We start from the raw sequence: 55,428 nt of genomic DNA, 5'->3' as shown, positions 1-55,428 counted from the left end.
GGCTCAGTCTGAAGTAGGACTGGCTGCTGCTGGCTACTTTATCTTATATACATTACTAAACCTTCCAGAGCCTCCTTTTAGGGACGAGTAGTAGAGGCTGCTGTTGGCCCCCAAAATCCATTCCCCTCCTCTTTTTATTAGTCATACCCTCCCAGATTTTTAGCTGTGTACATGGCTGTTGGGTATAAAGACTATATTTCCCAGCCTCCTTTGCAGCTATTTTAGCCATGTGACTAAGTTCTAGCCAATGGCATATGAGCAGATGTACTGCATGACATCTAGGAAGCATCCTTAAAGCATGGAGCACTACCTTCTGCCCTTCTTCCTTCCTATAGCTGGAATGTGGATGTGATGACTGGAGCTCAGGCTGCCTAGTCCTAGAACCAACATTGTGGCTGTGGTGGTGGCTGCAGCTTCCTGACCCCAGGACTGCAGCTCACAACATACATTCCTGGAGCCAGGAAATACAGCCAGGGCTGCTGACGGTGACAAAGCAGGTGACTCCACAGGTGGGGAGTTCTGCACCCTTAGTTATGGAGTCATTTCTGGGTCCCAGCCTTAAAGCCTGCTCTCTAGCTGTTGTGAGTTGAATTGTGTCCCCTCAAAATTCATGTGTTGAAGTCCTAAACCCTGTACCTCAGAATGTGACTGTATTTGGAGATAGGTCTTTAAAGAGGCAATAAAGGTAAAATAAGGTTATTAAGGTGGGCCCTAATCCAACATGACGAGTGTCCTTGTAAGAATAGGATATTAGAACACAGACATGCACAGACCAAAGTACAACCAAGCAAGCACAAAAGGAGTAGACAGCCATCTACAAGCCAAGGAGAGAGGCCTCAGAAGAAACCAACCCTGTGTCACCTTGATCTTGGTCTTCTTGCTTGCAGAAGTGTGAGAGAATAAATTTCTGCCTTTTAAGCCTCCCAGCCTGTGGTACTTGTTATGGCAGCCCGAGCAAAGTAATACACTAGCCTTCAAATGGGTCTATAAACCCTCGATTCCCAGGACTAAATCCCACTCATCTTAAAGCAGCTCACAGTTTCTGTTTCCTGCAACTGAGCCCTGGCTGACACTCGACCACCCCATCCTGCCTAGTGCTGGGCTTCTTTTACAACAAGAGAGAAATAAACTCCTGTCTTGTTTAAGCCATGAATACTTGGTGAGATTTTTGTTACAGCTGAAACTAATCCTAACTAATAGAGAGATTAAACAGTAAAAAAAGTAAAAAAATGAAGAAGTTAGTAGATTCCGTTTACCCCAATTAGCCAGTACAGAACACATCTGTAAGAATGCCTAAGGTGTGTTTCCTGGGAAGCAATGGTCACTTGAGGAAAGCATTTTTGTGGGATGAGCCCTGGGTCCAGAGTCAGGAACCCCTGGGTTCAAGTTCCTGCTCTGCCCCTTGGTCTTCGGGAAACTGTTCAGCCTGCTGGGCTGTAGTTTTCTCATCTGCACAGGTATCTTAATACCCACCACGAAGGCAATTGCAATCCACATAAAGCTCCTGGCACAGTGTGATACCAATACTATTATCTAGCATACTACTGGTGCACCATTATTGTTTTATTTTAAATTATTTTATCTTCTCTGGAAGAGAAAGCTTATTATTTTCTGCCTATCTTCTTTAAGGGACAGTTAAGCAAAGAAAGGAGGAGATGTAGCCATGTTCTGCTTCATTATAATGTAAGCATTAAAAGGAGACAAGGGACGTGAATATCAAGGTTCTTTTTGTCTCCATGTATTAATTTGCTCTAGGTCTCTACCACACTGGAATAGTCACTATAAGCATGGGCTGCAGTCAAGACAGCTTATCTGTCTAATTCCACCTCTGCCACTTACCAGGTGTGACACCTGCCTACAGCACCTCTCTCAGCCTTGGCTTCCTCCTCCATAAAATAAGGCTAATGCCAAACATGTCACAGATTTGTGACTATTAAAAGAGACAGTGCAAGGAAATCAAATTGCAAAAAAAATAAGCTCAGAGATTTTTCTTGTATCTGAGCCTGGTACATGGAAGGTGACTAAGAAAGGTTAGAAAAGCAATGAGTGAACTCATGGGCATACACTTGGATAAAGCCTGGCATGCCTTTGGAACCATCACCAATGAAAGGATGCACTGTGATGGAGTGATGACAGCACAAGTCTCATTGATGGTGAGAATGAGGGAACTGATCTCCATAGCAACTTGTATCTCCTAGGTATAGACAGAGGATGACTCATTATCATTGATTTTCCAGGTCAGGGTCATGCTTGTGGCACTAATGTTAACAGCGTCAACAGCAAAAACCTGACTGGAGTCTGTGAAGACATGTGAGGTATTCATAATAACCAGAATGACCAAGCCACAGAAGGAGAGAGAGAAGCTATCATCTGGGTATGTCATAAAATCTAAGAAATACTCTTGGAAATTATCCCTTCCTATTCTACACCATTTAACCACAACCACAACAAACACAAATGTATTGGGGTCCCAGCAAAAGTCAGGCATCATCTTAGGGGAAGAAACAACCTGGACAATTACACCCACATAGCTACTCTTTGTTCTTCTTGTGAATTGACTCTTAGTGGTACAATGGACTACTCAAAGAAAACATGGACTTTTCACATGCCATGCCTTGTAATCAATTAAAAATCACAGTCTTTAGCATGAGGAAGGCCTGGGTTCCAAGGTTAGCTCTGCTTTAATAGCCAGGTGGGTCTTAGGAAAATCACCTGAGCTCAGTTCCCTCACCTATAAATTGGGATAACAATCCTAACCTCAAGAAAAAATAACACGAGTGCTAATTATTTGCCACTTGCTCACCTCACCCTCTCAATCCATCCTCTGTTCTTCTTCCCGACTGCTCTGTGCCCCAGGAGGCTGACCCCTTAATGTTGCTTCTTTGGTACAGGGTAGGACCCTGCCCGATGGTCTGGGATCAGGTATTGCCAATGTGCAATATGGGCATGTTACTGGGGGGCTGGAGCAGAAAGCAGTGAAGTCTTTCTCCCACTTCCACCTCTCTCTGGGCTGCCCCAGCCCTCACTGGGCTCCAGAAACACCACTTCCTCCCTCTTGCTCTTCAGCCTCAGAGGCAGTCTTCTACCATGACTAGTCTCAGGTGTCTCAACATCCTCTGATGGTTCCCTTAACCCCATCCCACCTAACTAGTCACTTGAAAAATGCCTGATGTGATACATGTATGTGCATGCATGTGTATGCACATGTATGTATTATGTGGGGTCTATCCCCTACACATATGCAAACCAAATAGAGAAGGTTAACACTACTGTAATTATTATTTATCAAGTACGAAGACAGTTAAACACAAACCAGTCTGTGTATGTACCCAAACGACCAAGAACCTAAGATGCAATCACTACTACTTTAATTCTGCTCAAGCTGCTTTAAAATATAGGGAACCCAAGGCCCTCACTAATCCACATGATCCATTTTAGCAAATCAGTCAAAGGGCCCTCCTCTGGAAGGACCCAGCCCAGGGGTGCATGGCTTGGTGAGGAGCCCACCGGCTAGATTTCAGGCACATTCACCCTCCTGCACAAGCATCTGTGTAGGACAGCCCCAACACTGTCAATGGCACATCTGGAGGAGCCCCTTCCTCTTCATCCTCCTCCTCACACCATACCCATATACTAGACACCAAGCTGTCCTCACCTGGGAACCTCCCACCTACCAAACTGCTGGGGAACAGGGCCCCATGAAGCCAAGTGGCCTTTCCTACAGTTGCATCCTCCCCTCCCCCACCCACACATTAACATCACCAGTGGAAGAGGAAAGAAGGAAAGAGGACACAAGTGGATCTTTCTTAAATGTGGATAACACAAAAGCAACAATTCCTTACAGACATGACTTGTCACAGGCTTCTTGTCCAAATTTTCTAGCCCCATGAAAGTAATACAGCCTGGCCAGTAATTGCTACCAAGTAGTCCCCTCCACTCTCCGAACACAAGAGAAATAACTGCTTCCTGCCTCCACTCCACCTTCTCTTTCTTTAGTCACCAATTTTATATCACCTTATCTTCATCACCATTTCTAAATTCTGTCTTCTTTTTTTCTCTTTAATTCCCTTCTATCTTCTCTGTGTCCTTTCCTTCTTTTCCTCTCTCTTTCACAATATAATACAGCAAATCTTTATTGTGTGTGTGTGTGTTTTTTCCCCTCTAAAATCGTGCTCTGAGGAGCCGGGAGGTTTTTTGAATGTACCTGTGACACTCGATCCCTGTAGCTCCTCTCTCTCCAGTTCTTTTTAATTATTGAGCTCCAGGCAAGATTTTATTTAAAGAAATAGTTTCCAGGCTAAAAGGAAATGTTGAAAACCACTGGTCTAGTGTGTTCCTGCTCCGTGTGCAGAAGGTGCTGCACTAAGTGGTCCCTTCAACCCCTGGGCTCGAAGAGGTCAGGCTTCTATGGCCTTCACCAGCCAATGAGATCACAGCTCTAGATCAAAAAACTAATAGAGGACCTCTTTTTTAAATTTTTCATTCCTCTTAGCTGAAAAAGAGCTTCTCATCTCTTTTTTTATATTTTTGGTTCTTTTCAGCTTAAAAAAAGAGGTAAATTTGCAGCTATAACAGGTGGCTCAGGGTATTGAGATCTAAGCTAAGCAAAAATTGAAATAAATCAAATGTCACTGGACTCCTATTTCATTTGAAACACACATTCCTCTACAAAGTATGACAAAATTTAATTCCTAACAGAAACTCCTGGGAACATAAACACAGCATCAGCTTCCCTGGGGAACTTAAAAGAAGCCTAGTAATTACTGACACCATTGAGACACAATCCTAATGGGGTCTCTGCTACAAAGTCTTAGCTGAAAAATAAGTATTAACCAATAATAACAAAATATTTTTAAAACTGGGCAGTTGGAAATAGGTAAAATACCTCAAAACACATAAGACCTTAATACTGAATGATCCAGCCACCTGAACTCCTGGGCTTGAAACAATACAGAATCTTTTTTCCTCTTCCACAGTTAATGAAAACCAATCTCTTTCCAATAGGCTTGAAAGGACCAGGCTCTAGGATACAGGAAAAGAAGGAATGGTTCGTGATAATTCCTAGGAGCTGGTCATTTTACCTGTTGTAACACTTACGCCTGTGTAATCTCCATACCTCTAACTGTTGGTACAGATAACACCACCTTAGTGCTGTTGACTATTCCGGAGTGATGGAGGGTGGATGTAAAGTTGCTGAACTTAAGCCTGTGTTGTTATCCTTTGTTTGATTTGCAATAAGAATTGTTTACCCATTTTCCATCTCATTCTTCACTTTATACTTGTCATTAGAAGCAGCTGAGTCATTGTTTTTCCATGTTAGCGTCACATTGGTTGGACTGATGGAAACAGCTTCAGTGTCAAACACAGAACAGGATTCTATTTCAATATTGTTTCCCCCAAAAAAGAAAGAAGATAAGAAAATATGTATTTAAAAAACAAATGTAAGGGTAAGAACTGCTCTATTTTCCAGAAGTGAAATTCGCAATTATGGGATTTCATTTCCCTCTATTTGCTCCCTGGACTTCCCTCAAAAAAAAATACATTGAGACACGTATCCACACATGTATACACATGAGTTAGTGAAACAGAGTGCTGTAAAACAGAGAAAAATGATAGAGTTTGGCCGTGTTGGCTTTGACTTGAATGTGGGTTACACCTGGATAGAAGTCAATACAAAAAGAGACCTAAGATGCAAAATGAGTCTATCTCCTGATTCTCAGAAAACACTGCCTGTGGAGAGGTGTTATATCGTGCAGAAGCATGTGATAACTTTTTCTCCAAACCTTGATAATTAGGAGGAAGCTCTCAAGATTTCTGGCATAGAGATGGCAGCATAAAGAATGTAACATCTCAAAAAGAAACGTATAAAGAGAAAATGACTTGTCTTGGAATCCAGATCTGGACATAAGGACCTACTCTTCCCCTCGCTATGTGGCCTGGAATTAGTCCCTTATAGCCTATCAGCCTCAGATTCCTCTGTTGACAGCTCTAATACACTATATTAAACACAAAGGAATATTGTTAAGGCATGATATAATAAACAAGGTCATTGGATTTGGACATTAAAAAAATCTGAGTTCAGAGCCCTGCCTGCTAGTCATCAGCCGTGTGATGTTATTCAAAATCATCTCACCTCTCTGAATCTGACTTTAATCATCCGTCAAATTGTAGATGTATGGGACCTTAAAATAATGGAAGCCATTATGGTTATTAACGGTAACTAAAACTTCAAAATGGATGCATCCTAGTTACATTCGAGACCGAAGAGTGACAACTAGCAATGAAAGAGAAACCATAGGCAATAAGGCCCTTTTTCTTCTTAAGGACCTAGGGATTGACCCCAGCAGAGTAAAGATGGTACAGGTAACACCACCTTGGCATGCACATGACCTTCAAATGACAGCATGGAGAGTGTGCCTTACCCGGCTCCTGGGAGACACAAACATTTACCCATTCAGTGGAAAAGGGTGGGAAAGGAAACAAGATAGAGGAAGAGGAAACAAGACAGAGGAAAAAGGAACGGGCGAGGAAGAATCCTGTGGCCTACAGTTCAATAAACTTCACGCCAGGAAGCCCCTCCAGTCTTGAGCTTCCTTTTCATAAAGTGCCAATTTCACAGGGTCAAGTAACATTTTTGGCAGATTATTATGGTACCACTTACAATCAATGCTGATGATGGTGAGAGGATATTAATAAATCAATAACCACAGTTGCAGGGTGGTGGCAGCAAGAAGAGCAGCAGCCCTATTTTGGGGGCTGATCATGTCTCAAACATGGTACTGGGTGCTTATTTATGCTTCACAACAACTTCATGAGGAAAGATATGACACTATTTTAAAGAAGGAGAAATGTGTTAAGAACTAAAGCTTGTTGATTCATACAGGGATTCTGGGAAGGTTTTGGAAAAGCAAGCTGTTAAGTTTTGAAAGTTCAGAAAATAAGGCACGTTTAAAAATATGTTTTAAAATGTGTGTATCTATTTTTTTTTAATAAAGATGAAGAAACTGAGTTCAAAGAGGAGCAATGACTTGCCCACAGCCACACAGTTAAAAACTGACAGACACAGGAAGCAAACCTGGGTCTCCTATTCTGAGTCTGTGTCTTAACTGCTACACCATTGGTGTAGTGCTCAAAGAGGAAGCAGAAAGACAAGAGGTGGAGAAGCTGGCCGAGGAGCCAGGATACTCACACCAGGCTACACGGCCAAAAATGGGGAGAGAAGAGATACAAGAAGTAGTGGCTTTTTACTGCAAAGCTCGGATAATGTGATCTCAAATACATTGCAGACGTGAACACATTTATGTTCTCTAAACCCTAAAATCCATCCAAAAGAAAAGTCTCACTCACTTGTTTGCACTTGTTGGCAGCAGGTACTAGAGCCATTTGAAAAGCTGATAAAATAGCTGGTCCCAGGAGCCAGCCCCTCAAATAAAGTCCTCCTGTCACTGTCTCCTCAAGCACTCCACTGAATCTGGCCACTCAGACTGGGCATGTTTACTACTGAAAAGTTTCCTGGGGCTTCACTGATATTGATCTTGGTGGCTGTAGATGTGAATGGAACCAGAGCACAGTTAGAGTCTAGAACCTAGGAAAGAAAAACATGCAAACTAATAATGTGGCACTTCTCACCACATACTGGCTATTCAACAAGTTTTTTATTATAATCTTAAAAACGTATCATAGTTCCTTCATCTGTCCTTCTCTTCCTTTAAAATACCACCTGTATGCATAGGTGTTTTCTTTTTTTGTTGAAGATTGGCACCTGAGCTAACATCTGTTGCCAATCTTTTCTTCCCCTCCCCCTCCCCCACCCCTTCCTCCTCCTCCTCCTTTTTCCCCAAAGCTCCCCAGTACATAGTTCTATATTCTAGTTGTAGGTCCCTCTGGTTGTGCTATGTGAGACGCCACCTCAGCATGGCTTGAGGAGCAGTGCTTGGTCTGTGCCCAGGATCCGAAACAGTGAAACCCTGGGCCCCTGAAGTGGAGCACATGAACTTAACCACTGGGCCACGGGGCTGGCCCCAGGAGTTTTCCTCCCTTGCACAAGTAATTCAAGCCTTCACAAGGTACCTACCAGCTTGTTTACCAAAATGATTAACAAGAAAGAAAAATCAACCACAGAATTCTCCCATTGTTTACACAGGCTTGCATAATTACTGTTGTTAATTGAAATTTGCCTTATTAAAGGTTTCAGGGGGTCAGCCCGGTGGAACAGTGGTTAAGTTCACATGCTCTGCTTTGGCGGCCTGGGGTTCGCTGGTTCTGGTCCCAGGTGCAGACCTATGCACTGTTTGTCAAGCCATGCTGTGGCAGGAATCCCACTTATAAAGTGGTGGAAGATGGGCATGGATGTTAGCTCAGGGCCAAACTTCCTGAAAAAAAAAGGAAAGATTTCAGTAAGATCTGCCTTCTTTATGTGGCCTGGGAGAACATTCTAATTATTTGATCTCTATGGTTTATAGACTTTGGATTTTACCAATCAGAAAGAAAAAGTCCCCAAATTTTGAGGACAGACAAAAACTACCAATATTTTATTTTTTCCAAAAAGTACATTAAAAATTACCAAAGGGGCCGGCTCCGTGGCCGAGTGGTTAAGTTCGTGCAGTCTGCTGCAGCGGCCCAGCGTTCTGATACTGGGTGCAGACATGGCACTGCTCGTCATGCCACATTGAGGCAGCGTCCCACATCCCACAACTAGAAGGACCTGCAACTAAGATATACAACTGTGTACGGGGCGGGGTGGGGGTTGGGGAGATAAAGCAGGAAAAAAAAAAAAGATTGGCAACAGTTGTTATCCCAGGTGCCAATCTTTAAAAAAATAAAAAAATAAATAAAAGGAAGATTGGCAACATTTGTCAGCCCAGGTGCCAATCTTTAAAAGAAATAAAATAAAAAAATTAAAAATTACCAAATGTTATTAATTTTATTTCTTATAGGAATGAATTATGACCAAAAAAATTAGTAAGAACTTTATACCAGAATAAATGGCACTTTTAACTGAATATATTTAGCCTAATTAAAAACTTATAATCAGGGTCTTGATTGATGGTGCAGCAGTTAAGTTCACACATTCTGCTTTGGCACCTGGGGTTTGCTGGTTCGGATCCTGGATGTGGACCTACACACTGCTGTTGGGCCATGCTGTGGCAGTCGTCCTGTATATAAAGTAGAGGAAGATGGGCATGGATGTTAGCTCATGGCCAGTTTTCCTCAGCAAGAAAAAGGAGGATTGGTGGCAGACATTAGCTCAGGGCTAATCTTCCACAAAAGAAAGAAAAAAAATCTTACAATCACACCCTTACTGTTTTAAACATCTGTATTTTATAGACGTTCTATGACAATTACATTGCATATATTTGCTAAAGTCTCAGCATACTATCATAATATAACTGAATAATTTCCTAGAGATATTTGTTTCAAGGGTGGTCACCTCCTCCTGTCTAAGACAATTAGAGTCCCTTTCGGTCTCTCAGCATGGCCTGAAGAGTGGTGCTAGGCCTATGCCCGGGATCCGTACCTGCTAACCCCAGGCTGGTGAAACAGAGCAAGTGAACTAAATCACTACACCACCAGACTGGCCTCCATCTTTTTGTCTCTTGATGGGCCATTGAAATATTTCCATTTTGTACTATTATGAATAAAGCTACCCATGTTTTAACGTTCATAAACAAGTAGGTGTATTTAAAAGAGCTTTAATGACTTGCCTAAGTTCACTCAGTTTGTTAGTAGGGGAACAAGACTCCAGAATGATGGCTCTTTGTTTTGTCATTTCGAGGGGCCCTGTTTCCCACTACAGACTCATCTGCAAATCTCCAGCTGGCTCAATACACTCTAGCCATGTTGGCATTCTAGCACTTTTTAAAACGTGGCAAACATTTTCTAGTCTCAAGGTTTATGCATATATCTGAAGTCCTTTCATTACTTGCGATGCACTAATTTCTTTCTATTCTGTGTTCTACACTGCTCTATTCTCTGCTACTTCCTCAATGGAATCCTGGTCAAGACTCACCAAATTTGGAATATCCTAATTGTGCATGAGTACATTCTCAGAAACCCCTTTCTAGACTTCTCCTCATAAACACAAACATAAAAACCCTTCCTGTAACCATCTCATAGCAACTTCTCCCATCCTCCAAGACATTTCCTTCACAGATTTTCTTACATAAATTATAGTAATCTCCATACTCTTAGGACCTGTCTGAAATCTTTTTACTCTATATTAAGTGAAAACATGAAATTCTCTTTATCCCCCTTTTCCTTACAACAGATAGATTGATAAGAAAATTTGTTATAAATTTGTTAAATTCATTTATATCCAAAAGGAACATACCTGTTGGGTAAATCTACCCAAGTTATTAAATAAACTTCCAACTATCATAACACTGGGTTTCTATATAATGAGGAAAGAGACAGAATATTACATTTCCTTTATATGATGCAGTCATTAAAATTTTCACTGAAGCATACAATGTATCATATACTTAAAAATAACAGCCTGATAATATTCTATGAGTTATGATCAGGATGCGATTTTTATAGGCAGAAATTATGTGTTTGAGATCCTAAATACTTATTCTATGTATGGACAATGCCTGTGTTTCTTTCATTAATTAAATTTAAAAACAAATCTACCACAATTGGTCAAATGTCACATCTCTCCCTGTGTCTTGTTGTAAAATGCTATGAGTTATGGTCTGATATTAGATGGTGAATGAATAACTATGGTGCTTAACATGGGAGCATGGTTAGTGTTCCTAGATAAGGCCGTTCACTCTCTATAATTAAGAGATATATTTTTTCAAGAAATTAAAGTTGATTTTCTAATAAATTTGGCCTAAAATAAAACATCAATGTAAATAGTTACATAAAACATGACAAACACAGGACATTGTATAGAGAGTCAGGGAAAACTAATATCACAGTTTTTTATAAAGGAGTTCAGACACTTAACACAGTGAATCAATCATAAATTTCACCTGACATATTTCATTAATATTAAGTTCATAGGCTAATTTAGAATTGTAACAACCAGTGTAAGTGCCCACATGCAACTCATAGCTTAGGTCACAATGCTACACTGATTTCCTCCCTGTTACAAAAACTATTAATCGTACGTAGTGTCATGAATAAACAGAAGGCCTCCCAGGAGGTATTTAAGGAAATAACACATTTCTTATCATTTCTGCTGAGTACCATTGGAGCATTGCCGTTTATCTTAAAATCCCTACTGGGTTATCACGTTGAATTAATTTGTGAGAAGCAAATAACTACATTACAGTATTTAGAGATTGTTTCATATTTAAGGACCGATTATGACATCAATAGAAAAATGAAATTCTTGGAATCCCAAATCTGTGAATGAAATTGACTTTGGTAATATATATGAAATCCAAATTTAGATCAGAAACATGTAATTTTCAGAATTCAATTTTCCAATAGAACTGTTAATAAAGATAAATCTTGAAATTTCAGAAAGAACAATTGGTTCTCCAAGAAATATAAACAATCAGATTTAAAATTTTCTCTGCAGTCAGGATTCTCTTTATCATTTTAGGATTTTTTAATGCCTGGTAGAGTTTTTAGCAGTAATAGTATTCTGTGGGAGTGACTCAAGGAGCGTTGCAAAGTGAGGTGAGAGAAGGATGTCAGGAAAAACGTGTAAGATAATCAATTCAGCAAATCTTTGTGTCGGCCACCTCAATTAACCAGAGAAGTATGTTGATTAGTGTTATCTTTTTAGGATTAATTTGAAACAAAAGAGTTCTGTGAAAAATCGATAAATAATAAACCATATTTCTAGCACAATATCATAGTTATACCCATGAGGAAATGCAAGCCTAGAGAGAAAAAATAAATTTCCAGTATGTCACTCAGCACATGGTGTTTCTTTCAGGAGTCCAGTCCCTGCTTCCTGATGGCCCAATCTGTTCATCTGTCTCTCTTCTCCCGGAATAAAAAGGACCCAGGTGTCCACAGTAAACAAAATTCTAGAATTGGCTATGTGTATTGGTGCATTCTTCAGATTTTTATGTTTGAAATAAAACTCGATTTACTGATAGGAAGAGAAGCTGAGGATGCCACAATAAGACTCGGCCACCTGAAAGATTTGAGAAATGTCACATATTTTGTTGTTGTTGTTGTTGTAAATAAATTAAAGTGTATCCTTTTTTCAGACTTTCTTAGATTTTCTCCAATGAGCTTTTTCTAATTCAGGATCACATCCAGGATAAAACATGACATTTGGTCCTTATGTTTCCTTAGTGATCTCTTGGCTGTCACAGTTTCTCAGCTTTTTCTTGTTTTTTAAGACCTTGATGTTTTTGAGGAGTAATAATCAAGTGTTTTCTGAAATGTCCCTCAGTTGGGCTTTTTCTGATGTTTTTCTCGTGATTAGACTTGGCTAACAAGTTTTGGGGAGGAAAACCTGTGAGTGAATTGATGTTCTCATCACATCATAAGAAGAGTACATACTAGCAACATGAATTATCAGTGCTGATGGTAACCTTGATCACCTGGCTGAGGGAATGTTTGTCAGGTTTCTCCACCATAAAATTACCCCCTTTCCTTTCTATATTATACTTTTTGGAAAGAAGTCACTATATGCAATTCACACACAACGAATGGAGTGTCATGATCCACCTGCTTGAGGGCAGACAATCTGCATAAATTATTTGGAATTTTCTGCCTGTGACATTTCACTGTTTTCTCTGTTCATAATTTATTCAATCATTTATTTGTATCAGTATGTTATCATGGAAACACTTCATATTGGGATAATAATTCAACTCTAAAATTCTACTTTATTTTGTTGCTCAAATTATTCTGGCTTTGGCCATTGTAAACACTTTCAGTTGGCTTCTGTGTTATTTTGACATACCCCATCATTGCTTTTCTTTCTTTCTTTTTCTGTCTCTTTCTTTCTTTTCTTTCTTTCTCTCTTTCTTTCTGTTCTTTCTTCCTTCTTCCCTTCCTCCCTACCTACCTTCCTTTCTTCTTTCCTTCTTTTCTTCTTTGCTTCATCTCTTTTTTTCTTATGATTTCCTTACTTGCAGACACAATAATATGCTCATTCTGTAAATCTCCAGCCTAGTCCTAGAATCAGTCAAACTCAAAAAAGTCCCAGTTCCTTACATTCAAAAATATTATTAGAATTTAATATCTTAGCAGCAGATGACTTTGTTGCTAGTGAGATATCCCCAAGCTTCTAGACCTTATTAGTTAGCAGAGTAAGGGAATATATATTTGTATATTAACTCATGTGTATATATTTATCTATAACTATTTCTGTTTAAAACCCTCAGTATCTACATAATGCTGAACAAGAGTTCATGCTGATGTCTCTGACACTGATCCATTATCACAGGGATCATTCTGGCTTCATCACTTTGCTTTGCTTTAACTTCCTACACAGTTAGAAACCTGGTCCCACCATCTACCACCTATTTACTCAGTTTTTTAATTCCAGTATATGTGTGTAGTCATTCCAGAATTCTTAAACCACATCCCTATGAGAAAAAGATTTATAACTGAAATACAGTGCGACATACCATCATTTTTGCCTTTAGTCCTACATATTCCACTATTTCCAATGTTACTTAGGTCAGCACCTTTCACCCCACCCATCCAAAGAAATTGTTTCATACATTTTATTACACTAGATTGTTTTAGCACTTTCTGCATTCCATTCTGGCTTGTCCTACCTCTTAAATGATTTATTTCAACATTTGCATTCATTAAGATTTATACTTCATCCCATAAATCTCTATGGGTATTTAAAAAATATATAGTGTCATGTATCCATCATTACCTTACCATACACAACAGCTTCACTACAGGAAAATAAATCCCTTGTGCTTCACCTATTTAACCCTTCATTTCACCACTGAGCCCTTGGCAACCACTGATCTGTTTACCATCTCTATAATTTTGCATTTTATATAATGTTGCATAAATAGAATATTGTAGTCTTTTCCTACTAGTTTCTTTCACTTAGCAACATGCATTGAAGATTCATCAGTGTCTTTCTATGGCTTAATAGCTCACTGCCTTTTATTGCTGAATTGTATTCCATTGTACAGATGTATCACAATTTGTTTATCTATTCACCTTTGGAAAGATATTTCATTGCTTTCAGTGTTTTCCATTATGAACATAACTACAATTAAACATAATTTTATATTGAGTAAATCAAATCAGTTATGTAAATATCTAGAATATGGTTGTGGGGCAGACATCAGGATCTATAGCTTTGCTGCTAGAAATGGGCTGGTTTGATCTGGAGTGGAGCTTGAAAAAACCTATGCCCATGGGTGTTTTCAAAACAATTGTGATGTCAGTGGATTTCTCAGCAAGGTGAAGTTATAGATAGTGTGAGGCCACGATACTGGTTTGTATAACCAACAGTGTAGCAAACCAGCCATAGATTTAATAGAGTGATCATGCTCTGTATCATCAGCTATTAAAGAAATGAAAACTAAAACCATAGTATGGTGCCACTACATACCTACTAGAGTGGCTAATCAAAATGACTGATGTTGCCCGGCCCGGTGGCTCAGCAGTTAAGTTCGCACGTTCTGCTTTGGTGGCCTGGGGTTCGCTGGTTTGGATCCCGGGTATGTTCATGGCACTGCTTGGCAAGCCATGCTGTGGTAGGCATCCCACATATAAAGTAGAGGAAGATGGGCACGGATGTTAGCTCAGGGCCAGTCTTCCTCAGCAAAAGGAGGAGGATTGGCAGCAGATGTTAGCTCAGGGTTAATCTTCCTCCAAAAAAAGAATGACTGATTATATTTATACTAAGTGTTATACCCAGTGGGGATGTGAAGAAACTGGAACATTTATACTGAGTGTCTTACCATTCTGGTTCCACTTGACGTCCCAAATGAAATAGAGTATATTTTTTAGGATATTCTTTATGTACCAGGAAGATGGCTAATCTAGGGTTTTAAACATTTTTAGTAAATTAATTTCAAAGCAGGATTATTGTTCTGCTTTGGAAATGCCCAAGATGGTTACATGCACTATATAAACAGTACTCCATTAATTTAATATTACATTGGTTAACTCAGTTCTCATTTGATACATCTGAGATATAATATGGTCAACTCTATATATTCAAAGATGTATAGTAGATTTTGGTGCACACTCACTGATCAAAATTCTATCAGAAAACAGAAAAAAATTATAAATCAATTAAAGCATTCTTCCAATAATGTAAAGAAATTTCACAAACATGGCCCATTGAACGTCTAATAGTATACCATTCAGTACACTTATTATACACACTAAAGAAGACTGATACTTAGAATAATGAGAAAGAAAAACTTTTACAGAATCCACGAAGGTTTTCAACGAAATAATACCCAGTAGGAGAGCCTATTCAATAATCACACTCTGTATATTTCATAAAAATGTTGTATAAATTATATCAATTGAAATAAAAATATGTTCAATTATATTTTGGTTAACATTCAGAATATAAGTTCATTGGTAATGTATTTTTGTAATTCAAATGATATTAAGAAAGTGTTAGGGAGTTTCGTTTTAAATATAGCTGTCAATTTAATTTTGCTAACTTAGCTTTAGTAAGTTTTTGGTCAACTGCAACTACAGTTTTTCAAGGTTCATTGACGAAACACATCCAGGAACCGAAAAGGAAGCCAAATAGGAGAAATGGACTTACTTTTCTGACCCATATGTTGTTGGTCTGTTTTAACTTATTTAATTTTTTAACTTATATCTTTCCTGAGTCTTGGAGATATTTATTTCAATCAAGCTACCTGCAAACTCCTTGGCAAAGTTAGTAAATAATGCTTTGCTTCTGTATTAACTTGGTAACTTCTAGAGTTTCCATTTGTTTTTTAATTCGCTGGTTCCTGATCCTAGCCCCTTTTAATTCACAGGATTAAGTACTTGTAAAGAAGGTAGGTCAGGCACCTACTCTTTTGCTTTCTCTGCTGTAATGACAGCCTATCTTGATCTTGTCTTCATTTAACTGTAGAGATCTAAATTCACACTAATTTAAAAGAACAGCATGAGTTTGTCAGAAATCTCCAAAGGGCAGCCTTCACATCCTTATTCCGCAGGCTGTAGATCATGGGATTCAGCATTGGAATCACCACTGTGTAAAACACGGAAGCCATTTTATCAGTATCCATTGCATGCTTAGTTGGAGGCTGCACGTACATGAAGAGCATTGTTCCATAGAAAACCGTTACCGCCATCATATGTGAAGCACATGTGGAAAAGGCTTTTTTCCTTCCTTCTGATGAGTGTATCCTTAGAATGGACAAAACAATGTTGAAATAAGACACAAGAACTATAATCATGGAAAAAACCAAATCTGTAGCTGCAGATATAAAAACTACTGTTTCTGGAAAGTAAGTATCAGAGCAGGACAATGCTAACAGAGGGACAATATCACAGAAAAAATGATTGATGACATTGGGAGAGCAATAAGCCACAGAGAATATAGAAGATGAAGCCAGAAGAGCTATGAAAAAGCTATAGAGGTAAGTGAGGGATACCAGCAGAAGGCAGACCTGCCGAGATACCACCACCATGTAGAGCAGGGGATTGCAGATGGCCACATAGCGGTCATAGGCCATCACAGCTAACATGAAGACCTCAGCTACAATGAAAACCAAGAAGACTCCCAGTTGGATGGCACATTCATAGTAGAAGATGGTTTTCTTCTTTACCAAAAAATTGATCAGCATTTTTGGGGCTATGACAGTAGAATTGCCAAGATTGATGATAGCCAAATGTCGGAGGAAAAAATACATGGGGGTCTGAAGTCGAGAGTCAACACTGGTGAGAGTGATGATGCTCAGATTTCCTGCCACAGTCAGTCCATAGATGACCAGGAAAACAAAGAAGAGTGGAATCTGGAGTTCTGGACGGTCTGAGACACCTGTGAGAATAAACTCAGTGACCCGGGTGAAATTTCCAGGAGCCATGTAAGAGTTTGGAAATTCACCTATTTGGAGAAAGAAAGGAGAAGTGGTTACAAACGTTAAGGGACTCTTTTCTAGGACTGCCATTTGATGGCAAGGGCAATTCCTTGGGTGAGAATTCCTGCCATCCTTTATTAACCTAAGCCATTTATTAAATTCAAGGTTCTAGGTTTTATAAATACAGCTTGCTATCATTTGGGAGATAGAAAAAACAAACATGGTCAATTAAATGGATGGTTCACCGTTATGCATATTTTGAGAATTTACCTCCTCACAATTTTATTAATTAATATTAATCCTCGCTCCGGGCCCATTCGAGCGTGGGGGTTTCTACAGTGAAACTATACCTGGCATCTGGTTCTTTCTTCAGGGCCATCTCACCCAACCTCGCCCATTATTAATTAATTTATTAAATTATGTATATCTTATTACCTTGCAAACAATAGAAGCCATGATTCATTTCTTATGTCTTTTGCATTGAGTGGGAGAAAGGCTTGAGGAATTGCATGTGCCATATAATTCAATGTTGCTTTGTGATTTCTTATTCTGAGATTTCTTGCTTTTTCTCAAGAATAGATAATCTAGCCACAATCCTGCTCCATTTTCTTTCTTCAATCTTTCTATAACTTCTAATCAATGTGCATTCAACTTGCACATACTACCATCCATATATGTTAACTGTTTTTCCCATTTTACACTTTATTAGCACAGACAAAAATATATGAATACATGTCTTCAGCTGTATTTTTCTGTTAACTGATTCTCTTTTCAACTTCTAAAAAATGATATATGTGAAAATGTTATCATTTTTTGCATCTCCATCACACGCTATGCTCTACTGGATTCAACTTACTTTTGCTTCCATCTCATAACTCTTTTTTTTCCTGCCCCACAAGTTGATGAAATTCATCATATTCTTTCCAATATGTATTTATTTTTACCTAGTATTTTTATTTATATAATTTTATAACATTATTTAAAAAAATTTATAAAACATATCTGGCCTTAAGTTTTAGTTGGCCTTTTCTTGAATTTTTCACATTTTGATATTTTTCATTATTGCCAAAATGTTAAATATCCTTATTTTATAGTTTCTATGATAATTCCCTTGCATATATTTGTCAGATAATCAGCATGCTATTATAATCTGATTGAATATTTTTCTAGAGGTGTTTGTTAGAAGGGTGGTCACCTGCTTCTAGCTAAACCAATTAGAGTCCCTTTCCAATCCCAACTGATGCTTCCCATGGTGGGGCACCTTGTCCAAAAAGTCCTGTCATTGTCTCTTATCTGAAGATTTGGAGTTCACAGCCAGAGAGTCAAGACCCTATCAGCATTTAACATAAGATCTACCTTTTAACAAAAATTTAAGCATACATGCACACAAAATAATACTAATACTACTACTACTAATAATAATAAACAAAGAGGCAAAAGGAAACTTTTGAAGATGAAGGATATGTTTATGGCATAAACTGTGGTGATGATTTTAAGGATGTAGGCTTACCTCCAAACTCATCAAATTTTATACATCCAACTTGTACAGCTTTTTGTTTGTCAATCTTAACTCAATAAAGTGATTTTTTTAATGATTATGTATCACTGATGCCTGACTTGTAAAAGCCCAGAGTTACTGACATTGTCTCTCCTAAAAAAGGCTATAAAAGAAAGAAAAATAGAAAACTCTGCTACAGTGAGAAAAAAGAATGAAGCAACAATGCAAAAAGAATTGGAGAAATAAGACCAAAATAACTTCTAACATTGTTGAGTATGTGATATCAGTTTGTTTCTGACACCAAACCTCATTCTTTCTGTTTCTTTGAATCATCCTCTTATTTACTTATTTACCAAGTATTTGTTGATTTCCTATTTGAGCCAGACAACGCTCAAGCTTCAGATAAGTTACTTGCTCCTCAACTCATGGGCCTTCTTGTTTGATAATAGAAGAGAAAAAAGGCTGATAACAGAACATATAGACAGAGGATTATAAATTGTAGTAAGTACAATAAGAAAATTCAACAAAAACATGCATCAGAATAAGCTGGGAGAGTTCTTACACAAATCATATCAAGGCAAGGCCTTTCTGAGAGGGTGGCATGTGAACTGAAAACTAAACAAGTGATGGAACCAGCTATTTAATCAATCACAGGAAGAACCCTCCAAGGTTCCAGGCAGAAGGGTATTTCTTGAAAATGCTGCTGTGCGGTAGAAAAGAAGTTAGTTTTTTTGTTTGTTTTTGAGAGGAAACGTAATGGAGACCAGTGTGACTGGATAATAATGAGAAAGTGGAGAATTACTAGAATTAGATAACGTAGGTCAAAATAAGTATTTGGTTTTTATTTTAAGTGAATTGTAAGGTATTGATAAGTTTTAAGGTGGGGGAACATAATCAGCTTTAAGTTATAGAAAGCTTTCTCTTGCTGTTATGAAGATGATGAATTATAGGATTTAAAGTGTAGAAGTTATGAGTGGAAATAAAAACAAATGAGTCAAACAGTTGGTTGAGGATTCCCAGTATAAGATAATGATAACTTGGGCCAAATTGGAGAAGCTGGACATACAGAGAAGGTACACTGAACAGATGGAACCAGAAACAAGATGATATCTTAAATAATTCATGTTATGAATTACGTGAGAGGGATGTGAGAGAATGACAGTTGGGGGTCGAACAAGAAAGACTTCAGTGACGTTTTTGCAGTTGGGTCAATGGCCATAACATTTTTTGCATATTAGAGGATATGATTTAAGATGGACTGATCAAAGTGAAATTTTGAACAAGTTAAATTTTCAGAGTGCTAATGGGACATTTAAGCAATCATTTAGGCAGCTAATATTTACGTCTGGAGCACATAGGTGTGGTTAGGTTTACAAAGCTAAGAAACCTCAACCTAGATGATGATACCATATTGTTTTTCATCTATTTCAAGATCTTTTAACGTTGTTAAACAAACGTTCCTAGTATACTCCTCAATCTATGTGCATTATTGTCCTCTGAGGGACAACTCTCTGTTTTGAGATTGTGGCTTTCCTTTTATCCCCAAACACTACAATGAAGGATATCATTTCTGCATCCAATCCCATGTCTCTTTCTCATCTTGTCTTCTCTTTGTTTGCAGTTTTTAATATTTTGTCTGCAGCATTTAGTCTCTCGATTGCCTCCCTTGGCAAACATTTCAACTATCAGCCAAAACAATGTTTCCAAATTATATTAGCTCCTGTATTTCTGCTGAAATTTAGAGTGTTGTTGGTTATACACTTTATTTTAAATTTGCAGTAATAAATTTTTAAAGCAACCAGTTTAAATCACAAAAATGTATCCATCCTGTAATTTTCATTCGAAGCTCCATGTATTATTATATACCAATTTCCATAATTACTTTCCTGTCCTAAGCATCCTCCTCTTCTACTTCTTCATGTCAAGCTTTCATTGACATTATTATTGACTTTTGTATCCTTCTTGGTCTCTATGTTATGATTGTCTCACATTAGCTGGCAGGCAAATGACAGTCCGTAAACTTTTTGAGCAATTATGATACGTAAACTGAAATAGATTTTAGGATAACTGAAACATGCCTTAGCCTCATTTTCAATGCATTTCACAATTAGTTCCACATCGCTTTTCTAGTCATAATACCCTACCAGGAATACATTGAATGTACGTTTTCATCTCTGACCATCCGTGTCTTAACTCATATTGACTCTTCTGAGATCACTCCACTTTTTTGTGAGAAGTGGCATATTATCTCAAAGAAGTCTATCCACCATTTGTAGCAGTGGCCCCATGTGATCAGAAACTGGAAATGAACATAGTGTCAAATGAGGCTGGAAAACTTGATTTTGGAGTATTTAAGCATGCTATTCCTGATTATTCTCTAGGCATTTACAATCTTCTTTTGAATACTAATGAGTAAAAGGAGGGTAAAGAGATAGGTGAATTGTCTATAAATTAGCACCAATGTTTTATGGCTAACGAGTAATAATAATAGCATTTAAAAATGTGTACATAGATAGCTTCTATGTACTTTTTTATTATAAAATGATAAGGCAGAATATAAAGAAAATAAATTTATTTAGGAACATCCTATTTTAGGTCAGTTGAACTAAATACAATCTAGGGAAGAAACATTTTCTTTGGGGTTTTATTTCACCCTGAAGTATGTTATAGAGATTCTGTTCTATCAAACCAGTAATCTACAGGTCTGCGTTTCTTAAAGCCTTGCTTCTGCTTATGCCGTGACTTTCCTCAAAGAGAGGTCCTTCTTTTTGAAACCTTCTCAACTAAATGTTGGTGGACTATTTTACTATAAGGTAGATGGTTTATCTCAATGTGTTTCATTATCGCATTGATTACTTCTCATGCTTCTCTACATACACTTGCATGTATGCTTTCAAAGCTAATGGAAAAATTTCCTGAGAAAATTTGTGATCTAGAGTTATATTCTCAAAAAGGAGCATCATTTGGAGTCTGGGTAGTTGTTTGTCCAGGTTTCTTTCACAGGATTTCCTATGAAACATTTTGTTTTTATTTTAGGTAATATTGTGGGAGAAAACTACGATATGAACAATCTCAGTGAGCAAAAGTCCATTATTTCAGTAGTGATATAATTTATTTAAGTACGTAAGGCACAAAGATGGCAGTTCTAATTTGGAAATATAAAATCTGGATCATAATTAACATTCTGTGTTCTCCCAAACAGTTGTAAATCTTGAAAACAAACCTTACATTAAACATTGGATTATTTGATTATATATAATATCCAGTACCTTCTAAAATAAAAGTGAAGTGGCTCATTTTAAGGTATAGTTTCAGATTTTTTAAAGGCCATTATACAAAAATAAGATAAGTGATTCCTACCCACCTATAGTGGAGAATCTGTTTCAGGTTCTTAGTGAGACTCTCCACGTTGCTGTGGCAATGGGTGTTGATGGGACTTTATAAACCTTTAAGTTCCAAACTCTGAAGCACAGGTGATTTAACCATCAACAAATTGCCTTTTACATCCTTGGGGATGATGCCACTTGGGGATGCTTCCTTAACAAGCTGTTCCTCTGGAAGTTCAACCAGACACCCTGTGAGTCTTTGTTGCATCAGCCTACATTATCGAAGTGAATTCAACTTCATTACAGCTAAGGGGCACAGTAATTAAATTGTGACTCTCAAAGTAACTCATTTGCATTCATGGATTCATTATTGCAAATTTCAATATTGAAGAGCTGGAAACCAAAGCCCTAACATTGAAACTGGAACAAACTCTATTGATAAATAGTAATTTTATCATGCCACTGTCCTTTTCTTTCACTTTTACTTCAAAGAATACAATTAGCATAGTCATTATTTCAAGGAATTTGGTAAAGTGGATATTGAAATGAGGATGGGTTCTCTGAAAAACAATCATTAGGTAAGAAAAAAATTATTTTATTCTTTTCTTTATGATTATATTTCAGGTGAAAAATGGATAATATACCTTCTAGAGAAGAACCAAACATAATATTTAAAAATGGAGACCTTATGTTATATTTGAATATGACTATAAATTCCCTGTCAAACAAGCAGATTGTTAAATGCTGAATATTATAGAAATATACATTTTATTCATGCAAAGACTAATTGAATTATACATCATTTGGATTTTAGCATATGTGTTGCTTAAACAAACCTATGACTAATAGAATTATGTAGTACTCAAATTTCCCTGGGACAATTCTCTTCCTTCAGGCTTAAGTCTTCTTATTTTTTTGTCCAAGATATTCCTCTACAGGCCTTAAATTTAGAGATGGAAGTTGACATATATGGAATAATGCCATTTATAAAAAGTATAAACACATGCACACGGAAGAGTAATCTATGTTTTATAAGAACAGAAGAAAATAAACAGATTCTCATTAAATATATTGGGATGGTTACTGGTGGTGGTAGAGGGGACTGGATAAAGAAATAAAGATGAGAGAGGTATTATTTTACTAGTGCTGCCATAATCAGATACCACAGATTATATGGCAGCAACAATTCAAATATGTTTTCTCAGTTGGAGCCTAGAAGGCCAAGATCAAGGGGTTGGCAGGTTAGGTTACTTCTGAGGCCTCTCCTTGGCTTGCAGATGGCCCCCTTCCTGCTATGTCTTCACATGGTCATTGCTGGGTCTGTGCACAAGTCTAGTGCCTCTCTTTGTGTCCTTACCCCCTCTTTGTATAAAAATATCAAGCATATTAGATTAGGGCCCACATAATGACCCCTTTTTAATTAGCTACCTTTTAAAGGCCCTATATCCTAAGGCAAGTCACATTCTGAAGTACTGCAGACTAGGGTTTCAACACATGAATTTGGTGGGTGACAATTCAGTCCATAACAAATCAGAATAAAAAATAAATTAAGATAAGATAGGGGCTTTGCCTGGCTCAATAATGATAAAGTGTCATAAACTGAGGAAAATAATTATTCTAAATCTCTTGCATTAGGTCCAAAAACAGTTGAAATGTGCATATCTTCATTGGGAAGCAAACTTGCTCCTGGAAATCTGCATAAGTAATACAAGTTATTAAAATATACAAAAATCTTCATAAGAGTATTATTAGTATGTTGAAATACTGGAAATTAAATACATAGTTTGGAAATGTAGTCAGCAAATTATAGAAGTATATATTTAGTATAATCTTATATTTCTTATAAAACTTTGTCCACATGGGTTATATAGAAATTCAAGAGCTTCTGAGAAATGAATTAAAAATAGTACTAAAAACGTCATATTGCATTGGTTTCTTTTAAAACACCAAATTATTAAAGTATCTTTTAGTTACAATAAAATGTCAAGTGTAACTGGATGGCATTTGAAAAATGATTTCACCTGTGTTACTACTGCGTCCAATGAGAGAGTATTCCCAATATGAAAAATGTTCTTCAACGTCTCGTTGTAGTAAGTTGCCTCACGATATAGCCCAGACCACAACTGCTAGGATTTCTCTTACCATAGATTTATTTTGCTTGTTTTAGAATTTCATACAAATGGAATAATGTAGCATGTTTATGTGTGGTTTCTTTTGCTCAATTTAATGTAATTGAAATTCATCCATGCTATTGTATATATGGGCAGTTCGTTCCATTTTATTGCTGAGTAATATTTCATTTTATTTATATATCACAATTTATCTTTTTATCTCTTGATGGACAGTTGAAATATTTCCATTTTGTACTATTATATATAAAACCACCAGTAACATTAATATACACATATTTTTCTGGACACGTTTCCATTCACTTTGCATTAGCATCCATGAGGGGAATTCTTGGGACATATGGTAGTAATGTGTTTAACTTTACTTAAAACTGTCAAACTTTTTTCCAAAGTGAAGTATCTTTGGGCACTCAATCAGCAACGTATGATAATTTCAGGAGCTGAACATAGTAGCTGATATGGTACTTTGTATTTGATAATCTAGTGTTTTTAATTTTACCCAAACTAGTGGCTGGGAAGTAATATCTCGTTGGTACTGTAATTTCATTTTCCTAGTGACTGAGGATGTTGGACTTTTTAAAGTGTTTATTGACCGTTCATATTTTCTTCTGTGAAATGTCTTTTCAAGTCTTTTCCCTCATTTTCATTAGGGTATTTGTCTTTTCGTTATTAATTTTTAAAGAATATTTATATATGTCTTGGATCCCTTTGAGTTACTTTGGCTTCTTATCTGATATTTTAACATACACACGTACACATGTTTTAGCGTCTTTATTCTTTTCCATTCATCTGTTTACTATTTTTATAGAATATTTCTCTGTATTGATTACTATAGGTTTACAATTAGTCTTGAAATCCGTATTATAAGTTCTCCAACTTTTTCTTTTTCTAGATGCTTTAGCCATTCTGAATCTTTTCTCTATTGTATAGAATCAGACAGAAAGCAGACATGGGGGATCTTGTTTGTGTTGGGAAGAAGAAAGTTTCCCCTTCTACCCCTCTTGAGTTCTTATGGCTGGAATAATTATAAAAGTGACACAAGTCCAGATCAACAGGAAAAAACAATTTAATATGTATGCAGGGGAGATCATAAAAAATGATGCTCAGAGAGGAAACAAAGTAGGCAGCTTATATATCTTTTTACGCAAAGTAGCAATAAATTTGTGAAGATTTGACAGGACAAAGACACTTAGGTTTGGGTGCTTTATTAGCAAGGAATTTAAGCAGAGTCTGGGTTTGGGGTAGTAAATTAGTAAACAAGTAACAATGCTTGTTTATATAGTCTTCTCTGCCCTGATCTTCCCAGTCTGGTGATAAAAATGTAGGGAAAGCACCTCTCACATGGGAGGTTTATCTCCTGCTTTCAGCGGGGAAGAGAGAGGAGGGTCAAAATGCCTTTTTAAAAAAAATTTGGTGTCAACTGCTTTTCAAGTAACTTTAATTCAAAATAATCAATACGACATTGGGAATATTTTAGGGTGGCCTGGACTGGGCCCCAACAATTGTATACAAGGAACTTAAGTCTAGACCTGTTTGCTATGAGAATAGTCTCATTTGGTAGTAGTAATTAAATTATTTTAATATTGAAACTTGTTCCGTAACTCAAAATTGAGTCGTTAAAAGTTGCACCTTGGTCTCAACACTATGGTGTTAAATTGAGGGATGAATAATTTGGAACCTTGGCATAAAATATTAAAAGAGATAATTTTTTGAGCCATCTCTCTCCATCATCTTAAAGCCAGAATGGCTTCCTTTTCCATGTGTGAAATTTTGACTCTTCGAGAAAATCCCTTCAAGAAAAAGTATATCTCGCTGTCTTCATAAGGAAGTCATGGGATAGGAATAGAAGAAATCATTGCAGAGTCCATGTAAGAAATCAACTTTGAGGATTTTTAAAAATAATCAGAGCTTGAGTTTATGCAATTGAGTCATCAGAGCTTTGGAGGAATTGCCATTTGGGAATTAATACAAATATATTCCAATTTCCTAGCTAAAAGCATTTGGTATATCAAGGCATTAATTAGATATGGAGTCAAAACAAGTAACCAAAAAAACCCTAAACTTTCTAGCTCTGGGAAGATTTTGAGAGTGTACAAATATTAAAGGATTTTCATGTAGGTTGGCAGCATTATTTCTAAATTATTCATCATCATAATGATGATGAGAAAATATGCTTTGTGGCATTTAGTGTCAATGGCCCTACCCAGTAAAGTCTGGTATGCTATAAACTTTCTGTAGAAAAGAAGGTAATGTTTTAGAAACCTTCCTGTTGTATCTATGATTTCAAATATGTGATGCTACCCACTTATTACAATCATTTTGCAATTTTATCATCACACAATGAAAATATGCCAGTAAATCTTAGTATCCTTTCTTTGAAAATAAAAAAAAATACTGGATGGCAAAAAGTTACAATGCATAGTACTTTTGCTCTGTGTTTTCTTTTTTTATTTCAGACTATTATGGATATTTGTAAAACACTGATCCAAGAGCATATCAGCATGTGGAAGAAACCTTATACATCTATTTTAGAAATAAAAAGCAATAGTATATCATGTTATTAGCACAGGGCTATTTATTACAGCCCTTTTTATAGTGGTAAAAGAAATAAAAAGCTGCAAACGATCAAATATTTATCAAAGAATGTCTAAACACACAGTGATTGATCTATACTCTACTGTATATTAAAAAGGATATTCAAGCTGGTATTAAAAATAATATTTAATATGCATTGGCTGACAAAGATGTTGATGACGACTTTTCATGTAACTAAGTTACAGGGAAGTTGATGTATTATGTTTCTATAAAGCCCTTTCTATGCAGATGATATTGGAAAATGCTATCAATATTATTTAACTTTATTTTTGGTTTGTGAATAGTAATAGAAAAGATAGAATCTGGAAAAAAATATCCTGACCAAAAAGACTATGCAGTATAATATAAAATGTTACTCTATAAAATAAAATTTATTCATAACAATAAATATGATTAGGGATAGGATCCAAAGCTAATGTGATAAACAAATTGATGTGATTGGAGAATGTAATTTTGTATTTCTTTTATTGTGTTCAATTTATGTTTTATTTTATTTTTTGCTTTAAAAAATTTCCCCCAGCTTTGTGGAGGTTAGAATCAATAAATAAAAGTTGTGTATATTTAAGGTGTACAGTGCGATCTTTTTGTTTGTTTTTGTTTGGAAATTGGCCCTGAGCTAACGTCTGTGCCAATCTTCCTCAATTTTGTAGGTGGCATACCGACACAGCATTGCTTGATGAGTGGTGTATAGGTCTGTGCACAGGATCCAAAACTGCAAACCCCAGGCCACCATAGTAGAGTGCATGAACTTAAACTCTATGCCAATGGAATGGCCTTGAATGTGATGTTTTGATATATGTATATATTGTGAAATTTGATTACCAAAATCAAGCTAACTAACATATCCATCACCTCATGTAGTTATTTTTTTTTTTTGTGGTGAGAGCACTTAAGATTAACTCTCTGTCACAAAGTAAACTTCAGTGCGTTAAAAAAGGGAAAAAATAAACAAAATTCATGGGTCTGTGATAAAGAGACTCTGATTCATTCTCTGATTTAATTCCCCACAATTTTCAATAAGAAGACTAGGGTAGATGGAAACAAGCATGCTTGAGGTGGTCTATATAGTTTTAAAAATCTAAAAAACACTTATTCAAATGAGGAGAATACTAAGATGTAAGGAATCTATTCATTTGCTGGATGAGTACACAATGTGAATGAAGCATTGTGTTAGCAGAGAATCCATGCAAAATATTATCATTGTGTATAAAACTCATGAAAGATTCAAATAGACATGAAAGAAAATGCAATTCAGCCTTGAGTATATCATTTACATTTAATATTTACCACTGCTCTAGGTTATTCAAAACAGTGATGTCATTCCAGTAGATGACCAGATAACTCATTTATTTTGACTTTGCAAATTCAAAGTTAGCTTGTTTATCAAGAGGCTATCATAAACTGAAATTAGTTATAGTGTGATGATCTGTCAAAGGGGACCTAGAATTAGCCAATATTTCTTTCATGGTCCCTAATGAAAAATTATCCCAAAGGCCCACTGTATCCTTGAGATATAAAATATTAAAGCAATCCGATTTACAATCTCATTTTTGAAATGCATGCTTTATTTTCTATTTAGCCTAGATTATCAGATCAGTTTTTTCATGTCGTGTTATAATCACACATTTACTTATCTCCTATCTAGCCTACATAGTCTTCATGATTCAATCTTATTTATCTTTAATACACAGTGACTGCGATAAAATACATATTATTAATATTCTGGTTAATTTTGCTCTATTGTGAGTATTTAATTTTTATCTCAGCAAGTCTGAGTTTCACCAAAAATTTGATATGATTTTCCTTACTTCTAAATAAAATAGGTACAAATATGACCTTGAAAGCCACTTGAGACTTATATGATCTGGCTATAATGTTTATTTATTCTATTGAAGTGGAGAAGAGTACACAGAGATATAAGATGAAGTGTTTTGTCTAGAAAAAGAGGAAAAAATTTTGTAAAATAGTCTTTCTTTTTGATGCTGTAATTGCTCTGACAAAAGATTGTACAAAGATTTTTGGACCCACCTTTGCAATGGAATATTAAGATCAGATTAAATGAACATTTTACATTGATTAGTTAAAGTTCTTTTCAGAGCATCTTTTACGTCTTTGTTCCTTAAGCTATAAATCAATGGATTCAGCATAGGGATCACTAAGGTATAAAATACAGAAGCCATTTTATCAATATCAAAAATGTGGCTGGATTTGGGTTTCAGGTAAATAAATAATAATGTTCCATAGAACACAGCCACCACTGTCAGATGGGAGCTACAGGTGGAGAAGGCTTTGTACCTCCTCTCAGTTGAGTTCATTCTGAGAATGGCCACAAAAATAAACGTATAGGATAGAAGAACAATGAAGAGGGAAGAGAGCAAATTGCAGCCTGAAAAGATCAGGATGATCAATTCTAATTCATGTGTGTCAGAACACAGCATGGATATCAGAGGTAGACTGTCACAGTAAAAATAACTGATGATGTTAGAGCCACAGAAGGATGAGTTAAACAACCTAATTGTGAGAAATAGTGAAACAAATGTACTGTAGAGATAAGGAGTGACTACTAGTCCCCAACACACTTTCTCTGCCATGATGATCACATAGAGAAGAGGTTTGCAGACAGCTACATAGAGATTATAGGCCATTGCTGAAAGAATAAACAGTTCAGTGATGATGAAAATCTCAAAGAACACTAGCTGGATGGCACAGCAAGTGTAGGAAATTGTATTTTTGTGCACTGCGAAGTTTGCCATCATTTTTGGGCCAATGACAGTGGAGTAACCAAGATCAGTAATCGACAAATGTCTAAGGAAAAAGTACATGGGAGTATGTAGCTTGGAGTCTAAATGGGTTAAGATAACCATGCCCAGATTACCCATCACTGTGACCAAGTATATGATGAGGAAGACTCCAAGGAGAGGTGCCTGCAGCCCAGGGTTGTCAGTGATCCCCATGAGAATAAATTCAGTCACCTTGGTCACTGCAGTATGATTCTGGTTCTCCATATGATTCATCTTGGTAACCTGTGTAAGGTATAAAATCGATACTTATTGTATTTGAGATCCTATCTTCTAAGAGAATTTAAAACATGATTTATGAGATATAGAGACATTTTGTCTCAAATTATAAATACAGACTCCTCTTCCCATCAGGCCAGAACTACACAGACCTACACTCACATTGCAGTCTAAGTGCCTGACAATTAGCTTTTTGTATTACAGTGTAAGTGCCTGCTATTAAGCTTTTGATTGCCATGGCATCCATTTGAAAAATATTCATCTCTAATAAACATATTGTCAGCTACATAAATAGATAAAGAGGCAGGCTGATCCACCCATGAACTTCCCCTTATAAAAATCCCTGGGTGACCTAGGTAGCTGACTTCTTGAATGACCCTGTTTTTCCCTCCTTGTCCATTAATCCATGCTCTTATATTTTAAATTCACTGATAAAGAGTAAACCCAGGGCAAAACCCTAATCCCTGACTCTCAAACCCAGTAAAGGCAGAACACCAGGTCCATACTCTCTCTCTCTACCTGTGACCTCGCTGTGTGGCCCCAGTTATGCTGTGTACCCTCCATGACCTAGGTAATGAATTTTGTTTGTTCATGGTTCCCTGATTGCTGTTGCTGAGGTGTGTCTTACAATCATGATAAGAACCATGACGACCACAACATTGTCTAGCACGCAAAGTCCAGTCTCAACGCTGGCTTTGGTTGGGGGACATATCTGTGGGGGCTTGCCACAACTAGTACAGGCCAAGCTGAGTGCCCCCAGGCATTCCTAGCTGATAGTATCACCTTCCTTAGGCTGAGACTGACGCAAACCACACATTCATTGAAACTTTGGTAAAGTGCGCTTTATAAGGGGAAAAATATTTTGAAGTGGTTGTTTTGATACAGCTACAATGACCTATTTCTTTTGACCCAAAATAATTTTGTGTGACAAAAGACCTATTATATTTCAACTTTTTAAAATTTTCAAGTAATTTATAAAACAAACATCTACACCTAAACCATAAACCTTAAATAACTGGCAATCCTCAAATGTGTTTAGGGGCCAGTCCTGCGGCTGAGTGGTTAAGCTTGCACACTCCACTTTGGAAGCCCACGGCTTCTCTGATTTGGATCCTGGGCACGGACCTAGTACTGCTCCTCAAGCCATGCTGAGGTGGCATCTCACATAGCACAAAGAGAAGGACTTAAATTAGAATTTACAACTATGTACTGGGAGATTTGGGGAAGAAGAAAAAGAAGAAAAGAAGATTGGCAACACCTGTTAGTTTAGGTGTCAATCTTTAAAAACAAAATGTTTAAAAGTAGCCAGATGTATATAAAAAGACTTTCTAAACTGTTGGTGAAGTGATGAATCAGGTGGTGATTAGGAAACCTCTGATCATTAAATACATATTTCAATACTTTTCACTGTAAGTTCAGCTTGCTTACCCAATACAAAGTCTAATGCTATGTTTTTACAATTTTGCTATTAATATCTTGTCCACATTTGCCATGTCTGTCATTTTGCATATTGAATCACTTCTTCTAATGATCCTCCAATCATACATCCCTCTTCTGCATAAAAAGGACTTAGCCATTCTTATTTTTTACGACTTCTTGATGGAGATTCATGTAGAGGCCCGGTAGAAAGAACACAAATCAATATCAAGCACTGATAGAGAATCAGTTATGTACCAGGCACTTTTCTGCACTTTACAAATATTAACTCATATGATCCACACAATAACTCTAGGTAGTAGACAGTGTTACCATTTCCATTTGAGAGTTGTAAAAACTGAGGCACAGGGTGTTAAATAACTTAACTAAGGTCACTAGGATAGTAAGCAGTGGAGTCAAGATTCAAATAAAATCATTGTGTCATCAGAATATTTTCTCATAAACATAATAGAGAGGTATGCTGCCTCTCTATTAAGGTCACCCTGAGAAGAGAGGAAATGGAAAGTGGGACAGGGGCTTCACCAGGTAAATAAAGATAGACAGTGATCCTTGTTAACATAGATGACTGAAGCAGTAAATTTATTTAAAACCTAAAGTGGTCTAAATGCACACACAGAGTATCAGGGACTTTCTAACAGGTCTGTCTTACATGTTAATCCTATTGATGAAAGAAAAGCATATTGCAAAGGAAGAACCTGTTTCAGAGTTTAATGCCCTTCAAGATCTTTGGTGATGATCCAGTTTAAGCTGTATGCCCAGAGAAATTTTCAGAGACCAGTGTTTCCTACTCACTTTAATAGAGAATCTGCTTTGGTTTGCTACTGTTTTAATCCTCACCTATTGTTGCAGAATGGATTTAAGTTTTTTTCTACCCCTCTGAGACTCATTTTGTGGAAGCTTTAATCTGATTCAAGGATAAACAAATTGCACATGGTTACCTGAGGGTGAATGTTTGGTTATCTGTTAATTATTCCCAGAATGTCTCACTAGGAAAAGTCAAAAGTATTTCAAGCCTAAGTCTGAGTAAATAAATTATATAATATCATTAAACACTGGAAATCATAAATACGTCTTTGTCAGCATCTCAGTTACAAAATATCATGTACATATTAGGTATATTATACCACATATAGACACAATATGTGAGTAAATAAAAGAATGTCTTCCTAGAAAAAGATTATGTAATATCTGATAATACAACATCCATTAACCAAGGATATTTTTGCTGGATAAATAATTATAAGTTGGCCTAAGACAATGTCTTATGACTTGTATTGTTTCTGCCAATAAATCAGTGGTAAATCTTTTCTTCATCTGTTCATAAACTATTTTTTTATCTCTATTTTTAAGGATTTCTATTATTGGTTTTCAAAAACTTGGTAGTGAGGTGTGTTCTTTGGCATAATTTCATTTTCTACTTATTCTTCTTAGAATTATTTTAGGTTCTTATATCATTGGAATTTTTTTTTCTTTTTAATTAATTTGGAAAAAACTCTGGCCAACATTTCTTTCAAAGTTTATTCTGGACCATACAGTCTCTTCTTTCCACTTGAACCTATGTTTAAATGTACAGTTATGTAGGTTGTTATTGTTCTACAGACCACTGAGATTTTTTTCATGGTTTTTTTTTTTTCAGTATTTTGTTTTTTCATAGGTTTCACTTTGGGTTATCTTTACTGTGATATGTTTAAGTGTAGTTATTTCTTTTTCAGTGTATAATCCACTGTTACTCTCATTCAATAAATATTTGTTTATATCTAATATTGTATTTTAATCTCTACAGATCTCATTTGGTTATTTTTATTTTTTTTGGTGAAGAAGATTGGCCTTGAGCTAACATCTGGTGTGAATTTCCTTTTTTATTTTTCTTCTTCTCCCCAAAGTCCCCCAGTGCATAGCTTTATATTCTGTTGCCACCCTGTGACAGTTGGCAGAATTCTAGAAATCTATTAATTTTTGGTGTTGATTTAAGCAGTCTGATCCAAGAAATGGGGCTGGGGGAGGAAGGCATCACTGGAGATCAGTGAGCCACTTCTATCCCTTTTTCCCAGTTCAAGTTGTCTGATGTTGCTCCATTGAGTCCCACTCTACTTTCAGATCCTTCCCTCTTTCACAAATAAGAACTAAGAGTTGCAGAGCCTGCTATCATTCATATTCTGTAGAATGGGAGATACACTGGATTAAGCAAAGGAATTCAGAATTCTAGTACCAGTCTTATCTCCTTGAAGATTTCAACTCTTTCCTAAGAATTATTCTAGTGTTTATTGAGTTTACCTCCATTTTCAGTGTCAGTTACTACCTTCCTCTGAAGATATCTAGATTCCTTTACCCTGCCCAGTCTTCTTTTTTACCTTAATTATATTGTGATAAGAATGCTTAACATGATTTCTACCCTGTTAAAAGATTTTTAAGTGTACAATACAATATTGTTAACTATAGGCACAATGCTGTACACAACATTAAGCACAATGTTGTAGGATCTCTAGATCTTATCCATCTTGCATAACTGAAACTTTATACCCGTTAATTAGCAATTCCCCATAAGATCCAGCAAGCCCACTTCTGGGTATTTATTGAAAAGCATCGCTATCAGAATCTTAAAATGATGGTAATATCCTGCTCATTCTTTCTATTTGGAAAAATATATCTAATCAGTTTGAATATCTTGATGAATTCATTTTAAATAGTTTCATTTAGGGTAACTGTTAAAGAAGACAGGCTAGAAAAAGTATGCAGAATGGTGACTGACTTTTCAACATTTACACATGGTGGTATCGGTTAGGAATTTTTTGAGGTTCACGGCTTTCTCCATGACTCTTAAAAATAATTCTATTTATTTGAAAGTCTACTCAATCAGTCTCCAAAGCTTATTCTAAAAAAAAAAAAAAAAAGTAAACTGTGTAATAAGCAGCCCTGTAGGGAAAACAACAACTAAAAAATCCACATGTCCATGCATGGGAGTTTATCCTTATGCAAAAGCAGATATGAATCTTTATATTAAAATTATTTTCTGTTGGTAAGATATTGCATTGGTAATGCATATTTTTACATTTTTTTCAATCATTTCATGTAAAATTTTTATCAAGTATTACATGGGACATATACTCAGAATTATGTGTTGTTCATCTCAAATGCAAATGCAACCAGGCATCTTGTGTTTTATCTGGAAATGCTAACCTTACTAGATTCTAATAGATGAGATCGGTAATAATTCTTTCAGCTATTTCTAACTTTTTCTTCACTTGCAATATACAAATGCTTCTATTGACTCACAAATCAAATGTATCTATGGCATCTAGTTAATTCATAGGATTTCGTGACCTGAAAATAACATACTACTACAGGAAATCCAGTTAGCAAAGGAAATAATGAATTTTTGTGGTGTAAAGAATCAGCTGCCAGTGACTATAAGAGAGTTCATGGTCAGAAGCCAGGAGTCATGGGAAATTACCAACGCCCATGTGTTAATCTAAATCAACAATTCTTATTCACTCGCTTTTAATGAAAAATTGGATTTTATTCTCCTAAATTACTTTACCTTTTCTTTGGGGAGGGAGAATTTATGCATGTACTCTCTCTTAATGATATTCCCTGAGGAAGTAGCACGTTAATTCATTCAGATGATTATGCCCAAATCATCTGAGAGATTTTTAAAAATTGCCTTTTGGTGCCTGATACTTATGAGGAACACTCTACAAATTCCCAAAAGAGAAAATATAAGGGACAATTCAAGGAAAGGGACAAAATGACATGAATGATCTGTACAGTTCCATGGAGACTCACATGATGTAATGGTACTCACTCATCTGCACAGAGTCAATGATTAAAATAATAATAGAAAATACCTTAACATTGGCTTTATCCCAGTAAAACTTGAACAGTCCCCAAATTGCAAATGGCGTTATTATCATCACATAGAACTTTTTCTTTGAAGTTATTGTTCCAATAAAAATATGTAATAGGCACTGAGTTAGAAACATTTCATTGAACCTATGTGAGATAGATATTATTATTCCCTTATTCAGAGGGCACTAGGATTATATAGACCACGTAAATTGCCCAAAGTCATATGATTGATAAGTAGAAGATTTTTAAATTAATCCCTCATCTTTAAATGAGTGAGATATATGCCTTGTTCTTTCATATGGCTAACCCATAACAATTGTTGCAATGCAACATGTTATTATAATGACTGCCTCAACCATAGTATAATCTTAACTCAGATCCTACCACTCTTGGATAATGTTCAGTACAACCTCACTGAGAGTGAAGTCTAGTATAAGGTAATCTCATAAATTTTATCCATGTCTTCTTCTTATGACTTATAAGAATTGAGGGATATTTACACACATAAACATGAACCTACATTGTACAAATTGATGCTTTGAAAAGTGTATTTCATTTTTTGTTAATACTAAAATCAAGATAGAACACATTTTCAACACGAAGGAAAGTTCCCTAAAGCTTTGTTCCTCCCACACTCTAGGCCACTCCCATCATAAGGAAATGTTCCTCATACCATAACTCTCAAACAATATCCTCCCACCCCCAGCAGCTACCACTTTCATTTCTATCCCTAGAAATATTTTTCCTGTTTCTGAATTTCATGTAAGTTTAATCACACAATACATAGTCAATCTGGCTTCTTTCACTCAGCATAGTGATTTTTAAATTCATCCATGTTGTCTTTTTATTGCTGTATGATATCCCATTGGATAAATATACCACAATTCTTTAACCATTATTCTATCAATGGATATTTGAGTTTTGTGTTATTATGAAAAGTCTAGAATAAACACTCCTATTAAGTGTATTTGTGGACACATGTATTAATTTCTCTTGACTATAGAGCTAAGAGTGGAATAACAGGTTCATAGGGTAAATGCGTATTTAACTTTCTAAGAAACTACCAGCTTTCCAAACTTATTGTAGCATTTTACATTTCCAATAGCTAAGTATGAGAGTGTAATTTTCTCCACACCTTTGCCAATATTTGGTGTAGACTTTTTTGTAATTTAAAGAAAATAATTTTATTATTATTATTTTAAACAATTTTAATTTAGAAATGATGGGGGCCAGCCTTGTGGCTGAGTGGATAAGTTCAAATGCTCCACTTCAGTGGCCCAAGGTTTTGCTGATTCAGGTCCTGGACATGGACATGGCACCGCACATCAGGCCATGCTGAGGCAGCGTCCCACATAGCACAAGCAGAGGCAGTCACAATTAAAATATAGAACTGGGGCTGGCCCTGTGGCCGAGTGGTTAAGTTCCCTCACTCCAGTGCGGTGGCCCAGAGTTCAGATCCTGGGCACGGATGTGGCACTGCTCATCAGGTCACGTTGAGTCGGTGTCCCACATGCCACAACTAGAAGGACCCACACCTAAGATATACAACTATGTACGGGGGGGTTGAGGGAGATAAAGCAGGATAAAAAAACCAAGATTGACAAAAGTTGTTAGCTCAGGTGCCAATCTTTAAGAAAAAAATTAAAAATAAAATAAAATATACAACTATGTACCGGGGGCTTTGGGGAGAAGAAGAAGAAAAAAACAGAAAGAAGATTGGCAACAGATGCTATCTCAGGTGACAATCTTTACAAAGAAGAAAAAGGAAGTAAAAATTGGTGTAACATGATATCTCATTATAATTTCAATTTTAATTTACCTGGTGACTAACAATAATGAACATTTCTCTTTGTACTTGTTGGTCATTCATGTGTCTTCTTTGTAGGATGTCTAAACTTTTATCCATTTTAATTTGGGTTTTCTATTGATTCTTTTGAATTTTCATATGTGTTCTAGTTAAAACTACCTTGTCAAGTTTTCTTCTAGAAGTTTCATTGTTTTGGTCATTATGTTTAGTTCTTTGGCCCAAGATCTTGCCGTGATACAAAATAGAGCTGTGCTACCACTAAGGAGGGCAAAACCTCTCTCCCGCCTGAGAGCTCTACATATAAAAACAGATTTGGATCAGAGGAGGCGGGACCAAGATGGCAGAGTGAGTGGTCTTCTTTGTCTCTCCCCCTTCGAATCCACAACTAATTGGACATTCACTGGTTAACAAAGGATATCCAGATAGCACCACAAGATGCCCGAAAGACCCATGCTGCTATACATCAGAAGGCGGACGGACTTACCCCCAGGAGGAGGTGGAAATAGGTGAAAACTCTCCGACCCCTGAGCCCCCGACAGCCTAGTACCTGCAAGAGGCTCTCTTCCAGTGGACTCCCCCATAGCATTGCCACACACCAAGGGTGGGAGTGTGCACTCATCTGCGGAGCAACAGTAGAAACAGGTGACAACAGCCCTACCAAAGCCCCCTGCAATTACACCTAAGCCCAGGGGGAAACTCCAGGGTCCCACATCTGCTGGCAGGGAAAGCCTCTGCTCGCCATTAGCAGGGAGTCTTCGCCCAACAATCAGAACACAGGGAAGCTCCCAGGGAGCTGATTTCCCGGCAGAGCACCAACCCACCAGCCGCTGCCAGGCCCATGGACTCCGGCTGTGCACAGGATGGTGCAAGAGGTGCCCAGACTTCCTGTGGATGTGCTTGGGGGCTAGGTGGAGCCCTAGTGCCCAGCTCCATGGCCCAAGGGAAATCTCCAGTGTCCTACACCCACTAGCAGGGAAAGCCTCTGCTCACCCTTAGCAGAGAGACCCCGCCCAGCATTCAGAACATGAGGAAGCTCCCAAAGAGCAGAATTCCCCACAAGGCAGCAGCCTACCAGCCACTGCCAGGCCCGTGGACTCTGGCCATGACCCAGATGGGGCAAGGGGCTCCCAGAGATTCTGTGGGAGTGGTTTGGGGCTGGGTAGAGCTCCAGTGGAGCGGCTACATGGCCCAGGGGGAACTCCAGGTTCCCACAGCAACCTCAGCAAAAGCCTCTGCACAGCACTAGTGGAGAGGTCCCAACCAGCAATCACAAGGCTGGAAGGCCCTGGGGCAAAAGTAGCACAGCTAGGTGAGCTAACCACAGACTGCAGAAGATACCCATAGCTCTGCTGGGGCCTATAGTGGACAAGTGTGATCTTGTGGGCTCTGCCAGTGACAGAGCTTCAATTACAGGTGATCCTGCTCCCAGCTGTTGGGAAAGCCCATAACACTGCTGCAGACCCCAGGGAGGGAGCGTGTCTAGGTAGTCTGCAACAGTAGGCAGCAGCAGCCTGAGGTCCCCTTGGGATTGCTGCCACAACTGATGAGGGACCACACAGGACCACTGACTATGAGAAGAGGCCCTGATCCAGTCAGTAACAGCTGATATGGTTCCTGCCTGGTGCAGTGTAAACAGCTGCTCCCCCCCACACCAGTTGCAACAAGTGAAAGCAACGACTAAACTCTATCTCTATGTGGAGGCACAAATCCACGCTATCAAGCAGTATGAAAAAATATATTAAATCTCCAGAAAAGAAGAAAAATGATAAGTACCCAGAAAACAATCCCAAAGACAATGAAATCTATAACCTAAATGACGATGATTTCAAAACAGCCCTTATTTAAAAGCTCAACGAGTTAAAAGATAATTCAGATAGACAACTCAATGAGTTCAGGAGCTATGTCACAAAAGAGCTTGATACTATAAAGAAGAACCAATTAGAAATACTGGAGATGAAGAACACAATGGAGGAGATTAAGAAAAATCTGGACTCTTTGAACAGTAAGGTCGATAATACGGAGTACAGAATTAGCAATTTGGAGGGTAGGAATATAGAAATGCTGCAGACAGAGGAGGAGAGAGAACTAAGACTAAAAAGCAATGAAGAAATTCTCCGAGAATTATCCAACTCAGTTAGGAGATGCAACATAAGGGTTATAGGTATACCAGAGGGAGAAGAGAAGGAGAAGGGGGCAGAAGGCCTGTTCAAAGAAATAATGGCTGAGAACTTTCTAAACTTGGGATGAGAGATGGAACTTCATGTGACAGAAGCCAATAGATCTCCAAACTTTATTAATGCAAGAAGACCAACCCCCAGGTATATAGTAGTGAAGCTAGCAAAAGTCAACAACAAAGAGAAAATGCTAAGGGCAGCCAGACAGAAGAAAATAAACTACAAAGGAACCCCCTTAAGGCTATCAGCAGATTTCTCAGGAGATACCTTATAGGCTAGAAGAGATTGGAATGAAATATTCAAAACTCTGAAGGACAAAAACCTGCAGCCAAGAATACTCTACTCAGTGAAAATATCCTTCAAATATGATGGAGAAATAAAAACTTTCCCAGATAAACAAAAGTTAAGGGAGTTCATTGCCACAAGACCTCCTCTTCAAGAAATGCTCAGGAAGAACATCAGACCTGAAAAATCAAAAAAAAGGAAAGGGGTTACAAAATTCAGAACAAAGGAGATAAGAAGAAGGACAATAACAGAAAGTAGCAGCTCTCCATCAGAACAGGTTAGCAAAAGTTAAATAAAACATTAAAGACAAATGGACTGGAAACCCCAAGAATAAATATACCTAGTCATTTTAACCACAAATCACAACACAAAAAGGAAGAGGAAAAAAATAAATCTGACCATAACAAACTAGAAGGGGAAGAGAAAAGGAATGGAACATTTTAATTTAAGGAAATAAGATGCTATCAGAAAAAGGACTATCTCATCTACAAGATGTGTTATACAAACCGCCTCATAACCACAAAACAAATAACAAGAATAAAGACACAAATTACAAATAAGAAGAAAGCCAATACAGAAATTTACCTACTTGAATTAGGAATCCAAAAATCATGGGACGAGAAACAAAGGAAATGCAAAAGAACAAGAAAACAAGTGATAAAATGGCAGCATTAGGCCCCCACATTTCAATAATCACTCTAAATGTAAATGGATTGAACTCTCCAATCAAAAGACACAGAGTGGCAGGATGGAGCAAAGAACAAAATCCAACAATATGTTGCCTCCAGGAAACACACGACAGCACCAAAGACAAACACAGACTCAGAGTGAAGGGATGGAAGACAACACTCCAAGCTAATAATGAACAAAAGAAAGCAGGTGTTGCCATACTTATATCAGACAAAGTAGACTTCAAAGCAAAACAGATAAAGAAAGACAAAGAGGGTCAGTATATAATGATGAAAGAGACACTCCACCAATATGACATAAAACTTATAAATATATATGCACCCAACACAGGAGCACCAAAATTTGTGAAGAAACCATTAACAAAACTAAAAGGAGAAATCAACAACAATATAATAATAGTAGGGGACCTCAACACCCCATTAACACCAATAGATAGATCATCCAGACAGAAAATCAACAAGGAAATTACAGAATTAAATGAAAGATTAGACCAGATGGACTTAATAGATATCTATAGAACACTTCATCCAAAAACAGCAGGTTACACATTCTTCTCAAGTGTGCATGGAACATTCTCAACGATAGACCATATCTTGAGAAACAAGTCAAGCATCAATAAGTTCAAGAGGGTTGAAATAATATTGAGCATCTTTTTGGATCATAATGTTATGCAACTAGAAATCAACTACAAGAATAAAGCTGGCAAAGATGTGGAGACTAAACAACATGCTACTGAACAAACAATGGTTATTGAAGAAATTAAAGAAGATATCAAATAGTATCTGGAGACAAATGAAAATGAAAACACACTGTAACAAATGATTGGGGACACAGGAAAGGCAGTCCTAAGAGGGAAATTCGTTGCAATACCAGTTCACCTCAATAAGCAAGAAAATTCTTACATAAACAACCTCAAATGACACTGAACAGAATTAGAAAAGGAAGAACAAACAAAGCCCAAAGTCAATAGAAGGAGGGAAATAATAAAAATTAGAGCAGAAATAAACGATATTGAAACTAAGAAGACAATAGAAATGATCAATGAAACAAAGAGTTGGTTCTTTGAAAAAATTAACAAAATCGATAAACCCTTAGCCAGACTCACTAAGAATAAAAGGGAGTAGTCTCAAATAAATAAAATTAGACATGAGAGAGGAGAAATCACAGCAGATACCAAAGAAATACAAAGGATCATAAGAGAATACTATGAAAAACTATATCCCAACAAAGTGAACAACCTAGAAGAAATGGATAAATTCCTAGACTCATACAACCTCCACAAACTGAATCAGGAAGAAACAGAGAATCTGAATAGACCAATCACAAGTAAAGAAATAGAAACAGTAATCAAAAACCTCCCCAAAAATAAGAATCCAGGACCAGATGGCTCCTCTGGAGAATTCTACCAAACATTCAAAGAAGATTTAATACCTATCCTTCTCAAACTATTCCAGAAAATTGAGGAAGGTGGAGCACTCCCTAACACATTGTATGAAGCCAACATCACCGTGATCACCAAACCTGACAAGGACAACACAAAGAAGGAAAACTACAGGCCAATATCACTGATAAACATAGATGCAAAAATCCTCAATAAATTTTTGGCAAACCAAATACAGCAATACATCAAAAAGATTATACACCATGATCAAGTGGGATTTATACCAGGGAACAGGGATGGTTCAAAATCCACAAGTCAATCAACGTGATTCACTACATTAACAAAATGAGAAACAAAAACCAAATGATCATCTCAATAGATGCAGAGAAAGCATTCGACAAGATCCAACATCCATTTATGATAAAAAACTCTCAATAAAATAGGTATAGAAGGAAAGCTATCTCAACATAATAAAGGCCATATATGACAAACCCACAGCCAACATCATACTCAATGGACAAAAACTGAAACCCATCCCTCTCAGAACAGGAGGAAGACAAGAGTGCCCACTTTCACCACTCTTATTCAACATAGTACTGGAGATGTTGGCCAGAGAAATTCAGCAGGAAAAAGAAATAAAAGGAATCCAAATAGGCAAAGAAGAATTAAAACTCTCACTGTTTGCAGACGACATGATCTCTTATATAGAAAACCCCAAAGAATCCATAGGAAAACTATTAGAAAATATCAACAGCTACAGCAAAGTTGCAGTGTATAAAATCAACATACATAAATCAGTAGCATTTCTATATGTTAACAATGAATTAAAAGAAAAAGATCTCAAGAACTCAATCCCATTCACAATCACAACAAAAAGAATAAAATACCTTGGGATAAATTTAACCAAGGAAGTGAAAGATCTATACAATGAAAACTACAAGACTTTCTTGAAAGAAATCGATGACGACATAAAGAGATGGAAAGACATTCCATGCACATGGATTGGAAGAATAAACATAGTTAAAAATGTCCATACTACCTAAAGCAATCTACAGATTCAATGCTATCCCAATCAGAATCCCAATGACATTCTTTACAGAAATTGAACAAAGAATCCTAAAATTCATATGGGGCAACAAAAGACCCCAAATTGCTAAAGCAATCCTGAGAAAGAACAAAGCTGGAGGCATCACAATCCCTGACTTCAAAACATACTACAAAGCTACAGTAATCAAAACAGCATGGTACTGGTACAAGAACAGGTGCCCAGATCAATGGAACAGAATTGAAAGCCCAGAAATAAAACCACACATCTATGGACAGCTAAACTTCGACAAAGGAGCAGAGGGCCTACAATGGAGAAAAGAAAGTCTCTTCAACAAATGGTGCTGGGAAAACTGGACAGCCACATGTAAAAGAATGAAAATTGACCATTCTTTGTCACCATTCACTAAAATAAACTCAAAATGGATCAAAGACCTAAAGATTAGGCCTGAAACAATAAGTCTTCTAGAAGAGAATCTCAGCAGTACACTCTTTGACATCAGCTTCAAAAGAATCTTTTCAGACACCATAACCCCTCAGACAAGGGAAACAATAGAAAGAATAAACAAATGGGACTTCATCAGACTAAAGAGCTTCTTCAAGGTAAGGGAAAACAGGATTGAAACAAGAAAACAACCCACTAATTGGAAAAAAAATATTTATAAGTTATTTATCTGACAAAGGGTTAATCTCCATAATATATAAAGAACACACACAGCTCAACAACAAAAAATCAAACAACCCAATCACAAAATGGGCACGGGACATAAACAGACATTTCTCCAAAGAAGATATATGGATGGCCAATAGACACTTGAAAAGATGCTCATCATCACTAATCATCAGGGAAATGCAAATCAAAAGTACACTAAGATATCACCATACACCTCTTCGAATGGCAAAAATATCCAAAACCAAGAGTGACAAATTTTGGAGAGGCTATGGAGAAAAAGGAACCCTCATACACTGTTGGTGGGAATGCAAACTGGTGCAGCCACTATGGAAAACAGTATGGAGATTTCTCAAAAAGTTAAAAACAGAAATACCTTATGACCCTTCCATCCCACTACTGGGTATCTATCCTAAGAACCTGAAATCAGTAATTCCAAAAATCCCATGCACCCCTATGTTCATCGCAGCATTATTCACAATAGCCAAGTCATGGAACCAACCTAAGTGCCCAGCCTAACTGATGATTGGATAAAGAAGATATGGTATATATATACAATGGAATACTTCTCAGCCATAAAAAAAGGACAAATTCGTCCCATTCACAACAACATGGATAGACATTGATGGTATTATGTTGAGTGAAATAAGCCAGAGAGAGACAAACTCTGTATGACTCCACTCATAGGTGGTAGTTAACATATACACAAAGAGAACTGATCAGTGGTTACCAGGTGAAAGGGGGGGTGAAGGGAGGGCACTAAGGATGAAATGGTGTACCTATAACATGAGTAATAATAATGTACAACTGTAATTTCACAAGGTTGTTAACTATCATAATCTTAATTAAAAAAAACAGATTTGTATGTAGGGATGCAGTGGGTAGGGGAGGCCAGAAAATCAATACAGCCAAACACAAGGCAAACAAAACTCTCTGAAGACTGAGAAGGAAGCAGGAGAACTAAGAACCAGTCTCTTATCACTCCAAGGACAAAGTTTGTAACAAGCTTAGTAATATCTAAGCACTTGTCACTTGGTTATTCTATTGAGCAAATTCTCTTAAATTATTGTTCTTATTATATTTTACTGAATTAAAGAATTCCTCCATCATTTACTTGACATTTTCTTAACTTTATAGCATTTTAGTTAACTGTACCCTCTAGGGAGATATATGAGTCATGGGAAAATGCGAAATCCCTTAAGAAATAAAGTGTTTCCGAAGGTTTCATTTGTTGCTGTATAACATTTAAGCTGTGACAGAGCTCATTAGAGGCTGATCTAAATGTATATATATATATGTGTATATATATATATAGCTGTCCCTTCTATCTATATTTGTCCTCTTAGAGGAACAAAAAATTAAATATGTTAAAACTTTATTCGTTAGTTTGTTATTCTGATTTTTGTGTGTTAATAATTAAGATTTACTTTCAATAATTTTGCCTGGAGTTATCTCCAGCTACATACTATTCATATATTTAATAATGTTGCATATAGTATAATTATTAACTGAATTTTTTTTTAGTAAAGGGTAAGAAACTATGGAAAAGGACAGGAAGTTTCTAAAGCTGAAATTTTAAAATATTTTTTGGTAAGTTAAATTTATGCTGTTAAAATTGATTTTCCCCTTTTATTTGATTTTCCTCATATTTAGTACATTAGTCAGAAAGTTTGTTTTAAACCTGATAGAATCATATGACTGGTATGAATACTAGAGGCTATTTACTCTAACTCCATATCTTATCATTCATTTCTGTTTACAACATCACCTTAAATTTTGCAGAGAATGGGCATCCTCGAATAAATGATATAATTGAATTTCTAAATTTCATTTGGAAATTCCATTTGCTTAATTATGCTTGCAATCAAAACTACTTAAAATAGATAATCCTTCCTTAAGAAATTGCTATTCAGTTGGTATTCTAAGGAGATAAGTCAGAGAGTTAGATGAGAGCTCTTATTAATACAACTTTCTGCAGTGACGGAAATGATCCGTAACCTGTGCTGTTCAATATAGTGGCTACTAGTCACATATGGTTAATGAGCAACTGCATTGGGACTAGTTCAAAAAGTAAAATTTAATTTGATTTAATTTGATTTAGTTTTAATTTCTATTTAAATATTCCATGAAGTTACTAGCTACAGTATTGGACAGTTTAGATGTGATGAACTGATGTAATAATCAATTTTGAAATGTAATGCCTTAACATTATTTGTTGAAAGAACTTATGCATTTTGGTAGATATTTTGGTAGTTTTTAAGCTGCATATGAGAAATTGTGAAAATGTATATGCTAATAATTTATCAAAGAAAGTTGTAAGCCATCCATCTGTATTTTCATTTAATTATCAGTTTAAATAAAATTAACCAGAGATTTAAAATAGAGGAAAAGTAATTGACTAAAGTAATTTCTTTCATGATGTATACTCACATATGCCCCCCCTAAAAATACTCATGTATGAATTGTTTATCAATATATTGCTTATCTACCTACTTATATACCTACCTATCTATCTTACTATCTATATTTGAGTAGTTATATACCCAAAGTGACAATTACTGTTTTACTTGCAATATCTCCTATTTCCTTTCCATGGATCACGTGATATAGGTGTAATTATACACATGCCGAAAGAAGATGAAAGAATTTCCCAAAGTCACTAAGTCAATAAGTGACAGCAACATATTTTAATCCCAGGTTGGGCTAATGCCAAACACTTCCCTTTTGTGGCAACTGAAATATATTAATTAAAATTAATTTATAGAATTATCATAGGCCAAAGTTTATCATTGTTTGTATTTCTTTATTTTTAAAAATGTGATCTATTAACTAAACATAGAATATGGGAGAAAGAGTTCTATTATGGACATATTAATTCTTCTAGAAATATAATACAATTGAATAAAGAGTATAAATAACTGAACTACATAATGGAAACTGGATTTAAAAAACCATAATGGTCATATATAGTTATCATTATAGGAAGGATATGAATAAGTATTCCAGATCAATAGGTGGTTGTAATTATCACATTTAAAAGTTTGTGTTTTCTATATATGTGTGTGAGTGTATATAGACATATAATTATCTTTATATTTATATACACATGTACACAGCAAATAAATGAATATGTTAAATATTATACATTACCTGTGTAGGCATTTATATAACAGCAAATTTATAGCAAAAAATAAATATTTAATTTATTTATTCAGGGCCTCAGATATCTTAAGAAATCTCTAACTTCTCCATTTAAGCAAAATATAGTTTTCTATGCTCTGAGTCTTAGGGCTGAGTGATTCCACTGAGGGCTCCTTGCATATTGCTGATAAAGAGTTGTCATTAGAGAACAAAGATTTATGCACTTTGAAGCGTATCATGCCATCATCTCTGGAGGTCAGCCCCACTGACCCATAATCTTTGCCAATTCTCTTGTTATATCATAGTACTTTTGTGATTTAACTACATAGTTTACAGTACAGTTGATTTTAGACCTCTTGTAATTTACTTCTTTTATTTCCAAAATGAAGAGTTCAAAAAAGGACTTAAATTTAATTTTGAAAATGTCTTTCACTCACCATCATTATCCCCCTGGCCAGTATTGTCTTCATACAGAGATAGGCATTTTAGAGACAGACCAAAATTTTTGAGAACCAGAATGATTTTTCACATATTTCCTTATGGGACAGAATCATAACTAGCACTAAAAAAACAGAGACAATCAAGTCAAGCTCCTACCATGCATGATCAATGAGGAAACTTAGGTTCAGCAAAATAACATATTCATCCAAGGACACGTGTATAAGTGTTTCTATTTGCTTTTATTAAATACTGGATTCTCCTGTGTCCATTGTAATTTCTTTATTTTTATCACTTTAGATTTCGAGATAAAGAATTAACAAATGGCTGAAGAGAATTTGACGGCTGTTACTGAATTTATTCTCTTGGGACTGACGGACATTGCAGAACTGAAAGTTATGCTTTTTGTGTTATTCCTAGTGATATATGCCGTTACCTTGGTGGGGAATCTGGCCATGATCTTCTTAATCCAAATCACTCCCAAACTCCACACACCCATGTACTTTTTCCTCAGCTGCCTTTCATTTGTAGATGCCTGCTATTCATCAGTTATTGCACCAAAAATGCTGATCAACTTCTTGGTTGTGAGTGAAACCATATCATTCTCTGCCTGCGTAGTGCAGCATTTGTTTTTTGGTGTGTTCATCACCACGGAAGGCTTCTTGCTCTCAGTGATGGCATATGATCGTTATGTGGCCATTGTCAACCCTTTGCTTTACACTGCAGCCATGTCTAAGAGGAAGTGTGTAGGGCTAGTCATTGGGTCATTCATAGGTGGAATGACTAACTCATTGACACACAAAATAAGCTTAGGGAGACTGTCCTTCTGTGAGTCTAATGTTGTCAGCCACTTCTTCTGTGATGTTCCCCCACTGCTAAAGCTGTCATGTTCTGACACTTCCATGAATGAATTGTTGCTCTTAACCTTCTCTGGAGTCATTGCCCTAGCCACCTTCTTGATTGTGATCATTTCCTATGTATTCATTGCTATTGCTCTCCTGAGAATCCACTCAGCAGCAGGCAGACGGAAAGCTTTCTCTACCTGTGTCTCTCATCTGACTGCAGTGACCATATTCTATGGCACCTTAAGTTTTAATTATATTCAGCCAAATTCCCAGTATTCTGTAGAACAGGAGAAGGTGGTTTCTGTGTTCTATACACTAGTGATTCCCATGTTAAACCCACTGATTTACAGTCTTAGAAACAAAGAGGTAAAGGATGCTGTGAGAAGGGCCATAGAAATGAAACATTTCCCCTGCTAATTTCAAGTCCCTGTTAATCCTAAAACATTCCACCAATTGGTTCTCACTTCCACGAATTCCATGAATGTTAAAGCTTCTAAGGATTGTACAGATCTTTTCATTCTATGCACTTGTCATATTGTAGACGAAAATAATCCATAACTAATCTATAAATGAAAATTTGGGTGAGTTTATTCTGAGTTTAATCTGAGGATTATAACCCAGGAGAGTCTTTCCACAAAGGAACAGAGCACTCCAAAGAAGTGGGGGTGTACAGGATGGTTATATACCCTCAAAGAGTATATTTCACATATGATTGAAATGTCCCTTTTACAATAGTCATGAGGCTGCTCTGTCAGAACAGCGATTGATGGAAATAGCAGATAGGTCTGCTGTCTCAGTGAACGCCGCAGGGTGGCAGGTCTGTTGCCTTGAGCTGGGCAGTCACAAATGAGCACTGCAATCAGTTCCCAGCCTAAAGAAAGATGCTAATCTTTAAGGAGATGCCAATGTTGGGAGGGGGAGGGAAGTTGCACCTTTATCTCAAAATGTCTAAGCAGATAGACAATGCATGCTCAATGGCCACAGTCAGGCCCTTGTGGAAAAACAAAGTCAGGCCGAATTAGGTTTATACCAAATGGCTTCCTCATGTACTCCAATATATCCTGTTGCTTGCCATTTTTATTTGTCAATACGAAAAAGCAGCCAGAAAGGCAAAGTGGTTTAATTCATACAGCTGCATCACAAAAATGATAATCTATTGCATCGGCCTTCTGATAATCTAGCTTATGAATCTCTGAATCAATACAAAATACAGTACTACATTTAAATTTTTTGTTATTTATAGGAAACATTGTATAATAATACCTGAATTTAAGGACATAAAAACATAGTACTTATTAAGAAAAAAATAATTGATTCTCAAGTTTCCAAGAACATGGATATAATTTTATAGCTGAAATTTGCATTCACTGACATTTTAACTAGAGAGTGGTTGTGATATTGCGATTTGTAATAGGAAATATATATTTAGTCTTTGTCCAGCTAATGTCACAGAGCTCCTAAAACCCTTGGAATTTCCTGAGTGATGAGGGTCATAAAGGTATCTTTTTTACGTTAATTAAGTGATTTTGCAAAACACCTAAGGATGGGGGCTAGTTACCAGGGGAAGCAACCATGAATAGGTGTTTGGGACTTTCATTTCCACACCCTGATTTCCAGGGAGGAGAGTGGGGCTGGAGATTGAATGAATCATCAATGGCCAATGGTTTCATCCATCTTGCCTATGTAATAAAGCCTCCTAAGAACCCAAAAGACATGAGTTCAGAGAGATCCAGTATGTTGAACCAGGACGCTTCCACGTGCCCCTGTGCCAGGCCCAACTCAATGAGAACAGAAGCTTCTTTGTTCCCTATCTGGTTCTATGTATGTTTCCATCTTGCTGTTGATTTGCATCATTTGATATCCTTTGTAATGAACTGGTAATCTAGTGAGTAACCTGGTTTCCTGAGTTCTGTGAGTTGCTCTAGCAAAGGAGGGAGGTCAGGGAAACCTTTGATTTATGCTCACCAGGTCAGAGGCATAAGTAACAAGCTGGACTTGTGATTAGCATCTGAAATGCAGGGCAGTCTTGTGGGACTGAGCCCTCAGTCTATGGAATCTGATGCTAACTTTGCAGATATTGTCAGAATTGAGTCGAACTGTAGAACTCCTAGCTATTGTAAGAGAATTTCTTGCCACTAACCTCAGCAGAATCAGGCTCACCATTCCCTGCTGCCTGGATTGCAGCATAAAGAGAACAACAATGGAGGCCGAAAGGAAAGTATGAAAGACTTCTCAGGCTGCCGAGACCTATCTGAGCAATTTCAGAAGTGCTCATTTCTGACCACCAGTATGTGATGTTCTGGCTGCAAATTACATAAAGCCTTTAATTGTGAAAAAAAATGTTGGAACCTCCCGCACACTTTGAAATTTGGGGGGCAGAATCATTAGTGCTAGACCCCCATGCAAATATAATGAGAGCTGTCCACCTCAGCTCTTCCAAAAACATGCTATTTGATTAAAGTTTCTTTTTTTTCTAGGTCTTAATCTCTGAAAAGGGAGGGTGGCTCTCCCTATGTTTACTTTTGAGATTATAACAGAAGCCTTAAGATTGAAACTTCAGATTTTAAAATTTCACCTACAAATGTAGGATGAGTTAAAGAGTAATTTGGAGTACTTAAAATTCAAAAACAATGCCTCCTCTCCTTTTAGGCATCTTCTTCCTCTTTACACATGATGTTTAAAAAATTACTAAGCAGGTATTTCACATTATGGAAACTTATCATTTACAGAAATGCCATTGAATACACTTATAATTAGACTACATAAGCTGACACCCACTTACTGACTTAGTTCTGTAAATATTCACTCTATGATTATATAGTTTTTCTTCATTTAATAATGTCAACATTTACCATGAACAAACAAAAAGAAATGTGAAGAAATATATTTGCATTAAAATTAGATGGAATTAAATACATTTTCTGTATTTTTTAGCTCCATTACTGTCAAGATTAGTAGTGGCAGTCTGGAATTCTTAAAGCCCATGAGACAGTTGAAGAAATATTCAAATAAGTTTATTGTTGCTAGCTCATAGTTGTTAGGTCATGCACATTGAGCCTGCTAACAATCTCTCTACATAAAAAAGAGAAAAGAGTTTTAAGTATTCCTATAATATAAAATATAATTGTAAAATGATTGTTTTTACAAATAGATTTTGGAGTGTATGTGAGATGGATATGTTAGCAAGTCCTTCCTTCCTGAGGGCTTCTTGTACACATTTTGATTCATCAGTTCAACATTCAAATATCAATAATGTAATTCATCATGTTGTCAGAATATGGAAGAAAGAAATATATGAATTTCTCAATTGATGCAGAAAAGGATTTGATGAAATTCAGTATCCAATTATAGTATAAAATAAAATTAAACCCTCAGTGATCTGAAAGCAGAAAAGAGCTTCCTAAAAAATGATAAAGAACATATACTATAAAACTTATAGTTTTATTATAGACAAATGAGAAGATGAATGTTTTCGTACCAAATTTGGAAAAAGGCAAAGCTGTTTTCTCTCACTACAACTATTATAGAACGTAAAGGAGATCCCAGCCTTTGCATTAAGATGAAGTAAATAAATAAAAAGACATATAGATTTGACACAAATAAATGAAATTCTCTCTATTTGTAGATGACAAGATTGTTTATGTATAAATTGAACCTGCAAAAGTTATTAGAACTAACAATTGTATATAGCAAGGTCACAGTATGCAAGACCAACATACAGAATTCCATTGTATTTCTGTATTTAAGCAATAAACAACTGGAATTTTAGATAAATGTATAACTTATAACTATAAAGGCAAAAAACATGAAATGTTTATAAATCTAACAAAATATGCACAAGATCAACACATTCAACACTGCAAAACACGGATGTAATAAATCAAATCTATGTAAATGTAGAACTATATTTTGCTCATGGATTGGAAAACACAATATTGTTAAGATGTGAAGCATCTAATAATTGAATTGGAGAAATCAACAAGCTGTTTCTAAAATGTAAACAGAAGGGTAAAGAAATTAGAATAGGCTAAAGACTCTGAAAAAAATAAGAAGAAAGTTAGATGACTCACATTCTCCCTTTATTTTTTTTCTTGTTGTATGTGAATAACACGCTTAGAGTAAGGCAAACTCACAGCTAATTATTCAAAACATAACAACATAGTAAAACTAAATAGTCCCAGGAACAGAAATAGATTCCAAGACATCCAAAGAGATTGAGCAAATTGATGTTTTGTCACCTGAGGGTTAAATTTTACATACAAGTTTCTCTACCTGACATCATAACGTGAGGTTATCAGAGCATAATGAGATTTTGTCAGTATCAAAATCTGAAGTGTTTTATTCTGCATGCATATTGCCATTACGCATTATCAATAATATTATAATTATGATTGTCATTATTATGGTTGGAAATAATTTTACAAAGTCCTCAGCAGCTCAGGCTTCCAGTTGTTAGTGTGAAGCACTACCCATCTGCTTCCCACAGGGACATCACTGTTTTTATTCTGAATCTATCTGATTACAAAAATTATTCTATTGTATATGTGTGAGTTCCTTTTTAATTTGTGGCACTTTGGCTGTAAGGGAGCAAGTGATGTCTTGCCAGAGTGTAGGCTGCCCATAGTCTTCCCACATATATACACATATACCCCATTAGCCTAAGTCTGACACTTAGATTTCATTGCAATCAACATGTTAGCAAGTCCTTCCTTCCTGAGGGCTTGTTGTACACATTTTGATTCATCTGTTTAATAACACTTGCAGGACAATTGTACATTGCCTCATCAACTTTATAAGTCAACTTAAGCATGGCCAGTTTTCCTGGATGAGAGCCTGCTCTAGTTTCTCTGTCTCTACCTGGGTAAACATGTTTTTCTTATGGTGGTCAATTCTTAGAACAAGATTCCTGAGGGAGTCAGCATAAGATGACTGGCCCCCAAGGGCTTCAAGCCCCCCTTAGAATGCTGCAGCCAGTCAGTTAAGCCACTGTAAGTGGTGTTGCCATTGAGTATTTGCAGCAAAGGAGCAACTCGATTTTAATGATGCACTCAGAAGTATTTTGTCATATCATGGGGCTGGCCCTGCGGCCTAGTGGTTAAGTTTGCACGCTCCTCTTCAGTGATCCAGTGTTCACAGGTTTGGATCCTGGGCACAGAACTGCACACTGCACCTCAAGTCATGCTGTGATGGCACCCCACAAAGAAGAGCTAGAGTGACCTACAACTAGAGTACACAACTATGTCCTGGTGTGTTGGGGAGGAGAGAGAAAAAAAGAGGAAGACTGGCAACAGATTTTAGCTTAAGGCGAGTCTTCCCCACCAAAAAAAAAAAGCATAAAAAAAGTATTATGTCATATCAGAGATTATGAGAAGCACATGTTCAACTCCTAGGTACAATTCAAGGCTTCCCACAATAGGATAAAGTTTATTCATTTATCTAGTCATAATGTTTGTCTTTTAAGTGGAGTCCTATTCTATTCACATGTAGTGTAATAAGTGGCACGATAACTGAAATATTTGGGCCTAAAGCTGCCATTTACCTAGTGCTTTCTATTTGTCTCACCTTTTCCGTGTTCTTTTTTCTTTCTTTTCTTGATTTCTTCTGAATTAAATATTTCATTGTTACATTTTCTTTTTAGTCTCACCATTTTATTCTTAATTTTTACATCATAGAGATATTGGGATTTGAATCAAGAAGACATATAAGTTTTGTTCTCTATAAATGAGATAGGGCAAACCAATAGGCTTTGCCATAGGTTGTGTAAAATTTGCCCAGCACAAGGCAGAATGCATAAGGCTACCACTATCTGAGCTCTTTTTCAAACTTTAAAAGCTAAGACACTATGGATTTCATTTTATATCATTCTAAATAAACTCATAATTATGCCGAGATTTTAATCCAAAGGAAAATATTGAACTCAAAATAATCCACACTCTGTGGTCATGGGATATACGTAGCCATTTGACAACGCTATATTGTTACTTTGAAGTTATTCATAGGCTCCTTCCTCTTTTAGTTAACCAACTACCTAATATGTTGATGTCGCTGCTCTTTATTTTAAGTAAATATAGTTATTTAAGGAATACTTTAACATTTTGTAAATAATTTAACCATGGATGTGATTGAAGTTTTAAAAGGGAGAATGACTCATCAGATCAGATTACAGGGGCAAGGGCATTTTACGAGTTTTTCCAGAGGACATTGATTTTTGTAAACAATAATCAGGCAAAAGGGTAAAATACGTATAAAGCAATCCAGAAGAAAAAGCTTAAATATATGAGTGTGATTAAAAAATCTATTCTGTAAAGCAAGTGATATTCATGAAAATTAAAAGAAAAAATAAATGGTTTAATATATAAAAATGTGAAACAAAACAACTATGGAGCCATCAACAATTTCCAGGTGTGTGCTATTCAAGGAAAAAACTTTGACTTTATAACAATGTGGAATTTTAATGATAGTGCTCTCTGCTTATATTTTGCTTCAATACGTCTCTGGCTATGGAAGCAGTGTAGGGCCTGGGCCTAACTTGTTCAGCAGAAACCCCCAGGCCCATTGCAACCATGTGTATTTCTGGCTCCTTTCTGGACAGGCAGCCCAGCTATGGAGATTTGTAAGGATCTGGGCCTGGCCAGCCTGGATCCTCCCTTATCCCACCAGAACATTGCATCTTACAGGACACAAAGCCCCTCCATGTGAGTTACTGTTCCTGGGAATGCTGGTTGTACCAACGACAGCCCTTTGGCAAGCATGCAGCCTTTGTTCCTCTGCCTACTTAAGCAAGCATCTATTAGGGGCCGGGTGTAGGTGCACACTTCCGTCCGGCCGCCACTGGACACTCTCCATGTAAGTAAGCCCCAATAAACCTACATGCCTCGCTCACAGTCTCTGGGTCATTTCTTTGGTCTCTCAGCAAGATATCCTGCCACCATAGCCCAGCTGGGCTTGTGGCCTTACACCCAGCCTCATTGTGATTAACTGAATAGTCGTTGATTTAGATGCAAGGCACATTTTTATTAAACACCTCCACCATGCCGAGCTAGTTATTTTGAGCTGCTCACTTGGTGTTCACAGTGATGCTTTAGTTTCCATATTCAACTGCCATGTATTCCTAGACATGATATATAAAAGGAACTTAAGAAGAAACTGAAAGGTGGAAAGAAGGCAGACTACCAGGGAACCTGGAACCCGAGGAACAACACAGTGGAATCAAGGGGTTAAGCTGTGTATAAGCAACCCTGCAAGAATCAGAAACCACATTTACTCATTGGTATTAAATTCTTTATGTCTAGACAAAATTTATGAGAATTTAATGTCTTTGTTAAATATAAAGCCTTGAAAGAAATCTCTGTATTGTTCTATTTAGAAATCATTTTTTAATAAGTCCATAATTTTTATAGAATCAACGTTGACCATAATAGCCAAGGAATAATTCCATGGAGAGGTGAGTTTTAAAAATGCCAACATTTTCTATGACAGAATAAAACCTGAAATTTTACTTTGTCTCCTATATGGTTGACTGATCTCTATTACTCTGAGTTATAAACCAATATATTGATACATGAATTATATAGACGCATCTGATCACATAATTTGTTATTATTTCATGTATTATGTCATGCAAGTTTGTTGGGATTTAAAGAATATCATACAGAATATGTTAATACTTATCATCAAGGAACTAATAAAGGTAATATTGACTATAAATACAATAATATATATTGTATTTAATACATATATTGTATTTAATAATACTGTATTTAATATATATTGTACTTAATGACATAATAAATATTATACTTCTGCTCAAATATAAGAAATATCATATCCCCTTCGGACGGGCATGCCCCCGATAGTTCCAGGGTATGCCACACACATATACTCAGTATTAGAATAGAACTCCTCCTGTTATATGATTCTGAGACCTTTCCATCTCATAGCATTCCCATTCACCTCTCCAGTGATTACTTTTTCTCTAGGGAATCCTGAGATATATGTGAAACCAATTTGTCATTTCCTGTACACTCCTTTCCCAGTGGTATGTTTCTCCAATTATAAAACCATATGCATGTGCAATTTGACACTTGGGAGTATTAGGATTATTGTGGGTCTTTATTTAATGAATCAGATTATTTCTTATTCTAAAGATAATA

General features: G+C 36.6%; 3 protein-coding genes across 3 annotated transcripts; 1 reads left to right on the top strand and 2 right to left on the bottom strand.

The window, feature by feature from the left end:
• Positions 1–16,010: 16,010 nt before the first annotated feature.
• LOC106823626 (olfactory receptor 8J1-like) lies at positions 16,011–16,958 on the bottom strand. The gene has a single exon (XM_014829452.3). It carries the CDS (start codon positions 16,956–16,958, stop codon positions 16,011–16,013), a length of 948 nt encoding a protein of 315 aa, XP_014684938.3.
• An 11,596-nt stretch (positions 16,959–28,554) lies between these two features.
• Positions 28,555–29,514, bottom strand: LOC106823618 (olfactory receptor 8K1-like). Its single transcript, XM_014829447.1, has one exon. It carries the CDS (start codon positions 29,512–29,514, stop codon positions 28,555–28,557), a length of 960 nt encoding a protein of 319 aa, XP_014684933.1.
• Positions 29,515–46,753: 17,239 nt separating this feature from the next.
• OR5J2 (olfactory receptor family 5 subfamily J member 2) lies at positions 46,754–47,692 on the top strand. The gene has a single exon (XM_014829448.1). The coding sequence runs from the start codon at positions 46,754–46,756 to the stop codon at positions 47,690–47,692; it is 939 nt and encodes a 312-aa protein (XP_014684934.1).
• Positions 47,693–55,428: the final 7,736 nt, after the last annotated feature.

The sequence above is a fragment of the Equus asinus genome, chromosome 17 (assembly GCF_041296235.1).
Source record: "Equus asinus isolate D_3611 breed Donkey chromosome 17, EquAss-T2T_v2, whole genome shotgun sequence".
Taxonomy (NCBI): Eukaryota; Metazoa; Chordata; class Mammalia; order Perissodactyla; family Equidae; genus Equus; species Equus asinus.
Note: the sequence above shows the minus strand (reverse complement) of the source record. Positions and strands in the feature narration are given on the sequence as shown.

Bases quoted from the DNA above. Each gene is read 5' to 3' on its own strand.
- LOC106823626 (XM_014829452.3), bottom strand. From the start codon at position 16,958: ATGGCTCCTGGAAATTTCACCCGGGTCACTGAGTTTATTCTCACAGGT.
- LOC106823618 (XM_014829447.1), bottom strand. From the start codon at position 29,514: ATGAATCATATGGAGAACCAGAATCATACTGCAGTGACCAAGGTGACT.
- OR5J2 (XM_014829448.1), top strand. From the start codon at position 46,754: ATGGCTGAAGAGAATTTGACGGCTGTTACTGAATTTATTCTCTTGGGA.